We start from the raw sequence: 72089 nt of genomic DNA on the forward strand, positions 1-72089 counted from the left end.
TAACCCACACACGATGCATATGCCCGTGCTGGATGCAACCTAACCAGGCTAGCATGTCCGTGTCCAAGCATACTCAATAAATGAATATCCCAATATGCAACCTGTACCCATGTGCATATCAAATCATGAACAGTAATACAATAAATCTAAACGTGCAGTAAATCACATACTGGTAGAGCTAGTCAGTAGTGCCCGGCACCGGTCAACGGCCAGTGACAATGAGTGTTCACCCGACGGTCCACTTCAGGGCCGTACAATAGTCTACCCCAACGTCACCAACAACCGACCCCTGCCCTACTGTTCGATAGCTCTAACAGAACCATAAATAAATCCGAGAAAAACTGTAAATAAACCCGATAAAATCGTAAATAAACCCGCACATCTAGGAACCTAGTTCCCAAGCTGATTTAGCATCATTCCAAAAAGGAGTGGAGGCGGTACAAACCCCCGTAAGCTCATAACAAATAAAACTCTAGATGTCTCGGATTTAATTTAATTTAAAACACTGAATAATGACTCAACAAATAAGGCTAGGTGCCGAATTAAAGTAAGGAAGATGATAAAGTACGAGAAACGACGGGGTCTTTTACTGGAATTGAAGAACACGAGGAGAGAGTTAGGAGCTTGCCTTTACACGGCCGTTTCTGACCTTTCTTGCGCTTCCGCTGTGAAGTAAAACGTTTAATAACTATTAATAAAACCCGGCTCACTCTAATTAAATCTATCCGTGTAATTTAAATAATTTAACAATCTAAAATCCCATGTAGGCACACCGTAATTAAAATCCCAATAAATTTCATATTTATTTTAAATTAAATAATGCCAATAACATCCTCAATTTATATATATTTAATACGCGATACCGAAACGAGTCAAGGAAAGGCGAGGGGTTCACAAAATAAAAAGAAATCGCAATGGTAGAAGAGAGCTTGCCTGTATCTAGTCGTTTACAGCGTTTCCCCGCTTAAACACTACCAAATTAATACACGCTTCAATAGATTAAACTCCCAAAATTAACGAAACATAACCATTATTCCATTATTTTTCATATTTTTTCCTTTTCTTTTATTTTCTTTATTTTGTTCCTTTTTTTTCTTCTCTTCTTCTTCTTCTTCCCACGTCTTCTTCTTCTCCTTTCCTTTCCTTCTTCTTCTTTTCTTCTTCTTCTTTCTTTCTTTTTCTTCTTCTTCCTCTTCTTCCTTTCTTCTTCTCCCTTTCTTCTTTTTCTTCCCCACGCACCCAGGCAGCCTGCAACTGCGCATGGCAGGGGTCGGCCTTCGCCATCCGGCCCTCCGCTGTCGCCGTGCCTGCCTCCAGCTCCGCCTCCCATGGCCGTGCGCCGCCGCTGCCCCGCGTCGCCACCGCTGTTGTCGCTTTGCTGCCATGGCTGAGCTTTGCTCGGCCAGCTTCCATGGCCGCCAGCCACTCCCTCCTTCTATCTCTCTCTCTCACCTGATCTCTCGGCCACCAGCTTGCTGCCATGACCGATTCGGCCATCTCCCTTATTCCATTCTCTTGGCCTTCAGATCTCTCTCTCTCTCTCTCTCTCTCTCCTCTGTTTTTCTCTGTTTTTCATTTTGACAAAATGGCCACTTTGCTTAATCTCTAAGCACACGCGCACCGCCACAAAATTTTAACAAATTAATTAATTTAAATTAATTAACTAAATTTAATTTCAGTAAATTTAGTTTACACTTTTATTATTTTTATTATTATTATTATTTTTTGGAATATTACAAAAACTCTTAAATATGAGTAAGAATAAGTTTTTTCAATAATAACAAAATTTAAAAAAAATGAATTTTGATTTCTTCCATAGTCTTAAAAATGTGATACCTTAAATATTAATTAGCATTGAAAAATCCTAGTATTTGACAATCTTAAATAATTTTTTATGAAATTTTCAAGACATCACATTTTTAAGACTATAATATAATTATTAAAGTAATTAATAATTAATTAATCACAACCTTTGATTTAATACAAATTTTTGAGGGAAAAAATTCACCATTGATTGACACTTGACAAAATACTTTATTTGACTATCATATTTTAATATTATATAAATATGCATAGAATAAAGATATAAAAATAATATTTTAAATAAATAGATAATTTTCTATGACTTAATTAATAGTTTAAGTTGTCTATTAATATTTCTCATAATACTCATACAAATTTAATACAAAGCAATTAGCATTGAAAAACTCGTATATTTAAAATTTATTATTAATTTTACAATAATTAGTACATATTATTTCAAAACAATTGAAAGATTTAAATTATTAATGCAAATTACAAAATGTAAATTATTAATGCAATAAGTATTAAACGTAAATCATTGATACAAGTTTTAGGGAAAAATTTTATTACTACTTATTATTTCAAAGCAATTGAAAGATTTAAATTATTAATGCAAATTACAAAATACAAATTATTAATGCAATCGGTATTAATTATAAATCATTAATGCAAGTTTTGGAGGGAAATTTCTTTTTTCAAGACTATCTTACTTTTATATATATAAAGATGCAAATTACAAAATGTAAATTATTAATGCAATAAGTACTAAACACAAATCATTAATGCAAGTTTTGGGGGAAAATTTTATTACCACTTATTATTTCAAAGCAATTGAAAATTTTAAATTATTAATGCAAATTACAAAATGCAAATTATTAATACAATAAGTATTAATTGTAAATCATTAATGTAAGTTTTAGAGGGAAATTTCTTTTTTGAAGACTATCCTACTTTTATTTATATAAAGATGCAAATTATAAAATGTAAATTATTAATGCAATAAGTACTAAACGCAAATCATTAATTTGGGGGAAAATTTTATTACTACTTATTATTTCAAAGCAATTGAAAATTTTAAATTATTAATGCAAATTATAAAATGTAAATTATTAATGCAATCAGTATTAATTGTAAATCATTAATGCAAGTTTTGGGGGGAAATTTCTTTTTTCAAAACTATCATACTTTTATATATATAAAGATGCAAATTACAAAATGTAAATTACTAATGCAATAAGTATTAAATGCAAATCATCAATGCAAGTTTTGGGGGAAAATTTTATTACTACTTATTATTTCAAAGCAATTGAAAATTTTAAATTATTAATGTAAATTACAAAATATAAATTATTAATACAATAAGTATTAATTGCAAATCATTAATGCAAATTTTGGGGAGAAATTTCTTTTTTCAAAACTATCATACTTTTATATATATAAAGATTTTGTAATTAATTTAAATTAAAATTAAAATTTCTTTTAAGATTTTATATTTCTTTTTGTTAATTTAATTCAATTTAATTTTAAATTATTTAATTATTTTTTAATTTAGCGGCGGTTTTGAAAAACTGCCGTTAAATTAAATTTTTTGATCAATTTTGCAACGGTTTTGAAAACCGTCGCAAATATTAATTTAATTTTAATTATAAATTATTTAATTATTTTTTAATTTAGAGACAGTTTTGAAAAACCGCCGTTAAATTAAATTTTTTGATGAATTTTGCGGCGGTTTTGAAAATCGTCGCAAATATTAATTTAATTTTAATTATAAATTATTTAATTATTTTTGAATTTAGCGGTGGTTTTTAAAAGCCGCCGCAAATATTAATTTAATTTTAATTTTAAATTATTTAATTATTTTTTAAATTAAATTTTTTGATGAATTTTGCGGCGGTTTTGAAAATCGTCGTAAATGTTAATTTAATTTTAATTTTAAATTATTTAATTATTTTTAATTTAGCGACGGTTTCTCAAAAATCGCTGCTAAATTTAATTTAATTTTTTAATTATTTAATTATTTTCTAAATTTCGCGGCAGTTTTTTGAAAACCGCCGCAAAATGTTAAAAAAACCGTCGCTAAAATAGTATTTAGCGACGGTTTGTAAATTGTCGCAAAATTTCATTTTTTGGGGCGGTTTTAGAAACCGCCACAAAAAATCGTCGCTAAAAATCAATTTTTTTATAGTGATGGTTGGCATTATCATGAGATTTCATGTGTGACGCATAACATGATTACTATTATTTGTGCACCTATTATTTTGTGTGGCAGCTATATAACTGCTAGGTGAGAAAAGGATATCCTAAAGGAGCGCTTGATGCGGGTTAAGATGACTATAAGCCCGATAGACAATGCTCAAGCTAAATGAGTGGCTAGCTAATTGATTTATATATATATATATATATATGTGTGTGTGTGTGTGTGCATGCGCGCGCGCATGCATGCATGTAAATTAAAGGCCTTAAGGGACGATATGATGCGTGAGAATCTATGTATTCATGAGAAATGAAATATTGCATGAGAAGCATAATAATGGTGGCATGGGAATGATCATAATGATAGGGATTTAATAAGTGATTCTTATTTGTATTCGGAGAGTCGGGTGTACTCTATTTTGGTCTACCCCTGTCTTAATTCTACTACTTCATTTGTTGTGTGTGTGTGTGTGTGTATATATATATACTTCTTGAGACTTGTGGTTCATCTTATTTATTTATGTCATTCTAGGTAAAGAAAAGACAATTGAGAAGGGTAAGTCCAGTCGAGTTAGAGCTCAGAATTAGATTGTGTATAGAGATGTCCCAACCTCATGATCTAGGGGTGTTATTTTGAGGGCAGTGTAGAAGATTTATCTTGTAGTTAATGTATTGCTCTTTTATTTTGAAATTATGTGAGTGGCAAACCCAATATATATAGAGAGAATGATGTAGCCTTTTATTTTGGCCTGTGGTTAATGAGAAATGAAGATTGAATTATTTTGAACTTTTTTTTTGTATCTGTGTCCAGTTTGAACATATTTATTTTCGAATTTCCTATGCTAGCGGGTAAATCTGAGAGGGGGCCCTGACAGAGAAAGAGAGATATGGAGATATAAATATAAGAGTATTTTAGATATTTACAAAATATTAATGATATTTTTTAGATGAAAAGGGAGAAACTGATACAAAAAAATAATTTTTGTAATCATATAAAAACATTTTTTTTTTTTTTGTTCTTTAAGAAAGCCAAAACAACATAAAATATATTGTTATCAACAGAGAATTGAAATACAATTTTGACACAAATTAACTTGGCATGGACTTTTTCTGCCGAGCAACCCCCAATCTGTATTTGGGGGGTTTTTAAAGCTTTTGTATGATGAAGGTGGATTAAATTTAGGCAACCCTCAATCTCTATTTGAGGTTTCAAAACTCTTTATCAGTGTCGACTCTGAATGAAGATAGATAAAATTTAGAGTTCATGATCTGCATCATGTATGCGCTTATTTTTATTGAGTTGAATCTCTCTTATTTTTATTGCGTTTGTGTTATCTTCATTAAATTTAGGGTTTTTTGGGGGCTAAAAAATTTGGGTTATTTTCAATGTTGATACAAAATTGAAAAAGAATTAAAATTGAATACTAGTATTTTGAAAAAAAAAAATTAAAATAAATGTAAAATTAAGTAGAAAGTTTTTAAAGGAACATTTAAATTTGCTGCACGATGTTTCTTTTAACAAGACAGGGTGGTGGTGCGTGCATGCACACGCACTAATGTTGGACTTGGAGAAGCTTTTAATATCATACATATTTTCTGGAACTTGGCTCAGCTGGGCTACGCCGTTCGCACCCTCCTACTTATTACATCAGCTATATATATATATATATATCATTCTCCAAAACAAGATGCAGGAAAATGTACTTTTAATTTCATACATGTTGAAAATGTTTCAGTCAAATCATACATATTTTCTGGAACTTGTTAAAGCTGGGTTATATATATATATATATATATGCCTTTCTCACCCTCCTACTTCCATCTGTATATCATTTTCCAAAACAAGATGCAGAAAAATGTACTTTATGTAATGTTTGACTAATTTATCAAATTATTTAAGTAATATACCTAAGAATTCTTCTCTAACTTTTAGGTCTGAGATTATTTTATGATAAAACTTTTTCTCTTGTAATAATTAGTGCCCTCACTAAAAGTCATGAATCCCTTCTCAGCTCTCGTATCACTTTTCGTTTAAAAATATATGATTAATTAGTTGAGTAACTATTGAGTTTGAGTTTATATAAATAAATATTATACTCTCCAAACAAAAATAACATACATCCAAGACTTTCCAATTTCAATACGTGCATGGTTACATCAAAATTAAGACTTCCCAATTTCATCTTCTTTAAGATTATTGTTCTTTCCCGGTTCTCTACAGCTTGTGATCTCGATTTCGATAGAAAAAATAAATTGTAAATAGAAAGTTTGCCTTACCGCGTAGAATAATGAGTCGAACCCATAATCTATTAATATAAATATTAACTTATCATAATTTAACCACTTAACATTTTATCTTAAGAGCTCAATTTCATCTTGTGCAATTGCATGAGATATGTGTTTGCACCTTTGGGAATGCCTCAAGAGAGAAGTCTGAATGAGTTTACTTACTTCAACTTAAAGAATTTCCTAGGGGCCTTTGGATCTCCTAGGGGAGTTTAGCTTATGGAGTTTTGCTAAGAAGGTCTCTTAACGACCTTCTGGTATCTCAGGCTTTTTGAGACTCTTTTCCTTTGCTTTATTTGTTGTTTTTTTCACTTCCTTTTAAAAATGGACATTAATAAGTTGGATGGAAACAAAAACACAAAATGAATACGATATGATAATGAAAAAATAGTTTTTTTCAAAAGAGTAGGACGCAGAAGAAATGAGCAAAATAAAAAAATATAAGAGTCTTTTTTATAGATATAATTTTTAATATAACAAATTATCAAAAAATAATTACTCAATCAAACATAAACATAAATTTGTTCATCCAATCAAGAAAACATAAACACAAATTGTTTATGTTTCAAACGTGATCACTAAAACATTAAAGACATAATTGCTTTCACCTTTAATATAGTCTTGAAACAGAAATACATTTCTAATATTTTTTTAATTTTGTAAAACGGTCGGAAAACATTTTTAAAATTTTAGAAACAACCTAGAAACAACGATTTTTTATGTTTCTTGACATTTTGAGATAAAAAAGATTTTAAAAATATCAAAACAACATCATTTCGATATTTCTTTGCATCAAAAGGTTCAATATGGGCCTTAACATATTCTTCCTCAGTTTGATATCTCCATATTTGATAATAGTTTTAATAATTCGAATTAATAAGATATGGTATTTGATCAATGAACTAGAAGAATTTAATTGACTTGGGTAAATAGTAAACTAAAATGAACATATATATTATTGGTTTTTAAGATTTTATTCAAGCATTGCATTATAACTTGGGTACCAAGATTCATCTGATCACCAGAGTGTTAATGATTTCCAATAATAATAATGATTAAAAATTATATAATCATGTCAATTAACAAATTGACAGGCTGATGAACGGAAAGAACCCAATGGAGTGGGGTGGAATGGAATGGAACCATCAGTTGGAATATTTAGAAGGTTGATATTGTATGAGATGGATGCTGACGTTGTATTAGTTTTGTCTCAACACTGGGTTCATGTCAGATGATCAATGAGCTCAGCCTTCACTCCCAGCCCCATATCTCCGGCTCTTTTCTTTTTGTTTGGTTTTGAATCGATCAGATTTGTTTGGCTGTACACATTGACTTTACTGAGGGGCGCATGCAAGGGGAGGGGTGTGGGGGGTTAGTTTCACGTCTCCTCTTTCATATTTTCTTTATGTGACACAAACGTTATATTGTTAAACACGAATAAGATAATTTTCTTGTAGAATCTATTGGTGTATCAAAATTTAAAAAGTCTATATATTCCTAAAAATAAGCAAGTAATTTTCCAAGACGATATTAATCAAATCATTTTTGCCGGCCAAGGAACTTGATTAAATACACGTGTACAACATATAAATCAACAAAAGTTCGCAAGTCAACTCAAAATAGAGTCCCCAAAAAGTCCAACCCGCATGATTCATCAACTAACCGAAGCCTGCACCTCTCTCTCTCTCTCTCTCCCTATCGATCTGTCTATATATCCTCCATCGAACACCCCCATACCGTTGCCAACCTATATTATTAACAAGACAACGCAAAGCAGAAACGCGCACGCAAACACTCACGTAGAGGCTGATCAAGTTCACAGTGCATATACAGCATATATATAGATTTTATCAGCAAATTAAGATCAGAAGAAAGGGTACCTGTGATCTGTTGATAAGTAGTTGATCTGTTGGAGAGCTTCTAAATATGCAGAGAAAAGGACTGAGAAGCCTATGCTTTTCCACGAAGCCACCATCATCGTTTTCGGTTTCACACAGCCCTTCTCCTTCAAGGAGGCTCTCTGACGCAGCCATGGAGCGAAGTATCGGAGAGGCGGAGACGATGATCATGAAATGGAACCCGGAAGCTTCGACCTTCGCCAAAGTCACTTCCCTCTTCTACGAGAACCGTGGAGAAGCCAGAGATTTCATCAACTCCGTTGCTGAATTACAGAAAGCAATGCATTTCCTAGATAAGGAAGATCCGCAATCAGAGAAACTCGTGCGTAGTCAGAAACTGATGGAGATTGCCATGAAGCGACTTCAGAAGGAGTTCTATCAGATTCTATCCATGAATCGAGCTTACTTGGATCCGGAATCAGTTTCTGCAAGATCCTCGCTAACCTCGACACGATCTAGCATGTCGGATTATGACGATGACAATGGGTCGGAGGAGGAGATTCGTATCGCAGGAGAATCCGTCACGGAAGTCGAGCAAGTTTCGGCCGCTGTCATGGCCGATCTGAGACTGATAGCCGAAAGTATGATATCAACTGGTTACGGTAAAGAGTGCGTGAAGATATATAAGACTATACGAAAATCGATTGTTGATGAAGGTATATATCGACTCGGTGTTGAGAGAGTCAGCAATTCGAAGACTCACAAGATGGATCGGGAACTGATAGAGTTGAAAACGAAAAATTGGTTGAGTGCTGTGAAGATCGCAGTGAAGACACTATTCAATGGGGAGAGAATTCTCTGTGATCACGTCTTCGCAGCCTCCGACACCATCAGAGAATCATGTTTCGCTGATATCACGAAAGAAGGAGCGCAAATTTTGTTTGGATTCCCTGAACTTGCGGTGAAAAACAAGAAGAATTCGCCGGAAAAGGTTTTCCGTATGCTCGACATGTACACCGCAATCTCGGAAAACTGGCCCGAGATCGAGTCCATCTTCTCATTCGAATCCACCTCCGCCGTACTATCACAAGCCATCACCGCGCTGGTCAAGCTCGGCGAATCTGTTCGGACAATGGTAGCCGATTATGAATCGGCGATCCAGAAGGACAAATCCAAGTTGCCCGTTCCCGGTGGTGGAGTTCATCATCTAACGGTTGCATTCATGAGTTACCTGTCTCGCCTCGGCGATTACAGCAGCATTCTGCCGGACATCCTCTCCTATTCTCCACTGCCGGAGAAATCATCCATACCTGAGTCTTATTTTGACTACTCCTCCAACTCCGACGGATCTCCCAAACAGGCTATCTCCCTCCGGTTCGCGTGGCTGATCCTCGTCCTCCTCTGCAAACTAGACAGCAAAGCTGCCCATTATAAAGACATCTCCCTCGCTTACCTCTTCTTAGCCAACAATCTCCAACACGTCGTCGACAAAGTACGCAAATCGAATATCAAGTACCTCCTCGGCGACGATTGGATCTCAAAGCAAGAAGCCAAAGTCAAGCAGTTCGCCTCCAGCTATGAAGGGCTAGCGTGGGGGTCCGTTATGGAATCGCTGAGGCGAGATCCAACGGCAGGGATGTCGGCGGAAGAAGTAAAAGAATGTTTGAGGAGATTCAACAGAGCGTTGGAGCAGGCGTACCTGAAGCAATCTGGGTGCGTCGTGGACGATAGCAATCTCAGGCAGCAAATCAAACTGTCGATAACGAGGAAGGTTGTGGAGGCTTATAGAGAGTTCTACCACACGCAGAGAGTGGAGGCGTGGAGAGGAGATCGGCATTTGGTAAGATTTGCCCCTCAGGATGTGAGAAATTACCTATCAGATCTGTTCTTTGGTACTGAAGAGGCAGGGAGTTCTACGCTGCCATCGAGATTGCGATCTCCCTGATCTCGATTCGTTTTGAAATGCACCTTATTCCTTCTATTTCGTTGGGTACCAAAGGTGAAATCCCTCACCTCGGGGCCCCTCTCTGACTGCCCCACGCCACGAGAGAGGAGGTAAATCAGGTACACGGCGACCATGGTCAATGGGAGGCCAGTGCTGGCTGCCCACAAGGACCCCACCCCTGAGGAGCAGAAATCTCACACTGCGGCTGGCCAGACTCGAACCTGGCTCCTTGGGTACCAATCTACCATCCCACAACCAACCGTGCTACGCCCTGGGGGCGTTTCTGACAAATCAAACAATTATTCCTTCTATTTCGTGTCCGTATAGGAAGTTGGGTTATTCATGTTTCACGGATAAATCCACTTCTTCCGGAAATTATATATTCTATTTTTTTTTTTAATTTAATCTCTATTATTATTTTATTTATTTAATTTTTGTTTTTCTCGATGACAAAATATTTATTTATTATTAAGACTTAGAACCGTCACATACTCCCTTGAATTAATTTAAGATACATGCAAGAATATTTCCAAAGCAATAATGATTAATGGAGAGCCTATATATAATAATAAATTTAATTGATTAGAAACGTTGTCGACAAATCATCTGAATATGTAAAAAAAAAAAAAAGAATCAGAGAGAGCATAGAGGTTCTCATGCAAACATTTTGATACTTAAATCAGATACAAAATATAATGAAAACTGTATTAAAACAAGTATTAGAGACGTACCTTTTTAAAAATGAGTGTTTACTTATTTGTAGAATAATATAGAGTAATTTTAAACAATTTGAAATTAAACTTCTTACAGATAATGTCTATTTTGATATTTTAGAATCTATTAAAATTAGGATATAGATAATATTTATCTTGATTTTTTCTAATTTGTCTAAACTTAGAATTCTTATAGATAATATTGGTCCTTATATTTTATAATATTTTTAGAATTAGAATTCTTTATGAATAATTGATTATCTTCTCAAAATTTTTTTCAAACATTGAAATTATCTAGTTTATACATTTGTATGGATTTTTATGCATGGAAAATTTACATCGTTTAACTCAAAAAAATATTTTGGGATCTTAAGCTTTTAATAGGTCTTTACTTATAACAAAATAATTATATTTTTAAAAATGATATTCTCCTTTAGATTGACTAGGACACTACTCTCTCGTTAACCAACAATACTTAATTTTGTAAAAAATACCAAAATACCCTTTCTATTCCTACACTCCTCTAAAATCACACACACACACACACAAAAAAAAAAAAAAAAACCATTATTATCGAATATTGACAATGGATTTCTTTCTCATCGCCAACCTTGTCTAACCTTAATTAGGCGGTGGCGACGAGGGGGGGATTTAATTTGGTTTTGATTTGCCTAGATTTATGGGTTGCTATTCTAACACAAAATAAAAAGAAAAATAAATGTATAATAAAAAAATTAATAGTGTAATTGAAATAATAAAAAATTCAATGGTACAATTGACTTAAAATTGTATAGTTCATAAATGTCTTTAAAATAACAAAAAATTTGAATGTTTAAAAAAAAAAATAGCATACAAATATTAGGGCTAAAATATGTATTTAGCCAAGATTTTTTCCAAAGAAAACCCAAGGTGGGTTATCCTTCCCCCTACAAACTCTTATTTCGTGATTTTTTTTTTTGTATTGCACGAGAAATTAATTTTAAAATATATTTTATTTGACTTTTTCATTTGTATCAATATCATGTGTGGTCATATTATTTTTGTTATTGGATTGAACTCTTCTTTATTACTTTAAAAAGAAGACAAATAAAAGAACTCTTGCGTACATGAATGGCAACATCTCTTGCTAGTGTGAAAACAAGACTAGGTACTCATTGTGTTCTTCTTCTTCTTGATTGTGCATCTGCTGCAAAAATATGTCATAATATTTGAAATTTGGATAGTTGGAAACAAGCTGAAAATGAAAGGGTCGACGGGATTGGGTGCAGGTAATTAAGATTGATTAGAGTCAAGAAACCAAGAAGGTCACAAATTATCCCGCACGTTTCTTGCCTTCACATTTCACATATAAATAGGAACCAAAGTTTAAACCAAGGCAATTGCATTAGTTAATGGCCCCTTCCATCCCTAAATTAAAAATTAAAATATTATGACTAACTAATTTGTTGTGAAATATAAAATTCAACAACTTATAGTGTAATTTACCCCCCCCCCCCCAAAAAAAATATCTATTTTTTCACATAATTGTGGCTCAAGATCGGGGGGTGGGTTATAAGCAATGAATATTAAAGGCAACTCAAAGATTAAAAAAAAAAAAAAAAAAAATCAACGTGTGTTTCCGATTGGTAGGACGGTAAAAGGCAAGCTGTACCATCATTTCTCCACCACATAATCAATTCACTGCGGGCCGATCACGCAACCTATTTTAAGGGAAGGCCTTTAGACCTCCCAAAAAAGCTAGGAGAGAGTTTTTTGAAAAGGTTCAGAAATATGAATAAAGCCTGAAATATGTGGTAAAGTTCAAACTTCTAAAGCTTTTATTTCTGAAACTTTTATTCAAACTTTTTTAAGTATTTTTTCTTCAGAATTCTAATTATGAAGATAAACAACAATGCTTATTAATTACTCATATTCACATGTGTGAAATTACCTTTCTCATCGTCTATTTTTCTTGTAATATTTATGATAATGGGTCGTCCAATTCTTTGAGAAAAGCCCAAAGTAACCCAAATTTAATATTTAAGGTCTAAGTTAGAAGAAGATTAAAAAGTTGGCCATACCCTTAAGTTTGGCCCAAAATGACCCAAACAAGTACCAAGTGAGTTTGAGTCCAAGCCCATTGCTCATAGCTCACTCCATCCGGATTATCAAATCCAACTATTCATGTAACACCCCAATTTTCAGAAAGGTATTACGTAACGTAAGATTTTGGGGATATCTTTTTTTTCTAATCAACGAAAACTCAACACAAAATCGTCCCCCAAAGATCCTGTTATACATTCTCAGTATATCAACTATGAACCATCAATAAACTAAGACAGGTACATCATCTCAAATGCAGAAATAAAATCGAAATCTCAATAATTCATAATCAAACCCACTTTATTTATAACATAAAGTTGAACCAACGTTTACATGACGTCATCAAAATTAACAACATAATTGAAAACGATAAAAAGTAAACTATCCACTAATCGCTGTTACTCCTCGACAATTCCCTTTCCCTTCGCACCGCTGCCTTCACTTGGAACATTTGAATATTTCAAGAACACAGTCCATGTTAGATGATGAATCATCTAAGTGAGAGTTCAAAAACACGTTCTCATGAATGTATGCAAGATATGAAATAAACCAACAAATCTCGATAAGCCCTAGCCCAAGAGAATCCCACAGCGCTTAGCCCTACTACAGAAAAGAGCAATCTCTCTAAAAGCTATGCCACCATATCGACACGACGCGATTCTAGCTTAAGAGGGGCAAGGCAACGCATCTCTCAAACATCTCGGGAACAATCATTACCAACTCCCGGCCTAAGAGGGTCACATCAACGTAGGAACCCGGCTCACCACATTTACGTTGGAGATTACGTTCCCACTCCAAGCATTCAGGAACCACTACACAATCCCAACTCCAAAATTTTACATGGTCCACCTAATCATCCTAGTGCAATTTCCCTGACCAAACGGTCTAGCACGAAAACCAAGGCGGCTATCCTGACATGCACATCAGCATTAAATACCCTTATTATTCTGTCACGCTCTTGGAGAATTATGGCTACACTATCTAGACAACATCCTAGGATGACATTCCATATGAACGACAAAACGCAAGACAATGCCACATTTCACAATTCAAATCATCATATAAACAACAGTTTTATAAAATACAATGCACAAGTTCAAAACATTAAAGGACAAACCTTCCTTGTAAAATCAACCGTCACCAGTTACCGTTTGCATGCAATAAAAATCATTTTGTATGAAATTACAACACTTTTAGATAGGACAAACACCAAGTTTTTAGAGTAAAACACCCACAGTTAAACAAGTTTTGATAGTGAACAACTCATAACTTAAAACCAAATTTTCAGATAGAACACTCACAAGTTTAAACTAAGTTTTTCGGTAGAACGCTCACCTTAAATGTAATTCAGAATGTCTCGAAATTCGCCCAACCTCAACTCTGGTATCAAGCTTTTAAATGCTAGTTTTCGAGCCCCAACACATTCCTCAAACTTTAAATAAATTTTTTAAAATTTCAAAAACTTTATATTATTTTTCTCCTCCATTTTTCTCTTCCTTCTCCTCCTCCTCCTCTTCTTCTTCTTTCTTTCTTTCTTTCTCTTCTCTTCTCTACGCCTTCTCCACCTTACGCACAATGCCTATTTATACTGATCTTGTGCTTGGGCTCCAAGAATATATGAATATTATATATAATACTTGCTATGCTATCACTTCCCCACAAACTTTCCACAAACTTTGTCAATCTTTAATTTGATGCTTGGCCTCCAAACACATATAAATATGTATATTAAAGGAATCCCTGCAACTTGGCCACCCCACCATTCTTATCTATACATATAATAATTACATTATAACTTCATCATCCACCTTCACGCCCACCACACATTCACTTCACACACATAAATACATATATTATATTATATGTTCACTCACTTACTAACATAAAAAAATATATATATATAATAATTATTATATTATATACATATTATAATTACACCTTCTTGGCCAGGGAGATCCTATCCCACACCTTATATATATATATATTATATTAGAAAACTTGGCCTGCACTTGCAACGCACACACTCACACACACACACATATATATATATATAATTTCTATAATATATTATGCATAATATATAATTTATTAAAATCACTATAAATTTCTCAATTAAATTATTAATCCCACTTTATGCATTGCAATTATAATTATATACTCAAATATTAATTTTATTTAGATTAAAATACCAAAATTTTAAAATTAATAACTCAAAATTACTTGATAAAGACAATTTTGCCCTCCGAGCCCTCACGAGAACCTTGTTTTATCTCGAAACTATTTTAGGGTTGATCTTAACATAAAATCGGAGCTCTCTCAGGGTTCCGTTGATTTTTTGAAAGTCTCCTACGACAATTCAATTTTTCAGCCTGATCCACAGCTGTACCGAAAACTGTTCCCAATTCAACTTCTTTTAATGCCTAAAATCATAACTCGAATCATTCGTCGATACTATTCTATTTTCCTTAAATATCTAGGGTCTAGAGCACTCTCTTCAGTCGATTCGATCTCTTAAAACTGTGATAGTGTACCCTATAGTTTCTTTTTTCCAAAAATTTTATTTATGTCCTTCATTAAATACCGTTTATATCCTCAAATAATTCCCGGGTAATACATTCTCCCCCTTAATAAATTTCGTCCTCGAAATTTGGTCCGTGATAATTGTATCACTACTATTGCTATGACTCCCAATTGAAATATCATAAGTATATCATTCCTAATACTTAGTAATCATTCATAACTTTTATCCTAACACGACTCAGGCATCTTACTTATTTTCCAGAATATCCCGTTGTAGCTCTAAACAGGCAGTTGCACAACTCCCAAAATAATTTATAAAACCTAATATCACTTCTAATTGTGTCCTCAAAATACATTTCATTTGACTCTTAATTCTCCCAACCCACTCTTATGCCAATGCATATGCCATGATCACACAGAAATTGATAACATTGAACTAACTCGGAGTACCTTTCTCCATTATCGGGTAGATCTCTTTGTCATCCTTCGACAGGTAGAAAACTCGTCCAGGGCGAGGTTTTTGTGCCTCAATTGCTTTTCCCAATTGCTTCACCTTCTGTCTTTTTGGACATTCGCTCGAGTAATGACCAGGTTGTTGACACGTGAAACAGATGATCCTCATTTGATTCCCGGTCGGAGGTGCCTCCCAATTGCTTCACCTTCTGTCTTTTTGGACATTCGCTCGAGTAATGACCAGGTTGTTGACACGTGAAACAGATGATCCTCATTTGATTCCCGGTCGGAGGTGCCTCTTTATTCTTAGGGCAATCATTTTCCTTGTGTCCATTTTTGCTGCACGTAAAATAGCGGACATGTCTTAGGAAACATTGTCTCCCTGAGTGTACCTTGTTGCATTGAGGACATGGCTCACTGTTTTTGGAGTTCATTTCATCTGATTTATGTTCCCCACCTTTCAGATCTTTATTCTTTTCGTCCGATCTAATCAATCCAAGTTGCAATAAATTAGTCTCAGTGGATAAGGCTCTATCCAACGCCTCATTGTAGGTGTCCAAATTCCACGAGCTAAGAGCTTGCTGTAGTCCCACTTTTAGTCCACCCACAAATTTCTGTGCCTTTTGCCACTCATCGTCTTCGTACATAGGCACATACCTTATCAGTTGAGTAAACTTGACGTCATATTGAGTTACCGACATCTTGTCAGTTTACTTCAACTTCATGAACTCCCAAGTCTTTTCTTCTCTCCAGCTTTGAGAAAAATATTTTGCGTCAAACGCTTCTTTAAATCTTGCCCAAGTCACAGGTTGAGCTTGCCTCGGCCTTGGATCTTGCTCCATTTGCCCAGGTGTCCTCTACAAAGCTTGCTGGGCTGATTGCCACCATCATGCAGCTTCTTCCTCTAGCATGAACGTAGCACAGTTAACCTTCTCTTCATCATTGCATTGCAAATGTTAGAACAGCTTCTCGATTTGCTCCATCCAAAACTTAGCCATGCAAGGGTCATCTTCTGCTTTTCCCTTGAACACTGGGGGTCTTTGCTAGCGATATTGATTTAACACATGAGTAGTATGCCTCGACGGCTTATTCCTCGTTACATGTGTCAGCACGCCTTCTAAGATTCTTTCCATTCGGTTAAGTCTGTTCTCACTAAGACTTGATCGCTCATCTTATCGTCCATTGCTCGTGACATGATTCGCAGTGTGACTGCTGCGAGTGCTACTACTGTCACTCCCGTCTTGCTCTTTGAGATCTGTGACCCTTCGAGTTTTCACCATCTGAAAAAGAAAACACTTCCTTAATCAGTGCTAATCTCACTTAAAGATAATCTCTATCTTGCTAATAGTTCTTTCGGGTCCCACAACCATCAAAGGTACCCTTTCCAAATCTTAATTCATGAGTAGCCAAAATTTCTAGTCTCCATTAGCCTTTACGGGATTTAATCCTACATCCCGGCCATTTCATACTCTAGATACACATTTTTACTAACATACTCGACTCGTCCCCATAAGTCGTTTCCTTGGGGTAACCTTACCTCAATTCTCACAACATTTATTTTGAGATCTTTATCATCAAAATCAATCCTCAGAATCCTTAAACTCGATTCTCCACAACACTTATCGAATCATCCTAAGTTCAACATTCCTAAGATCCTCGATCCCAAATCGAATTATTTCTAATTAATTTATTCCTGATAACTACTAATTATCCTTTATTCAACGTAAGAATTTCAACTATTGACCTCAAATCGATAGTTTCTAAATCTCCAACAAAATCTATAATCCTCAAATAACATTTGCTCTAATCAGAGTCCCTTAAATTTCAAACCTTCGCTCTGATACCAATTATAACACCCCAATTCCCAGAAGGGCGTTACGTAACGTAAGATTTCGGGGATATCTTTTTTTTTTTTTTTTTTCCAATCAACAAAAACTCAACACAAAACCGTCCCCCAAAGATCCCGTTACACATTCTCAGTATATCAACTATGAACCATCAATAAACTAAAACAGGTACATCATCTTAAATGTGGAAACTAGATCGAAACCTTAATAATTCATAATCAAACCCACTTTATTTATAACATAAAGTCGAACCAACATTTACATGACGTCATCAAAATTAACAACATAATTGAAAACGACATAAAATAAACAATCCACTAATCGCCGTCACTCATCGGCAATTCCCTTTCCCTTCGCACCGCTACCTTCACCTAGAACGTTTGAATTTCCAGGGATACAATCCATATTAGATGATGAATCATCTAAGTGAGAGTTCAAAAACACGTTCTCATGAATGTATGCAAGATATGAAATAAACCAACAAATCTCGGTAAGCCCTAGTCCAAGAGAATCCCACAACGCTTAGCCCTACCATGGGAAAAGAGCAATCTCTCTAAAAGCTATGCCACCATACCGACACATCGACACGACACGATTCTAGTTTAAGAGGGGCAAGTCAATTCATCTCTCCAACATCTCGGGAACAATCGTTACCAACTCCCGGCCTAGGAGGGTCACATCAACGCATGAACCATTACACAATCCCAATTCCAAAATTTCACATGGATCACCTAGTCATCCTAGTGCAACTTCCCTGACCAAACGGTTTGGCACGAAAACCAATGCGGCTATCCTGACATGCACACCAACATTAGATACCCTTATTATTTCGTCACGCCCTTGGAGAATTATGACTATACTATCCAGACAACATCATAGGATGACATTCCGTATGAACGACAAAACGCAAGACAATGCCATATTTCACAATTCAAATCATCATATAAACAACAGTTTTATAAAATACAATGCACAAGTTCAAAATATTTAACGACAAACCTTCCTTGTAAAATCAATTGTCACTAGTTACCGTTTGCATGCAACAAAAACTATTTTGTATGAAATTACAACACTTTTAGATAGGACAAACACCAAGTTTTTAGGATAAAACACCCAAAGTTAAACAAGTTTTGATAGTGAACAACTCACAACTTAAAACCAAATTTTCAGATGGAACACTCACAAGTTTAAACCAAGTTTTTCGGTATAACGCTCACCTTAAATGTAATTCAGAATACCTCGAAATTCGCCCAACCTTAACTCTGATATCAAGCTTTTAAATGCTAGTTTCCGAACCCCAACATGTTCCTCGAACTTCAAATAAATTTTTAAAATTTTCAAAAACTTTATATTATTTTTCTCCTCTATTTTTCTCTTCCTTCTCCGCCTTTTCTTTTTCCTTTCTTTCTCTTCTTTTCTCTGCGCTTCTCCACCTTACGCCCAGTGCCTATTTATGCTGGTCTTGTGCTGGGCTCCAAGCATATATGAATATTATATATAATACTTGCTATGCTACCACTTATTACGCCCACAAACTTTGCCAATCTTTAATTTGATGCTTGGCCTCCAAACACGTATAAATATATATATTAAAGGAATCTCTGTAACTTGGCCACCCCACCATTCTTATCTATACATATAATAATTACATTATAACTTCATCATCCACCTTCACCTTCACGCCCACCACATATTCACTTCACCCACACATAAATACATATATTATATTATATGTTCACTCACTTACTAACATAAAAAAAAATATATATATATATAATAATTATTATATTATATACATATTATAATTACACCTTCTTGGCCAGGGAGATCCTATCCCACACCTTATATATATATTATATTAGAAAACTTGACCTTCACTTGCCAAGCACACACTCACACACACACACACACACACATATATATATATATATAATTTCTATAATATATTATACATAATATATAATTTATTAAAATCGCTATAAATTTCTCAATTAAATTATTAATTCCACTTTATGCATTGCAATTATAATTATATACTCAAATATTAATTTTATTTAGATTAAAATATCAAAATTTCAAAATTAATAACTCAAAATTACTTGATAAAGACAATTTTACCCTCCGGGCCCTCACAAAACCCTTGTTTTATCTCGAAACCATTTCAGAGTTGATCTTAACACAAAATCGGAGCTCCCTCAGGGTTCCATTAATTTTTTGGAAGTTCCCTACGATAATTCGATTTTTCAGTCTGATCCACAGCTGTACCGAAAATTGTTCCCGATTCAACTTCTTTTGATGCCTAAAATCATAACTCGAATCACTCATCGATACTATTCTATTTTCCTTAAATATCTAGGGTTCAGAGCACTCCCTTCAGTCGATTCGGTCTCTTAAAACTGTGATAGTGTACCCTATAGTTTCTTTTTTTCCAAAAATTTCATTTATGTCCTTCATTAAATACCGTTTATATTCTCAAATAATTCCCGGGTATTACAATTCATATGGTCTCATACTAACCCATATTGACCCTTCAGTCTGCCAACATAAAGGCGCAATGTTCCAAGATTTAAGTACAACATTTATTACGTATTTATTATATTATTACTTCATTATTCTCGAAGATAATAATTGACCTGAGTGTCGAAGGATCCATGAGATGACTTTTTTTTTTTTTTTTTTATTAGAAGATCCAATTTAGATAAACTCGAATTTAAGAATTACTTGGACAACTTTAGAATCAGAAAGAATACGAAGAAAACACGATTATATCACGGATTGGGTGGTGATTGACCCTAAAACCTTCTTCACTTTTTTAAAAAATTTGGTGGTGATTGAAACTTTTATTCAAACTCTTAAATATTTTTTTTTTCAAATTTTTAAATGTAAAAACCAATAAACAATGCTTGTTATTCATATTCAGATGTGTGAAATTACCTTTTCCATCATCTACTTTTCAAGTAATATTTGGATTATAGGCCTTTGATTCCTAGAGAAAACCCAAAGCCACCCAAATTTAAAATTTAGTCTTAAGTTGAGGTGGCCTAAAGAGTTGTCCCTACCCAAAAGCCTAAATCAAGATAACCCAACACAAGTACCAAAGTGGGTTTGGCCCTAAGCCCACTCCAAGGATCATATCTGACCATTTATGTGGTCCTGTCTGAGCTCATATTGATCTTTTAATCTACATATATAAATATATGATATCATATGATTCAAATACGATATTTATTATGTATTTATTGTATCACTATTACATTATTTCACAGTATACTGATCAACTTTAGTGTTAGAGAATTCATTGGGAGACCAAAACTCTGCCTTCTTTTTATACAAGAAGAGCCAGTTTAGATAAGTTGGAGTTCAAGAAATATGTGGACAATCTTAGATCAAAAAGAACTCAAACAGAGTGGAACTATATCATGGATCAAGTAGTGATTGACTATAAAATTCTGGTCCGTTTCTTAGATGTAGATGCATCTAACTTTTATCCTATTTTTCTATGTTTAATATTTCAAAATTGATTTCGTTACCCAAAAAAGTATTTTAATTGTGTGCCCTTGAGCCTACAAATGAACATAATCGGTCATGTCTTCGTTCTATGGTTCAGTATAGACCAATTTTCAGTTCAATCCCGATCAGGATGGATAACCAACAAATCTAAAAAATTCCTAAACTTGAGAGAAAATTAGGTTGCCTCCTTGATCTACGGTCATGTGTCGTGCCTCTCATCCCTCCCCTCCAGCTCAAGCTCAGATTTGTTGTCCCATCCCCTTGTCTTTCCAATCAAAATATGTCACGTCATTAAATTTATACACATCACCAAACATTAATGTATATGCAAAAAACTTTAACATTTTTTTTCTCAAAATTCATTCTACAATTAATGAAAAAAATCAAGAAAAAAACTCATTTCTTAATCTGAAAGTTTTTTTCTATTAATTACAAAATAAAATTTTGTAAAAAGAACGTTAAGTTTTCTACCATTGTTAATATTTTTATTTAGTGATATGTATTAATTTAATAATGTGACATATTTTAATTGGAGAGATCAGACAGGGAATTGACGGAGGATTTGGGCTCCTCCAGCCTTCCCCGTCTGCGCCCATCGCGTACTACCTGCTGACTGGTGCCAGTTGCTGTTGTGTGCTGCTGCATGCTTGCCATCGACTTGACCGTTGCCATCCCCACTCTTCTGTTCATCTCTAGGTTTCCTCAATCCTTTCTCTCACCATGTTTCATATCGTTATTTCAGAGCAACAGCGTTGGTGTTTTTTTTTGTGTGGCAATAAACACTTTTATTAAGTTATTACTAGAAACAATGGAAATAATTCAGATACAATAATAAATATACTAAATGTATTTATTATACTTTATTTTTAATATCTAAATAATTCTATTAATTAATAAAAAAAATATATTGTGTTTTGAATTATTTATTGTCACTTCACCATTGTACCATTGCCCTTAAAACAATGGACAATGGTTAACATTACTGGAAAATAATTTATTAATTTATAATATATTATATTAAAAATAAAAAATAAATGTGTTTAAATGAGTTGAAACCTTAAGAACACCCTAATACCTACCTACCATGCATTGGGTAGGGTAGGCTTCATTTTTTATGGTCTCTTGAAATTTCAACCATACTTTTAAAGGATGGTCTATGTAATATAAACGTTGTTATTGCTGAAGATACATGCTTACGTTGTATTGGTTTTGTTATGTAGTACTACGGTAATTGTCTCGGATAAAGTTTGGAGATTAATAAATTTTTAAATTCATTAGGTATTTAGTAAATTTTAGGATGTTTTTAGTAACTTTTAATATTTAGTAGTAATTAACTTTTTAACATTTAAACCCCCAATGGATTTAAATGGGAAATGACTGAAAATTTTATATATCACATTTTAATTAATTTATTAAATATTAAAGATTAGATAACACCTAAATAAATATAAAAATATAGTGATCTTTCTGTTTGGATTTGAATCCTAAAATTTGGAAAGTCTCTAGAAGACAACAAATATATATATTTCCAGGAAAGAGGGAAGTAGTTTTTAAGAGAATATTAGTTTAATCATTTTTGGCGGCTAAGGAATTCCATTAAATGCGCATGTTGAAGTCCGACCTGAATGTTCCAATTAATTTTACGAACGAGCCAAAGCCTGGGCCCTGGCCTGTCGTGGATAACAAACCAGGTTAACATGAGACCAAGTCATGAACAGGAAGCACTCAAAGATGTGCTGGGTCTTCCTTAGTGAAGGAGAACTGGTCTTCAGTAATGGAGCTTAGGAATTTAGTTGATTTGAAATCTTGTTTGTTATGTTATCTGAATAATCAGCATCTAATTCCTATATATAGGTTATGTGTGTAAGCTGTTAAGAAGAATAAGAAAGAACAGGATTTATGTGGTAGCAAAATTCACATAAAAGTTTGTTTCATCTTGTCTTCTTGTTTGCACTACTCTCAAACCAACAGGGCCATCATCGTCTTTCTTTATATACCCATCTCTCAAACTAAACTCCCTTATTCGATAGTCTATGATTTATTAAGCCAACGGCCAACGCAAAGCAGAAACGAACGGATCGAATTCGCAGTTTATATATGCCGAGAAAAGGAATGTGAAGCCTCTGGTTTTCCTTTTCCACGAAGACGTCATCAATATCTTCGGTTTCAGACTGTCCTCCTCCTTCAACAAAGTAGTCTCTCTGACGCACCCAGGAGATGAAGCCAAGTCTCGCAGCCGCGGAGACGATGATCATGAAATGGAACCCGGAAGCTTCAACCTTCATCAAAGTCACTTCCCTCTTCTACGAGAACCGTGGAGAAGCCAGAGATTTCATCAACTGCGTTGCTGAATTACAGAAAACCATGCATTACCTGGTTAAGGAAGATCCGCAATCAGGGAAACTCGTACGTAGTCAGAAACTGATGGAGATTTCCATGAAGCGACTTCAGAAGGAGTTCTATCAGATTTTGTCAGTGAATCGAGCTCAATTGGATCCGGAATTGGTGTCCGTAGGATCCTCGCTGGCTTCGACACCATCCAGCACGTCGGACAATGACGATGACGGTGGGCCTGAGGCGGACATTCAGATCGCAGGAGAATCTGTCTCTGAAGTCGAGCAAGTTTCGGCCGCTGTCATGGCTGATCTGAAGCTGATCGCCGAGTGTATGATATCAACTGGTTACGGAAAAGAGTGCGCGAAGATATATAAGACTATGCGAAAATCGATAGTTGATGAAGGTGTATATCGACTCGGAATTGAGAGAGTGAGCTCTTCCAGAATTCACAAGATGGATAGGGACTTGATGGAGTTGAAAACAAAAAATTGGTTGAGCTCTATGAAGATTGCTGTGAAGACTCTATTTAATGGGGAGAGAATTCTCTGTGATTACGTTTTCGCTGCATCCGATATCATCAGAGAATCATGTTTCGCTGATATCACGAAAGAAGGAGCGCAAATTTTGTTTGGATTCCCGGAATCTGCAATGAAAAACAGAAAGAAATCGCCGGAAAAGGTTTTCCTTATGCTTGACATGTACACGGCAATCTCGGAAAACTGGCCGGAGATGGAGTCCATCTTCGCATTCGAATCCACCTCTGCCGTACTATCACAAGCCATCACTGCGCTGGTCAAGCTCGGAGAATGTGTCCGGACAATGGTAGGCGATTATGAATTGGCGATCCAGAAGGACAGATCCAAGTCGCCCGTTCCCGGCAGCGGCGTTCATCATCTAACAATTGAGGTCATGAATTACCTCTTTCTCCTCGGCGATTACAGCAACACTCTGCCGGACATCCTCACCTATTCTCCGTACCAGGCAAAGTCATCCTTACCTGAGTCTTTCTTCCACACCTCCGATTCCGACGAATCCCAGAATCAGGCTATCTCCACCCATTTCGGTTGGCTGATCCTCGTCCTCCTCGGCAAACTCGACAGCAAAGTAGCTCACTACAAAGACGTCTCTCTCGCTTACCTCTTCTTAGCCAACAATCTCCAATACGTTGTGGACAAAGTACGCAAATCGAACCTCAAGCACCTGCTCGGCGATGATTGGATATCCAAGCAAGAATCCACAGTCAAGCAGTTGTCATCCAATTACGAGCGGCTAGCGTGGGGTTCCATCATCGAAACCCTGAAGTAGATCCAATGGCAGGCAGGCCGGCGGAAGAAGTAAAAGAACGTTTGAGGAGATTCAATTGAGCGTTTATGTGATAACTATGGTTGGCAGCAAGGTTGGTGGGAGAGTGAATTTTTCAGGTGACACAGTAGACAAATCAAGTGAGTGTAGTATGTCATATACAATTGAATTTGACTTTGATGATACAATAAACATTGATTTTTCTAAGTTTGACTCAGTGAATAATGCAAACTGTGGTAGAAAAACCAACGGAGGGTTTCGTAGCCAAGAGATAGACAAAGGAACTGTTGATACATTTAATAAAAGCATGAGAGTGTGGAGGTAGTTGGAGCCACGTTAATGTTAAGGCAACCTCTGGACAACAGGATGAATCAATACATGTTGATCTTGGTGATGAAACATTAGTTAGTGAGGAAGCTAAAAATGATTCTGATTCAGACTCTAGTGAATCAGAGCTAGGCTCTTTTGTAAGTGATGATAATATTGATCAAAATGATGAATACAGTGATGGTAGGGTGGGGGGCGATGATAATTCAGATCTAAGGAGTCCTAAGGAGGATTCAGCCAATGATGGGGAGCTGAGATACACTACAAGAAGAAGGGGTATTGCCGATGAACTTTTTCCGACAATTTGAACAACTGTCGGGAAAACACCACAATCTTTGACGGCTATGTAAACCGCCGGTGATGTTTACCCATAATCGACGGTTGACCCATCCCTGACGGTTTTTATAAATTGCCGGGGATGTTGAACCATCCCAGGCGATTTTTAAAATCGCCAGGGATATGATTTATATACCCCCGCACGCCCCTCCCCCCGTCCCGCCCAAATTAATCTTCCCCTCACCCCTTTCTCTTCCAAAATCCCCCTTGCAAACCCTAACCCTTTCTCACTCGCGCCTCGCTGTGATCTCTCTCGCTCACTCTCACCGCTAAGTCGCTGCCTCCCTCACCCTCGCTCGCTCACTCTCAGTCGCTCTTGCCCTTGCTCGTTTTTGCCTTTGCTCGTCACCCGCGCTCGCTTTTGCCCTCGCCCTCGCTGCTTCTCTTAGAATCATCAGGTAATCAATCCTCTCATATATATTATAGAGGAGATTGTGCATCAGATAATGCTTATTTGCTGGAAGGTCTTTCTGCCATTGGGCTTCTTCTGTTGCTCCAATTAATGGGTGTGTGAGTGAGTTGAGAATGCTCCTCTTGGTTCGTTCTATTTGGTTGCTGCCTGTTAGGCATTTGCTTTTATCTGCTTCTTCAATTATGTCTGTCTCTTCTTATGCACCATATTTTTAATTACTTTTAACTGATACAAAATCATTAAGCGCTGCCTCTGCTTGCTTAATGATTTCATACAGCACAAAATATATAGAGATTAATGTTGATTTCATTAAAGAGAAAGTAGCTGCTAAACAAATTCAAGTTAAATTTCTGCTGTCTTAACAAAGGACTCTTCTTGACTTAGATTTCAGTTTCTCTACTCCAAGCTGAATCTAGTGTCTAATCCCAAGTTTTGTTTGCAACTGGATGTGAAGACAACTGCTGTAAAAATTAAATCTAAGCCACTTGCTCAGGCTCTGAACAATTGAATTTTTTATTTCTTTAAACTCTAAAGTTTAAACCTGAAATCATTAGGATGAACTGAATTCCTTTGGGTCAACATCTTCTATTGAGCAACTTCCACTTAATCATCCTTCTAGGCGGCAGTTCAATTTTTTTTTTTTTTTTTATTATTTGGTCAGTCAGGTTTCTTTTATACTATAGCTTTTTGTCCCACAGGATGTGTTCTTTCCTTGTGGTCTATAGCTTGAGGCTTGAGCCTCACCTCGGTGCATTTTGCTGTTTGGGATGGCTTCTTGCCGTTTGTTTGAGCCTTCAGTATTTCTCAGTGACCAAAAGGAGATTCCTAGTCCATTCTTGGTTAAAATTGATTTAGAGAGTCTCCAATCTTCACTTCTTAACTTGTGCAACAACAGTTCATCTCATTCCAATTGTCCATTTATTTATTTCTTTGTTGTTACTACCCATTTGTCTTTTTACTATTAAGGTATACATACATACAGACACACACATATATATGTGTATGTATACTTTGATGCTAATTATATATTTTATACAAGCTATTGTTAAACATCATTATTTTAATTGAATTAGTATGAGATTTGAATTTCAAATATTTTTTCATTTTTGATATCATGTTAATTTATTTGACATTTCTAAAAAAGAAATAATAATTATCAAGTCATTTAGAGGATGATGAATTGATGATTAACAATCTAACGTATAATACAAGTTCAGAATTGGTACATAATACTAATAGGATACCACCAAGCTTGAACAAATTTTAATCTTATACGTTGCAGGTACTTTTGGCTGTTTGGCCTACCATATTTTAATACCATATATGGTATTATACCATATTTTTAATTTCTGAATCTAGTGTCTTAACAAAGGACTCTTCTTGGCTTAGATTTTAGTTGGCAGATGCCTTTCTTTGACCATAAAGAGTTATCAATGAACTTTTGCTTAGAAAACTAATTAAGCCCCTTTAATGGGTCGTTCATAAACCATTCCACACTCAACATATATACATACATATATCTATATTAAATTGACTTTGATTAGTCTGAAATAGCTGTAAAATTACCTTTCACTAGTAAGCATTGGAGTGGAGTCGAGAGGTGTGGATTTATTTAGATGGGATTTATCATCAAAATGATTCACAACTAAAAAAATTGTCTTGATCTTGATCTTGTGGCATCAAATAATTCTTTTATTTAAATGCATTTGGGTATGAGTGCATTTAAAGTTCACCATACAGTACCCTTCTTTCTCCCCTTCCCTATGGATTTGCATGTTTGGAGTATCTGTCTTATTTGTAAAACTGCTCTGTATTTATTTATTCTTTTATTAGACAATGCAGCAGTTTGATTTATTAGACAGTACCGTTAAGTTCCATTTAAGTCTGTGTCAATATTATACAGGTTGGTTTTGTAATATCAACTATGTGATGGAACACCACCATATCAATTATTTTTAGTTACTGTAATCCTTGTAAACACTGATTTTTTTACTGTTCTAGTATTGAATTTAATCCAAAAAGAGCGAGTTTCTATCACCACCCACCCTAACTTGGTTAGGATAAGGTATAATTGATGATTATGAGTGTTTTGAAAATCAAGTGTCGGAAACTATTTGTACTGAAGTTTAGTGCTAAAATATTTAATCAAGAACAAATTTGAGAATTTCATAGTAAATAGAAATGAAGACTTCCTGTATATCAAGTAGTTCAATATATTCTACTTAAAAATAAATCCTATTTCAATGAATTCTCAGGTCTAAGTGGTCAGTAATTTAGCTTTATCAAATGAATTTAATTGTGAACTGCTTCTTACATTTAGTTTTGAGCAATTAATTTCAATATTAAATTAATTATAAATGAAATTGCTTCTAGATCATGGCCATCTCACACAAGCACATATTGTATACATATGGTATATATACATCCTGAATACATTATATATTCCAGCACTTTTTAACTTTCCCCCACAATACATTATATATATACATCCTGACTGTTCTCGATTAATGTGCTAACAGATTGTTTTTTACATTTAAATCAATAATAGACAATTACACTGATGGCACCTAAGAGGCAGACTTGTTGGTCAATTGGATCCATGTCACGCTGTATAGATTCACACCACAATGATTCACAGTCAGTTCCATCCCATCATCCAACCCCAAACACAGTGCATCCTGAAGAGGACTTGATCCACTCACAATCCAACCCCCCAAACTCACATAGTCAGCAAGGTAAATACCAAGACAAATTTCAAGACAAGCTCTATCTCATCTACGGCCAAGACAAGTTCTATGTTTTTATTGTGTTGTTATGTGTTAGTAGGTACAAGCTCTATGTCATCTACGGCCAAGAAAGAAAGAGGAATATCAAGACAAATTTCAAAGTGGGGAAATGAAAATATTCATATTGAATTTGATACTGAAGGACAACCAATTGGGGAGATGGTAACTAAGTTGGAAATCCAACTAGGTGTGATGGTAAGGAGTATTGCTCCCCTTACATTTATTGATTGGAGGTCACCGGGGATGGAACCATATAAGGAGTGCATCTGGCAAGAGGTCTTGGTGAGTAAATAACGTCTCTGATTCTTAGCTATCTAACCTTAAACTTTTATACTCTAATAAGGGTATCATTGCAGGATAACACTGATGTACCCACAACATGGAGATCAATTTGCTTACAACATGCTTCCAAGAAGTGGAGAGAGTACAAAGCCATCTTGAAGAGGCATTATGATTTCCATGAGATAGATGCAGCTCGTTTGTCAAAAATACCGCCTGGGGTAGACCTAGAATAGTGGAAGGCTCTTGTGGAATATTGGGGATGTGAACAAGCACAGGTATGTATGATTTATGTATGATAGATATATCAGATGGATTCTCTATACATAGTTCTAATATCATATTACAAGTAGGAACGTAGTGCGACAAATCGTGCCAATCGAGATAAGCAAAAGATGGGTCACACTAGTGGTAGGCGATCACATCCTCAGGTTAGGCACCAGGTAAGAATAGAATGGATATTAGTTATATATATTTTTTGATAATTTAATTAGTAATGCCTAAACTTTAAACATGTAATATATTTCATCTCTTATATATGTTTTTAGATGACTATTGAAAGTGGAGATGAGCTAGATAGAATCAAGCTTTTTAAAAAGACACACACCAAAAAGAGCGGAGAGATAGTAGACTCTACATTTTCATATATAATCGTATGTCTTCCTAAAATTTGAAAGTTATAGATTCATATTTTGTTTCTTTTACATGTCGACTTATGTAACTAACTTGTGAAATGTTTCTTGAGGAACAAATGGATGAAAGGTTGTCACAAATACTTGATAATGAACAAACCCCAGATTCGCTAGAGGATGTCTTTACTCAAATATTAGACAAAGATGGGTATGGTAGGGTACAGATGGGAGGATTTGGAACATGCCCAACTAGGGTAAGACAAAGACAACAGTATCAAGTGCCCCAACAACAGTATGACCAAATGTGTGCGCAAATTACTATCGAACTAGAAGAAAAATTTCAAGCTCAAATCCAAAGTTAAGTTCAAATACAAGTTTGTGCAATACTTGAGGCAATGGGACATACACCACCAGCTCGAGACAATACACCATAACCGAGACAGGTATGTCGTTCCATTAGTGCATTTCGTGATTTAAAAATTGTCTGTTTACTATATATATTAACTAAACTATTTTGAAATATAGTCATCCTCACATGCTAGTGCTTCTGCCGAACATGCAAGCACACCATCACCTGAAGCTGAATGTGTTGGATTATTTACACCAGAATGTGGTCATAATTTAGAGGTAATTCGCTACCAAATAGTTAATATACTGAAATGTTTATATACTTCAAAATCATTTATGCTTGTTTAAACACAGATTGGTGAATTTGTTTGCTTGATGAATGGACGAATACCTCGCCACATTATTGCTGAGGCAATCATTCTGTCCATTGATCCGACCAAGTCTGTAGGGGGAGTAGAGTTAGGTAATGAGTTTGTCGAAATTAGTATTCAGAAAGTGTTGAAAACTTTATATCCATTGCCTCGACAATTTTCTAAGATGCATGTCTCGAGGGATGCTAATAACAGTAAAACTACGATACCGTGGAGGGTCTCTGATGTAAGTGTTTTTGTCTTATATGCATTTATTATGATATGCAATTTCATAATTAACTTACATATAAATTTGAAATGTGTTGTACTTAAATAGATCTATTGTATACCGTTATGTAATTTTGGACATGTTTTATGCAATTTTATAGTTAACGTACATATTTAAACAGATCTATTATTTTCCAATGCAGATCGACAAAATATGATATGCAATTTTGGTTGGAGAATGGCTTGGAGGCATAATCAAGGGTTATCTGAAGTTACTTGGACATGTTTTAGTTTAGAGTTGATTTGTATGTGCTTTGTATGGTATTGTGTAATGAGACGAGACAAGATCGATTTTTCTAAATGATGTTGTACTTAAATAGATTTATTATATATAGTTGTTATATTTATTATTTGCGGGTGAATCCTTTAAAATTGTTGAAGATTTTTTGTTGCCGTCTTTATTGATTGTTATACAGGTTATATAGATTGTTATTGATTGTTGTATATTTTTTAATTTTTTTTTTAAAATTACCGGCGATTTTTTTGGTTTTTCCGGCGATTGATCTTTGCCGGCAGTTTCCAAAAACCGCCTGTAAAAACCTTTTATCAGCGGTTTTTAAACTGGTGGCAAAGATAGAAATTTGCTGGCGATTTTTAGAATTTTTTACCGGCGATTTTTGCAAACCGTCAGTAAATAGTCTTTTCTAGAGGTTTTCAACCGCCGATAAAACTTTCTCGACGGAAGTATTTCTGGCGGTTGTAATTACCGCTGGTAAACTTTTACCGGCAGTTTTTCAACTTTTTTCGACAATTTTTTTACTGCCGAAAAAAGTTGAAACTCTTGTAGTGATACAAGAGAAGGAAGAGTCAAAGGGATGCATATGACCCTAACAAGTAACAACCCTCTCAATCCAGGATGGCTTGCACTAGGTATTCAGTCACTAGAGGTGTTGACCTAGCTTCTTGCAAGAATGAGCCTGGAAGAATAAAAGCTATATGCAAGTTTAATGGATGCCGCTGGAAAATTTATGCAAGGTAAGGACTCTAAAAGTGGAGATTTTATAGTGAAGGCGTATATATCAAAACATAGGTGTTATAGGGTCTTCGAGAACAAAAGGATGACATGCAATATTATTTGGTCGGTTACTTCAAAGATAAATAATTTATCAAAAATCAATTCTAAAGGACTCAAATTCAGAGCTGAGAAGGAGTTAAGAGTGAATGTTAATCTGACTATGTCCAAAAGAGTGAGTAGGAAACTGAAAAAAGGCATGGCAGGTAATCATGTTAAAGAATATGGTCAGCTTTGGCGATATGCTGCTGACATTGAATCAACAAACCCTGGAAGCATAGTGACGGTTGTTCTTAAACTAGGCACAAACAAATTTCTTGATTCTATGTATGCTTTGATTCATTAAAAAGATGATGGAAGGTGTAATACTCGGGAAATCCTTAAGGGTATAAATTGTATTTTATGAAGGATATAAGTAGAATTTTCGAAAGAAAGAGGCTGTGGGGTACACTAACACAATTTTAAGTGACTGAATCGATCAAAGGGAGTACTCCGGACCCTAGATAGCTAAGGAAAATGGAATAGTACCAACGAGTGAATCGAGGCATGATTTTAGGTATCAAAAGAAGTTGGATCGGGAACGATTTTCAATATAGCTGTGGATTGGGCTGAAAAATCGAATCGATGTAGGAAACTTTTGAAAAGTCAACGGAGTGTCTTGAGGACCTAGATTTTATATATGAAACAACCCTCAAGCGATTTCGGGTTACAACGAAAGGACTTAGGGTCAAATCGATCAACCAGACCAAAGTGTAATTTACTAATTTTGTTCGAGAGAGGTCAAAAGGATAATTTTTTGAGAATTTTGAGGATCAAATAAAGAGTACAAAACTTTTGGGCCTTAATGGTGTTGGAAATGTATGCCCTAAAGACACGTTTTGTTTAATTTATGGTAATGATGTTTCTTTTATTCAGTTTATGGCACATATATTATTTGCATTTAATTGTTGGAAAGATGTCCATGCTATTAAGTAAGTGATTCATGTGATGGGTCGTTCTTCACAGTTAGGTATGAATCATGGGTACTTAATAAGCAAGAAAATATAACTCTTGATCTTTTGATAGAACTGGGCATTCTATCATGATAAGATCATTGTGCAATAGATCCTAATGGAGGATGGCTTGCCTTAGCCAGTAAACAGTCCGTTTACTCTAATTGTACAAGCGCATTTGGAATGCGTAGAGTGGACCTGTGATAGAAGTTAATGACAAAGTATTAATTATCATGGAGCTAGTCTATCACTGCTACTACGTGGACGAGTACTCTAATACTTGAGTATTAGTTGGTGGTCTAGTGAACCTAGAGCTATATTCTTAGATTCATTGTAGGTGAGGTCTGTCAAAGATCAATATCCTTTTGAGTTGGGAGTATGGTTTCTAATTAGCTAAGACAGACTAATACAAGATAGTTTCTGTGATTCACCCCCTTGTGATTGTCCAAGAATAATCGAATAATCCAGGGCCCTGGGAACGTGACTTAAGAGTGTGTGCTTCTGGGTAGCTCCCAGTGATAAGCAAGTACATTCGAGTAGTCACGGATTATTGGACTAGTGATCTAAGGATGGTAGAAGTCATTTAGAAAGGTGTTAGTACATTATTCCTTTCTAAATGATGGGTGTTACGCAGAGGGGTATTTTCGTCATTACACTAGTAGGTCAAAGATATGGCATATGCAAAATTATTCGTGGGGTCAGTGTTACCATATGGTGATAGTTGGAACACTTAGAATGACAAAATATAGCTACTAGGTAGCAGGGATATTTTGGTCATTTTAGTAGCCGTGAATAATTTGTCTTTTGGTCCCCGGGGTAGCTCGATGTAACTCATGTATTTTTTAATACATTTGGCTTGTTGGATGAATTACATTGAGAGAGAATTATTTTATTCAGAATGGTCCATTGGGCTAGAATAAAATAATAGTTCATTAGGGTTTTTAATTAATTAATTGGGCTAACCCAATTAGATATTAATTAAATGATCTTGGCCCATTAGGGTTTAGCCCACTAGGGTTTTAACCCTAGGGTTCTCCCTATATATATCTCTCTTTGGTTGTTTTTTCATCTAAGTCGTTTTTCATTCTTCTTCACCGAAGAGAGGCCACGAGTTCGAGTCATACTCCGGAAGATCGAAAGGGTGCGTTTGAGTTCTGATGCGACGGAGCCAAAGGCTAGCAGGACAGCCGTCATCTCCACCACGCGAAGAAGCTCCCATCGCTCCATTCCGTCCGGTAATCCGCCCCAAAAGTAAGTCTCCTAGATTCTTATCAATACGAGGAACGTTTTTTGATTAAAACGCTTCTGTTGCATGCTTTGTTTCCTCGTTCATGATCCTTCAAATGGTAGTATTGGAAAGATTGGCCTCATGGAAAGGGGTAAACTGAGATTAGAAGAAACCAGGGGGTTGAAGTGTAATTAAGCAAACTTTGTAGTGTGAACGTAGTAAGGAAATCGACTGCAGCATTGCCACCGCACGTGGCTGTGATTTCTGGCAATGGGATGATCGATGGAGAGTTGGGGAAGGTGGTATACGACGTAGGGAGCCGTTGGGTGGTGGCTATTGGCCGAAAATAGTCGAGATGTGATCGAATTTTATGGCCGAAGTGACTGAAAATCTGGTCGAGCATTTCGAGAGATTTTATGGATGATTTAGGGCTATTCGAGCCACTTACTGGCTAGATCTAGGCCTTGAGGGTTAAGCAAGCTCGGGATTTAGCAGCTAGCGAAGGGATTTCGCCTATAAATATAAGCAAAAGTGGCAAAGGGTTTTTGTAAATTGGAGCTTCAAATTGGAGGTGTTAGAGGTGGAATCGAGAGTAGGTAATAGAGGGCTTTCTATCCTTGGATGTAGTAGATCAATTTTGAAAAATTTGGCGAGCAAAGGAGCGGTTTTGAGTGGGTTTCGAAGCTCACCAAAAAGCACGAGGCAGACCACCAAGTCGCGCCTGCAACTACTCATTCGGGGGCTTTTTCGGTGACCTTTCGACCGACAAGCGACGCCAACGTGATCGACTGAGTGAGGGCTTCAAGAGCGTGGGATCAGATTGGCCATCGGAGGAGTCGCCGACGGTCAGAAGCAAGGAAGAAGAACGGCGTGTGGCCTGCATGTGCCATACTTCACGCGCAGACACGCGCTTAGTGTGTAAGGGCGCGTGACACAGGGGTAATTCTGGAATTTTGTTGCATTGTTTTTCAAAATTTATTTTAGGAATTATCATGTTGAAATATTTGAAAAAATGTTTGAGGAGATAATTATTTTGGAATTATCAAGGTGAAATTTAGGAGAAAACTAGAGGAAATTATGAAAAATTAAGAAAAAAATGGATTTTGATACTCCTTTAAATAAATATGATGTCTAGGGAGTATCGTGGCTTGAGGTTGGGTATTAGTTTAAGTGTTTGAGGTGTGGCATGCAAATCGAGATTGTACACGAGGATCGAGGCATTCCGAATACATTCAAGGTGAGTGGTTCTTCCCCAAAGCTTGATTTACTGTGGGTGTTTCTACCCTAAAAATTTGGTGTTTGTGTTACTTAAATGTGTTGTGATTTCATGCAAAATAGTTTTGTTGCATGCAAACAGTAACCAGTGACGGTTGGTTTCATGAGGAAGGTTCATCCCTAAACGTTTTGTACTTGTGCATTTCATTTTATAAAATGTTGTTTATATGATGCTTTGAGTTGTGATATGTGGTATTGTTATGCGTTTTGTGTTGTTTATATGGAATGTCAGTCTAGACTGTATGTTGTCTAGATAGTGTAGCCGTAATTCCCTAAGGGTGTTGTCGGAATAATATATAGGGGTATCTTGTGTTGGTGTGCATGCCGGGATAACTGCCTTGGTTTCTGCGTCAGGCCGTATGGTCAGGGAAGTTGTACTAGGACAACTAGGTGGTCCATATGGGATTTGAGTTGGGATTAGGTAGTGGTTCCTGGATGCTTTTGAGTGAGAACGTAATCCCTGGTGTAATTGTGGTGAGCCGGGTTCCTGCATTGAAGTGACCTTCCTGGGCTGGGATTGGTAACGATTGTTTTAGAGATGTTGGGGAGATGTGTTGTGTAAGACCCCGTTTCAGCATAAGGTTGCCACGTAATTTAAGTGAGATAAAAATATTGAAAAGTATAGTAAAATAACTCGTTGAATCGACTGAAAGGAGTGATCTGTAGCTTAGATACCAAATGAAAATAATATAGTATTAATGAGCAATTCGAGAAGTGATTTTTAGCATCGGAAGAAATTAGATTGAGAACAATTTTTGGTACAGCTTCGGTTTAGGCTAAAAAATTGAATTGTCGTGAGAGACTTCCGAAATATCAACAGAACTCTTGAGAGACCTTGATTTCGTAAGTAGAACAACCCTTGAGTGATTTCGGGTTGAAACGGGAAAGTTTGCAGTCGAAACAAAAATTCAAACTTAAGTGTAATTTCTCAAATTTGCCCGAGAAGGTCAAAAGGATGATTTTTCAGGATCTTTGGGGATGAAATGAGGATTTTGGAACTTGAGGGTCTAAATGGAAATGATAGAAAGTTTAGGGGCTTGATAGAAAGGGCCAAAGTGTAAAAGTTGAAATTTAGAGGGGTGAAAGTGTAATTTCGCAAAAGAAGAAGCTTCCATGGCCAACAGCCTCTGCCAGCCATCGATTGACGTTTCCGACCACTGGGAGCTCAAGGGTATGGTTAAGGAAGCTCAAAGACTAAGCCTTGATCGTCGGTAAGCACGAGGGTGGTCGGATTTCAAGGTTTTTGGCCGCAGTTTGGTCGGCCATGCCAGACCTGTAAATTGAGCATTCGAGGCTATTGGTTGATGCTTTTTGGTCATCTAAGGGGTCTTTAGGATTTTAAGGCATCGGTGCAAGCATCCACGAGCGTTTGAAGGCTCGATTTTGCCTATAAAAAGAATTGGGGCTTGGGCGAAGGTTTGGTGTTTTTGAGCTTCAAATCAGGGGTCCTAACGAACGAATTGAGGGATGAAACCATAGGGATTTTTTTTCCCATGATCTAAGGAAGGTTTCTGGAGAGTTTAAGGCATTTTTGTGTGCATTTGAAGGGTGTTCGAGGGTCGCCGAAAAGTCACGAGCAGTGCCAAAATTGGCATGTTTTTGGGCAAATCGATGTGCTTTTAGCAGGTTTTTCGGGCCAAGAAGGGTACCTTAGTAATTGACTTTGAGAGGGCTATCGGGTGGTGTGGTCGGGAAAGGATTCCGGTCGTCGACCAGCGAGGAGCTCGCCGAAGAAAAAAGCGCTCGTGGCTTTCACGCGTGGCTGCTATGCGCAGTCCACTCTCCAGGGGCATGGGGTCGCGTGCTAGTGAGGTATTTTCCTTTTTTTTTTCTAAAATGTTTAGAATATTATTTTAGGAATTATCATGTTAAAAAATTTGGTGAAAAAGGTTTGGAGATATTTATTTTAGAATATTAGTGAGGAAAAATAGGAGAAAATATGAAGAAATTTTGAGGAAAAATAGGATTTGATGCTTATTGAAATGAATATGATGATTAGGGTACCTTGAAGCTTGAGGTAAAGTGACTTGTATGAAGTTGGAGATTGGCACGAAAATCAAGGTGGTGCATGCTTTTTGAGAAAATTCGAGTTGTATCTAAAGGTGAGAGTTTCTACCCCAACTTGATTTATCGTGAATGTTCTAACCTGAAAACTTGGTTTTGTGAGGGTTCTTACCCTAAACTTGATTTGATTACTTGCAAAGGTTTTGTTGCATGTGAACAGTTTTAACCTGTGATGGTTGTTTTCATGAGGGCGGTTTGTCTCTAAATGTTTTATGCATGTGCATTGAATTTTTTGCGATAAATTATGTACATGAAATGATGTTTAAATGATGCATAGTTGATGATATTGGCATTGGCATATTTGTGTGATGTCCATGTGGGATGTGTGTTATCAACCTGTGTGAGGTACTTGAGTGATAACACTAGGGAAGCGTGTCAAGGGAAAATGCCTATTGGGATGGGACTGAGACCGGACTTCACCCTACGGGACCCAAGTGGCGAGGCTGAGAGTGGACACCACCCTGGACCGACTCAAAGTGGCGGGGTTGTGAGTGAACACCACCACGGGACCATTGAGCGGTAGTATTTTTTTCAAGGTGGACGTGGATTCCCAAGGATAATGTTGATCATCTTGTGACCAGGGTTGTGTTGAGATCCGGATGCTTTTGAGTGTGAGTGTAATGCCTAGACATGATATGGGGGTGATACCTGTGTTCATGTGTCGAGGTTGTCCCTTTTAAGTAGGATTGCGTTGTGCCAATGTGTCGATGTGGCTGTGTTGCCTTTAGAGAGATTGTATTTTCTTCGGTTAGGGTTAAGTGCTATGTGAGATTCTCTTGGATTGAGGTATGTCGGAATATGTCAGTTTTATTCATGTTGCATATATTCATGAAAATATTTTTGAACTCTTACTTAGATGATTTAGCATCTAATTTGGACTACGTCACTGGAATATTCAAACATTACAGGTGAAAGCAGTGGCACTAAAGCAAAGGGGGTTCTCGAGATATAGCCGTTAGCTCCGTTGGTAATCGTTAGCATATATTTAGTCTATGCTCGAGGTGTGAGTAGTTATTGTTGAGAGATGAGACTTGATGTATTTTGTTTTGAAATGTCATGTCAAACAATTTTTACGTTATGAATAAAGTGAATTTGGTTATGTAATTTCGAGGTTTCGATTCTGCTTCCACTGATTGATGTGATGATGTTGCTAGTCTTAGCTTATTCTTAAGTTAAAATGTTGAGATAGTGGATCGGGATTGTCGGGATTTTGATTTATGTTGAGTATATGTTGAATGATCGCTGAGAAAAAAAAAAATGTGTATCCCCGAAATTCTGAGTTAATGTGCGCTTCGCGAAAGTAGGGGTGTTACACGTTGACCCTACCCCTCTTAAGCTAAAATCGCGTCGTATCGATGTGTCGATATGGTGGCATGGCCTATAGAGAGATTGCTCTCTCCCCGTGGTAGGGTTGAGTGCTGTATGGGATTCTCTTGGGCTAGGGCTTGCTAGGTTGTGTTAGTTTATTTCATGTCTTACATTCATTCATGAAAATGTGTTTTCGACTCTTACTTAGATGATTCATCATCTAATATGGACTTTGTCCCTTGAATATTCAAACGTTTCAGGTGAAGGCAGCGGTGCGAAAAGAAAAGGGATTGTCGAGGAGTGACAGCGATTAATGGATAGTTTATAATATGTCGTTTTCAATTATGTTGTTTATTTTGATGACATCATGTAAAACGCTGGTTTGGCTTTATGTTATGAATAAAGTGATTTCGGTTATATTCTATTGAGGTTTCAATCTAGCTTCCACATTTGAGGTGATTTACCTGTCTTAGTTTATTAATGATTCTAAGTTGATATACTGAGAAGGTGTAATGGGATATTCGGGAAACGATTTTTGTGTTGAGTTTTCGTTGGAAAAAAAAATGTCCCCAAAATCTTACGTTACCTAACTCCCTAGGAGAGTGGGGTGTTACAGAAGGCATGTTATAGGTCCATTATAGGAGTGGATGAATGGTTCACCGAGAGAAAGGCACGGCCCCGAGTGGAATGGTCCACTAGAAGGAATGGAATTGCTCTGGGTGGAATGGTCCATTTATAGGAAGCAAGTGGCTCTCGGTGCAATGGTCCACCGAGAGTGAAAGATCACTCAAGAGGGGAGGTGAATTGAGTGTTTTGAATATTTTTGAAACATTAAAATATTATTCATCAAAGCTAATTTGAAATGATACTTTTCAAAACATAAAATGGTTGTAGCAGATTGATAAAGGTTTATATGCATTAAAAAATTTCTCACAAGGATTGATCCAAACATATTTCTGACATAGAATATATATGTATGTATAGATGAGACAACATTTGACATAAGAATAAGAAAATTGTTATGATGGCATAAATAAAATTTTGCTTTTATTTCTAAAATTTAATCTTCAAATCTGATGGAAGACATATGCATGAAAGTAGTGATGTTTAAAATCTTTTATGCTTGCAATGAAAACTAGAATTGTTGTACTTAAAACTAGTAATGCTAGAATCAAATGATAAAACTTTGTATGGTATGAGAAGGATAATACCATAAAAAACTTAAGAAGCAAACCATAAAAACACAACATTTTTGAGTGATTCAGCCAATAAGCCTGGTCCACTATCTTAGTTTCTTGGTAAGGATTTTGAAAACATCCACTAAGAGATTTTAGCTTTTAAGGATCAATTATAATCCATACATAGTTTTTACAAACTTAACTAAAACCTTCACTTTTTTACGAGCTCAGTAAGAATCCCAGCTTTTCATAGGAACATCTGTAATCTCTACTTTTCACGAGTTAAGTAGTAATCTCGGCTTTTCAAAGGAGTAATTGTAATCTTTACAAGTGGCTTTTTTAAACTAGGCTCAACTACAACCAATACATAGCCTTTTAAAGGATTAAGCTTAACCTTTTACAAGTTTTACAATTTTTGTGAAATGATTTTTCAAAAGAAAAATATAAAATAATACAATGATTTCAAAAATTCTCTTGAACAAAAGAAAGTTATAAGAATATGAATGAATAGAACACTCAAGTCTCTAATTTCTGGTTTAACAAGATCTGCATAAAGCTTGATCAAATAATGGCTTGAAGTGAAAGAAGATGAACATGAAGAACTTATCACTCAAGCAATGATTTTTTGCCTGAAATAGAATCCAAGTTGGTTGTGTCTAGGTATAGGATGGCTTGACATCTTTCAAAATATAGCTCAGGCTTGCTTCACACACAACAACAACATGATCTCATGCAACACTTGACTTTTTATAGAAGTTTTAAAACTTGAATTTTTTCTTGATACATGTACATACTCATAGCCTTTTTTTTTTTATTTGACCGATAATAGTCAAATTTGTTAAGAAAAATATGCATAATATATAGATAAACATTTTGCACATTAGTATAAGCATATTTATCTTCTTATTATGAGATGACATATCAGACTTCTTAAAATAAAGTGATAATACTCAAACGGTCAAAAGATGTCCTTTCTTTCTTTTGAGTAACAGTTATAATTTTCAAAATCTGACAGTCAATATTCGACTAACGTATAAGGTTACTTGACTAATCTAACAGCGCTTACTCAATAGGCTATATATATAATGTAATCGATTATATGAAGGGCTTACTCGAGTATGACCAAGTCATTACTCGACTATCATGGAAGTCACAAAAACTTTCATTAACTACTCGATTACAAGATGAAGCTTACATGACTAATAAACATCTTTAATTGAGTACAAACACTTGATACTCGATTATTCTTAAGACCAAATACTTAACCAGCATCCAACCTATCTTTACTCGACTAACACATTTATTTACTCGATTATCAAAATATATTAGTCGATTGAAAATAAACATTACTCAATTGAAAATATGCTCAGATTTCATAGTTTTAAAAATACTGGATTATTCAGAAAACTTACTTGAGTGGTGAAAGATTATTACTCGATTATAAAAGCACCATACTCGATTTAACATTAAGAAAACATAGCATTTGCAAAATGTACTCAAGTAGGAACTTATGAAAGTCGATTGAATCACTTCAATACTTGATTGCTTTAGAAAGTATACTGAGCAATACTCGATTGATTAAATCAAAACTTTTTCAGACTTAGTCGATTTTTCATAAAGTTTTTCTCATAAGATTTACAACATACTTGACTAATACAAAACCATACTCAACTATTTCGAAATATATATATATATATATATATGAGCTTGAAGTTCTCTAATTTAAGAGAATTATAAAATGTTTTGAAAATCATTAATAAACCAAATTTACTAAAAATATATTTTTCAAAAACTATTTGCTCAATAAATCAAAATACAAATTTCCCAACAATGAGAAAGGAAGTATGCTTGCAGGTTGATACTCCTGCAAAAAAGTTTTCCCTAGGGGGAAGCTTGATCCTTCCTGGTGAATTGAGATCACAAACAAGGGTTAGAAGGCACGTAGGGATTTCTCACTTGCGTAGACTCTTCGATACTTAAATCAATAATAAGTGGTGGAAAATGCTCCAAGTATACTGTAAAGTCTTTTCGGGTGGAATATATGTGAGGTAAGTGGTGCAAGTAGATAAGTATGATGAGTAGAATAAGTGAGGTTAGTTTTTACCAAAAGTGGAAGAAGAAGAAAAAGATCCTTCTCTCTGGCAAGGATGAGGTATTTATAGGCACGGTTTCCAAGGATCTCGCGTCGGCCACGGGTCGAGTTATGAGATTAACAACAGTCAGATGGGTTCGGGTGGAATCCCCCCAGAGGATTATCATAGCGCAAGAAATCCTTTGTTGGGTGAAAATGAGCTTTATAGTTGGCTGCTCGATAGGCAAGGTGTTTTGCTAAGTTAATTTCCTCAAAGAGGAAATGATTTGTCTCTCATTCTTTTTACTCTGGGTGGAAATATATTCCACTTGGAGGAAATTGCTCTGGGTGGATCCTAACTTATTCTCTTCTTACCACCTAGAGAAAGTGCCTCCCTTATTCTCTTCTTGCTATGGGTGGATTCTATTCGAAGCATTATGCTTCTTCGAGTAGGCGGCCTGGCTTGCTTCCAACTTGTCCTTGAAGGTGCTCCGAGTGAAAATTAGTTCCACCCGGATGATAGGAATCCTCATTTACCTTTCTTGCTCTGGGTGAATTCTACCTAGAGCATCATCTTTCCTTAGGTGGACGCTTTCATTAGCTTCTGACTTCCCCGGTCAATGCTCTGAGAGGAAAATAATTCCATTTAGAGGAAGTAGCACAACAGATCTCGTCACACTTTCATTTTCAGCTTGTTTTCAATACCAAATTTCAAATACTAGCATCTTATTATGGCATTTTTGCAACACTAGTAATATATGTTCTCTAAAATAATTTATCCCAAAATAAAATTAAAATATAAACACATTTAAAATTAACAATTATTGTCAAATTGCATATTGAGTTTTTATTCTTAAATAAAAAAAAATTGAAAAAAATAAAAAGAAACAAAATACTAGCATCTTATTATGTGAATAATCTGATCTTGTCACACTTTCATTTTCATCTTGTTTTCAATACCAAAATTCAAGTGTAAGTACTAGCATCTTATTATGGCAATTTCGCAACACTAGTAATTTCACTATGTTTGTTTTCTTTTCAAGAACTTAATATGTTCTCTAAATATCATATAAAGTTAAATTGAGTTTATAACTTACAAAAGTTCATTTATATGATATTTTGATCTTTTACTTAGTTAATAAGAATATGTTTTATATAATTTTCAACTTCTTGAAAAGAAAAAAAAAACATTAAAGGGGACACCAACTTTTGGGGAAACTATATTATTCAAAGAGCTTATTTGTAACAACCCTTCCTCTCAAGGCGTGTCACTATACTAGGTTCCCCCCCCCCCCCTCCACATATACTCTCTTCCCATGATGCCATCTCAGTATTGCATTTTAAAAATCTCTAACATACATAAATTTAATACTTCCAATGATAAGTTAAGGAATGGTAAACTATCCACTAGTAGAAGTAAAATCGAAACCTAACGGAATATTGTAATTGCAATAAAAGTAAATTCATACAAAATCGTTTAATAACCACAATATTACAATATTCAACAAATAGATTTAACATAAAATAACCGAAACAACTCATCCTAGCACTGGCATATGACCCATTACACAACTACCAACATGATCAGATTTTAGCAACCTATTTACCTTTTTGCCTGCTTGTTTCACTTGGAATGTTGAATATTCTAGGGACAAAATCCAATATTAGAAAATGAAACTTTTAAATAAGGGTTTAAACTAGTTTCATGAATGTATGACGCATGAACATGAGTAAATAGACACCCTAGGGTATCTTTCAATATCATTCTAGCCATGGCACGGAACCCTAGGCAGTTGTCCCAACAATTCTCATATTAGGGAAGATCCATCCCTAACATGAGAGACTCCTACGACTTCCGACAAACACCCTCGGGGAAACGCATATCAAACTACCCGGGACAACATCCCACCCCATCACGTTTATCATGAAAGACACAAATAACGAGATGCCAACATCGTCATGCCCTAATGAAAAACCATGTTTACCGCAGCATTATAAAAATGAATATGTATAACAAGATGCACGTATATAAACCCATCAACTTGGCAAATCCTCGCAATTTCATGCTCACTTTAAGCAAGTAATATCACGTGTAAAGTTTTCAAACAAACTGCTCACCTTAATTTAGAATATTAACCTCAAAACTCGTGCCTCTGCAAATTTCTTGGCCAAAATTTTTAGAATATTAATAAAAAAAATTCTTATTTTTTCAAAATTTTCTAAAAAGCTTAATTTTTTTTCATTTTTCCTATTCTTTTCTAACCTTCACGTTCCCTCATGTGCTCACACCCACACGCCTTGTGCGTGCACCTCACACACCTTCTTCAATCGTCTTCTTTTGTGAGCCTCTTGTTACTGGTGACCTGATTTTGGTCTGTTTCTTCAATTTTCTCCCTCTTTTTGCTCAATTTTTCCTCCACAACACGATGGAACCACCCTTGGCTTAAAATTTCGACCGAAACACCCTCATTTGTCTGTTTAATGCTCTGCTCTGGTGAAGCCCGATTTTTTAGCCAAGCTTCAAAATCACCTCCAAAATTCACTAAACTTTCCAAAATTGATCCTTATCACCTCAAGAACAAAATCCCTATGTCAAATCCTCCCAATTTCTCCAAAAATCTTGAGTTTTTTCCACTGAAATTAATGAAAAATCCTCGGCCATCTTAGCTGTTTATAGCCATTTTTGATCGCACCTCCGACCAATTATGACCAATCTTTGCACCGCTAGGCCTAGGCCATGATGGCCTTAGGTAGCCTCAAACGGCCATGATTTGGGCTACTCGCTAGTGGCCAATGCGGCTAACGACCATGGCATGTTTTACCTAATCTAGCCCTCCAATTTTCTGTTTCTTGCACTTTGGTCCTCTTCATCAAGCCCTCAAGTCATGAATTACAGTTGGTCTCCCACAATTTTGAGGAATTGCATTTTAGCCCCCAAAATTTAGGAAAATTTCTCCTACACCGTAAAATAATTACACTCGAGTTCTTAAGAAATTCTTGGGTATTACATTATGACACTAAAGGAAAAATGGAGTTTAGTGATTGAAATTTCTTCGATAAATCTTGAAATATTCTGTCGCTAAGGCAGGTTTGCAACAGATTAATGACGGAACTATTTTGTTGCTAAAATGCTCGTCGTTACTTGACTTAGTGATAGAATTAAATATTCCATCTCTAATTAGCAATAGAATTCCAACGTATTATTTCATTGCTAATTAGCAATGGAATTGCAACATATAACATATCGTCGCTGATTAACAACAAAATTGCAACAGACTTTCCGTTGCTGACAATCTGTCATTGATTGGCGACGGAATTGCAATTGAACATTTTTCACTAATCAGCAACGGATTTGCAACTAAACATCCATTGTTGATTAGCGACGAAATTGCAACTAAATATTTAATCGTTAATTATCTACAGAATTGGCTACTATATTCCGTTGTTGATCAGCTACAGAACATAACATCACAATCCTGTCTTCGATTAGAGACAAATGTTAGTTGCAAATCTGTCACTATTTTTAACGACTATTTTTTTTTATTAAATATTTCCATCGTCATTCCATCACTACTTTGATTGTGAAATTTTTTTAACAATGTTATTCGCCTTGAAACTAATAATTTACCTTTGAAAAGTTTTACACATTGAGAGCTAAAAGGTAAATGTATTAATATCTAATTGTACAAAAATACAAAAATTTGAATTTCCAATTTATAAAAATCTAACTATAATATAGTTTGTAAAGACTAAAAAAACTTAAACCCTAAATTGTAGAAACCTAATTGTGGGTATGGTCGGGCTTCTGGTTTTTTTTAAGAGTATCAGATGGAGAAGGCTTTATGTAGGCATTTTGTTGTTGTAGTTGGGGCATAAGTGCCTTTACTTTTGTGAACTGTTGTCGCCATTGTTGTTGGGCCTACTCTTGGGCTTGTTGTAACTGTTGGACCTACTCCTACATCTTCTGGTAACCTTACTGGAACTTTTGCTCCAACTCATCACATATTTGCTCACACAAGCAATTCTCTGTCTTTATATTAGGTGGCATGTGAGATGTGGATGTCAAGGAACTATTGACTGACTAGGTGTAGAATCCTGATAATTGGGAGCCAAGGTCGTACACCAAATGCTTCTTCTCCCCACCCACAACCTCCAAATATATCTACCTTATGTCCACTTCTTGTGGTTCTGTGCTCCATCCTCTGGCTGAGAAACAGAGGCAACTAATGACTCCACCTAATCCTAGATATGAAGCCATTATATAAAGATAAGTTCATTTAATTATTAAATTTAGAGGAAAATCTGAATTCATGACTTATTTAACTTACATTGATATCATTGGATCGTTTGTTTATAAATATTTGTTAGCCATCGATTAATTTGGTGTGAGTTTTCTTGAAGACCTCAAACGAATTTAGCTCATGTCCCAATTTCGTGGCCTAAAAGTTACACCAATCAAATAAAATTAAAAACGTGAACCCATGTAGAATAATGAGGGGTATAGAACCCTCGATGTGGCATTATGGACTTAAACCGAGACCTCCAGTCTCACTACGCCAGTTGTTCAAGGCCTACATGGCTCGGAGTTTGAATTGGTCAGTAGCCCAACCCTATTGGTACCTATTCTATACCTCTTGGGGCACTTCTTTGGGATTATCCCCTCTATGGAAAAACTTATAAAGCATGTCGAAGTACCACCTCCTAGCCTATTGTTGTCATGCTAGATTGAGCACAGCCCTCGATGGCCTCATCCCATGTGAAATACTTATCCAAGAAAGAAACAACAAAATAGATAATAATGACATTATATTTGAAATCTAGTAAGTAAGGTCTCACACACAATCCAATATGTTTAATGAGTAAATTATACCTTAAACTCTTCCCAGTAGAAGTCCTTGGTCTCTTGGGACACCTTCTTCCATGTAGATCCATTTGGGTTTGGGCTCTCTTTGAAAATCGATGTGATTCAGTGAGAACACTGACTAGACGGATGCAAACTATGACAAGAAAAATAAAAACACATTCGCATACAAATAAGGACATTCTATTTAATATGGTGACATATATCTGTAAGCACCCCCGCCCTGATATTCCAACCACCCGGACTACTCGAACGGAAGTGCCCACGGAAGGAGAAAGAATGTAACACAAGACAGAAACTACCATGGCATGCATACACAAGAATGAAAGCAACGGAAGCTAAGATATACACATGCATGCACTACGGGTACTCCGCTGGCATAGCGGTCATGAAATAATTAAATGAATACAGACTCCTGTGCCAATATACACGAGACACGAGGAATGACCTGGCACAATAAAAAATAATGGAGGCAGTCCCTCTCAAACATCAGAGGTATCTAAAGCTAATGGGGGAATGACATGGATTGATGAAACTGCCTGTACACCATACTGACTTTGCCGCTAAAAGCTGACTCTCTTGCCCATAGCCCACATTCCCACTACCTAGAATGATGGAAAGCAAAGTGAGTCGAGAGACTCAGCAAGCATAAAGAAAAAAAGGCTGAAGGCTGAACATATTCAATAAACTCTCCCCAGAACACCAACCCCCAAGGACACACAAACCATGAGACGCATAACACAGTGTAAAAGCGTAGATAAAGCACGTATCAATCCTTGGGGCCCAGACAAGACACACGGCACCTAAGTCCCATTCCAACCTGCCGCTGCCTTGAAAGACAACATATATCTCCAACAAACCTGTGCGCGCCGTCCCAAGTCAGTGCTCCCGCCACCCAAATGCTAGCGTCGGTCATTCCGACACCCGAGCCATAGGCTCCATCGGAACGGTCTTCCCATCCGAGACTACTGAACTGTTGCTAACCATGCAATGCACATAAAAATGCAATGGCGTAGTGAGCATCAATGTGATACACTGGCGCCCATACATCCAGGCATCAGGCCATGCTCCGCCCATATAGTAAACCACATGCGATGCATATGCCCGTGCCAGATGCAAACTAACCAAGCTAGTATGTTTGTGACCAAGCATACTTAATAAATGAATACCTTAACATGTATCCCGTACCCATGTGCATATCAAACCATGAACGGTATTACAACATATCAAATCATGCAATAAATCACATACTGGCTGAGCTAATCAGCAGTATCCAGCACTGGTCAACGGTCAGTGACTAGGAATGTTCGCCCGACGGTCCACATCAAGGTTGTACGATAGTCTACTCCAACGTCACCAGACAGCCGACCAATGCCCCACTGCTCGATAAATAAACCTTAGCCGAACCATAAATAAACCCTAGAAATCCATAAATAAACCCGCACATATAGGAACCTAGTCCCCAAGTTAGGTTCGGCATCATTCCGAAAGGACTAGGGGCAGTACAAACCCCTGTAGACTTTCAACAACTAAAATTTTAGAAGTCCCAGATTTAATTTAAATTAAACCCAATAAATAACAACCCATTAATTAATGTTAGGCGCCTAATTAACGTAAGGGAAGGGATAAAATACGAGAAACCACGGAATCTCTCATGAGAATTAAAGAACATGAGGAGATGGTTAAGAGCTTGCCTCTTAATAGCAGATTCCCACCTCCTTGCTCTGTCGTTGCACAAATTAATAAATTTTACTAATTAAACTAAGCTTCAATATAAAACCCATACGCATATCTCCAATAATCTAACTAAATCGGTATAAAATTGAGGCTATTACAGGTATAAGAGATCACTAAAAATTAGAGAGTGGAGAGGGCTTGCCTTAATTCGCAGATTTTTAGCCTTAAATGCCCACGCACTGCAAAATAATAATAACACTAAAATAGGCCAAAATACAGCCTAAAAATAAGATTTAATCCGTCAAAAACGTTTAATACAAGCTGATTAATGTACATCGCCCTTCAAATCTTCAATTGCATGGAGAAAAATCAATTTTCCTGAATTTTTTCTCCATTTCCTCCATTCTTCACGCTACCTTGCGTCTGTTTCCTCTCCCAAATGCTCTCTGTTTCTCCTCTAATTGATCTTCAATTTAAGCCTTAAATAGTAGCAAAAATCGGTTAAAAAATTTGGCCAATTTGGCCTTAAAATTCGTGCAAAAATAGAAGGCAAGAGAGCAACAGCGTGGGCGCACCAGCGCACACCACGTGGCTGCGCAATGGGTCAGCACTGGTGCCCCAAAATGGCACCGTTTTGGCCGCCCTCTTCTGCCCAAAATTATTTCTTCTTCCCCAGCGCGCACAGGCTTCCATCCCAAGGCTCGAACCCACATCTCTTGGCTCCTCCCTCGTGCGCGCGACCGCTAAGCTTGCCACCATTCTTAACAATATACTCATCAAATTAATTTTATAATAAATCTCAACCACTTTCACAAATCCCATTTCAACACCCATAGTTTCCATTAATTACTCACACACCCAGACTTTCATTTCCAGGAAATTATGTTTAAGCCCCAAAACTTTCAGAAATCTCATATACACCCCAAATTTTTAGAAATCCAATAAATTATTTTATTCTACTATTTCCATAAATATCTCAATTAAATTAATTATTCTAATTCTCATTTTCTCAAAACAACATAAACAAATATTTGTTTTTAAATCCTCAAATATTTCATAATGACTTCAAATACCAAAATTAATAATTTTCAAGATGTTACATATATTGTACTTCCCATTTATATACTCGATGTAATGGCTACCACTATTCTCTAAATTGGTCCCTGGTGCTGATGAGCCAAACTGGGCGAATACTACATAGGTATAGGTGGTTGCGCTTAACCTTGTGCCATTAATTCAAACAAACATATAAAAAAAAAACAAACATGCAGGCACAAAGCGTTTATACTCGCCAGTGTATGAGTGTGCGTTGCAGCACAAATTTATTTACTGGATGAGAGTCTAGGTCGATTCACTAGGAGATCTTTATTAAGATGAAAATCAAAGCAACAAAAATTTTTATGTGCTAAACAGGTTTGTCAGACCAATTCAACTTATTTTAGGCAAAAAAAAATTAAATGTGTGACTGAAAACAAAATGTCTCGGGTCAAGACAATTTCAGTGTCAATCCAAATATTTCCCAAGACTTACAACAGATGGTATCACCGGGTTAAATTAATTTTAAGATCTTTGCTATTGATTACGTTTCGGGATGATGATGGTTCTAATTCTAATAACCGACATACATGGCATGACGACTCTAACTTAAGCAACCACCATAAACCGAAATGTATATTGCACGCTTAGATTTGGGGATGAGAGTATTTCCACGTTAAGCAACCCACATACATGGCATGAGAGTTTTGAATTAGGCATATACCCCAATCCAAATCCAAATGATTTTACAAAAATACTTAAAATTAGTTTAAACACCTCAACTACAATAAAGTTCAGCTATTTTGGAAAATTTTGGCATCGGACACTGTCCTTGCCTTGGCCTGAGAATTTATTAACTACACATCTTCATTTAAAAACTAATTGACAGAAATTAAATAACAGAATTTAAATTACACAAATGTAAATTACTGAAATTAAATGGCAGAAATTAAATGACAGTATTAAAAAGGGAAGAATTTAAATAAACTGAATTGAAATGATAAAGCATCAATGTGAAGGCAAAATTAAAGTTAACTGAAAATTAAAGGTTGCTGAAGTTAAATAAAAACAGTAATCCAAGACAGAAAATAATAACGGAACAAGAAATAACTTCAATTAAACGAGCATCAAATGGACAGAAAATGGAATAGCTGAAACTAAATGAATGAAAATGGAAGAAGAAACTGTGTTGTGTGCTTGCTGTCCGAGAAATTCCTTCTTCTTCCTTGCGTTGTGGCCGAGAGCTCCTCCCCCTTATTCTGGCGCAAAAAATGGCAATTGGGGGCTTAGGGTATCACTGCTTGCGTATGTGTATATATATATATATGTAAAGCTAACACCCTAATTGCCCTTGCATTTGAGTGTAATTACAGCCCAGGGACCGCATTCTCAAGAAGCTGTGCGAGAGTCCTCCCTCCAGCCTTTAATTCCAATCAGATTCTTCACTTGGCCTGATCGATTTGGGCTTCAAACATGCACGGGAACTTGGCCTTTAATTTAATAGACATGCGCTGGACTATTTTTTCATTCTAATTTGTAATTAAACGTGGATCTTCCTTGAACTTTAATGATTTAAGCCTCCAATTTAATGATTCACGTATACATACAATTCAAATGTTATTATATATTACATATATATGCTTCATGTATGACATTCAATTAAGAAATATGTTATATATTATAGATATTTATATATATTGTAAATAACAATTCAATTAAATCAATTTAAAATTAAAACGAGGATTATAATTATAACAAAATTTTACAAAATTGATCGCTAAGCAATAGGTGATTCGGGCAACGATGCAGACCTATCAATGACCAATCACCAAGCGACATGAGAGATAAGTGGATGCTTGTAGAATTATGTGATTAGGAACCATGACTTGTGAAATCAGAACGACATTTACCTGAATAAGCCCCACAAGGATGATTGTTTTCTCTCATTTGGTGTTGGTTCATTTGGGAATGACCACTCAAGAGAGGAATGAATTGAATGATTAAAATTTTTAGTAATTTTCTTAAGAAAAATTCTTGATATATAAAAATGTATAAGTGAGTTTGTTTGAGATTATTATATTGCAAGCCATAAGATATAGCAAGATAAGTAAAAGTAGGGTAAAAGACAAAGCATGATATATAGTGATTGAGTATATTCCATACACCTAATCCACTCTCCCAAGATCTAACCACCATTAGGGTTCCACTAAATCTAGCACCAAGGTTTTCACCTTAGCTTATTTTGAAACTAATACATATCTAGATTTTCAACAGTTCTATGCAACCAATACAGTCCACAACAAGAGCTTAAATGAATACAAATACTTGTCCACAGTTGGACAAGTATTTGAATTACAAGGAAAAATAAATACAAATGAATGCAGTAACCTCAGTTTGATAGAAAAAAATCAGAGTAGACTTAATAACCCTTTCTCCATTTTCCTTGTGGCCTTTTTGATGGATGCGCAAAATAGCTTGAGAGCCTCTTTGAATTGCTTGGTGAATGGTTGAGAGCTTTTGAAGAGCTTGTGGAGGCTTTAGATATTCAGGATAGCAAAATTGTTTCTTCAATTCAAGCCCCAACTATTTACAGACATTTCTAGACGACATGCATAACGGTAAAAAAAATGACCATTGGGCTTGGGAAGTTAACATTCTTCAAGAAAAAGTTGACTTCTGTTTGAATGGGAGTCGACTTCCTCCAAGCAGAAGTCGACTTTCCAAGAATTGACTCTCGATTAGGTCGACTCTGCATAACATGCTCTTGGCCAGGTCGAGTCTAGCTTTTCCAAAGTCGACTTTGGTATATCAAGAGTTGACTTCTCCAAAGCAAGAGTCGACTTTTGATTCAACTTTTGGAAAAATCATTTTTATGAATTTTATATTTACTTGAAATATACTTTTAATAGAAAATACCACTTTTGATAACACATATACTATGAAAAAATATTTTATAGATTAATCCAAAATAATTAGAGGCTTCAATTTATATATTATTTTTGTTAATCATCAAAAACTTAATCGTAGATTAAATGGAGCAAGTTGACTCAATATTTGGCACAATACTTATAGTAGAAATCATTTTTTTTTAGTTGGAATATATTCATTTAACTGTAAATCAAATACATAAGTATCAAAATTTCTGCAAATTTCAACAAAACCTAAACATCCCTGAGAAAAACAATTACCTTGCATGAGAAAGCACTTACATAATATTAACATAATTTTGGAAAAGTTCTGACATAACTAAAACATCGCCAAAAAAACCAATTACCCTGTATAAAAAAAAAAAAAAAACACTTTTAATCACACTCATTATAAGTGATTCACACTTTGTCTACATCTATCTCCCAGTTCAAATCAAATCATCACAAACAACCCACAAAGCAACTCATTACAAGTAATAAAAAACAATATGTAACCCATTCAGACTTCTAATCAAACTGCCTTGAATTTATACATACAAGTAAGATAATATAATGTGTAAACAAGAAAACAGAGAGGCAACTCAACAGTATAAGATGACGCTGCTAGCGTCGACAAAACAATAGAATAAGACAATTGCAGCTAGTGGGAATAATAGCCTGAAACAATGAAAACACACATATTATGTGAACATAAACAAAATATAGAAAATGTTGCATGGCAATTAAGTAACAAATTAAATGTAAAACGCATGCGCTCTCACTGCATATTAGAATTACTGTCAATCACAAAATTATAGTGATAACGATAAAATAAGACAATTGTAGCTGGTGGAAACAGTAGCCTGAAATAATGAAAATAAACATAATATGTCAAAAGTAACAAAATATAGAAACCATTCACAAAATTATATATAATGATAACGATTGAATCACACAATTGCAGCTGGTGGGAACAATAGCTTGAAAAAATGAAAATAAACATATTATGTCAAAAGTAACAAAATATAGAAAATATTGCATGACAAGCAAGCGATAAATTGTAAAACACATTTGCTCTCAATGCATATCAGAATTACCTCCAATCACAAAATTATAGTGATAACAAAGCCTAACCTAGTCCAATTCTTCATCTTTAGAGTTTGGCCTGGACCCAACTTCTATTTCATCTTTTGACTCAACGTCTACGCCGTCAATGTCGATGACTGAACCATTTAGATCGTTCAACTACCCAAATTCTCTGTCAGCTCGAATTTCAATTGAATGAATATCATTGACATCCTCTTAGAACGGTTATACACTTTCTAGAAAAAGCGAATGTGATGGAGATGGAAATGGGGGGGGCGACAGAGATGATAGGGCTAGATGTGACGATAGAGATGGAGATGGAGGCAGCCAAAGAGAAGCTCGATGGTGTTGTTTTGCTCTTTATTTTGGTTTTGATAATGAAAAACAATGTTACTTTTATAATGAAATATTTTTTGTGCACCTAAGTCATTTTACAAGTCCAATAAGCACTTAATTGAAAATCAATTTTAACTCATGAAAATCAATGTCAATCCAATGCCAAAAATCTCATTTTCGAATCTCTTGATGGAATTTGAAAAAACAAGATTGTATGTCTAAAGAATCGTTTAAAATTGATTCAATGAAATTGATTTTTGAAGCACTTGAAAATGAAGCTAATTAAGTTTTTGAAATGCAAGGCCAAATTATCAACCCATCCATGAGGAACGGTTAATCGTTTTTTCCCTGGTTGTCAACCAACTTTCATAACTTGTTGATTGGTTCAATGCATGTTCTCAACCAAGTGCGATCGATAGTCACTATATAAAAATCGATTGACCATTTTTAGGTCTCATGTCGATCGATCCCTTAGGGTTTGGCTTGACAAGTCAACCGATCTCTAAGCCTATCGACCATTTTCATCGCATAACACTTTAATGGCTATTTTTGTAGCTCACTAATGGCGATCAACAGCTATGGAATTCAAATGGTCGGTGAAGGCTATAAATACAAGGTGGTTGGAGCATCAAATGGCTAAGGAATTGATTGCAAACTTCAAGTGTTCAAAATATACTAAGTGTTTAATTGTTTTCAATTTTTTTCTCTCAAAGGCTTTGTTTTTAATTTATATCATTTGATTTCAAGCATTGTATTTAATTTTAAGAGATCTTGTAATTGAGATATTCATCTCTCAAATCATTTCTTACCGTAAATTCTTTGTAATTGCCTAACAAGGTTCCTAGAGAGCCTACGTGGCAAAGTATGCGATTGTATTTTAGTCTTGGGACTAGAAGGGCTACTTGAATCAAGTAGGAGGTTTTAGTGAAGTGTTTAAAATCTTTAGTGAGAAATTAATGTAGTAGATTAGGCCATTTAACTCAACTACACTAAATTATTTTTATCTCATTTGCAATTATTTTCCATTTTATTGATCTTGATTAGCATCACATTTAAATACCATCGTTTTGCACTAAAACTTCACCATTTGGCAAAAAGTTTTCAACCTCAAGCTAAATTTTCAATCACCCAATTCACCACCTTTCTCTAGTGTGTGATGTCATTGCTAGACTATTCTATCAGATTGAGGCGTCAAAATGAATGGAACCTAAAGGTCATTTTACATTCATATTTTATTTCATTTTATATTACAGAATCCTACATTACTTTAAAAAAAAATATTCAATTACAACTTCATTAATAGTATTAGAGACTTAACCTCTATAAAATTTGTAATATGTTAAAAATATAACGGACATAATAATAATTAATATAATTAAAATATAACAGTGGCGTGGTCTATGTTATGTATATACAAATTGAAAATATAATATTTTAGATAATTAATGATTAATTAAGTATAATTTAGTAGTAGTAGAATAATTTTTAAATTTTAAAATAAATATAAATCTTGATATAACAACAAAAAACTCTATTGATGAGTTACAAATATTTCGTATTTTAAACATTTTAACCACTGATAAAATTATTTTAAATTTAAAAAAAGTGCACCTTTATATCTATAAGAAAAAGAAATTCTTATCTAAAAAATTGCATCTTTTATATCTAAAAGAAATTCTTATGTCACGTAAAATTATAAACTAACGTGCCATTTTAAGTTATGTATCATTTTAGGATACATACATAGTAATTATTAGTTGTTTGAATTTTATCTAATAAATCTTAAAAATAAACTCATAATTTAAATGATAACATATTATTATTAAATGCAGATTAAATGATAAATTCACCCAAAAATTTCTCCCATAGTAAGAGTTACCGGTGGTGGAGCCAGGAAAGAATTTGAGTCTGGGTCAAATTATAATTTTAGTCTTAATTAAATTATAAAAATTATAATTATTTATAATAATATATATAAAAAATTAAAAAAATAAAAAAGTCAGCTGGCCTCGGCTAAAACGTGGCTCTGCCACTGAGATTAACATCCCTTGTATAGGAAGAACACAATTCAACTCCCGTTCACAATTTGAATTTGAAAAAGAAATTGGTACTTTAACGCTAAATAGTAATATTCTAAATAATATTATAATATTAATATATTTTGTATTTAACGTATCAACATCAAATATTATATAAAATATTAAGACTTTGCTTTCTAAAAATATTTTTTTAGAAAAATGTTTTTCATGAAAAATATTTTTCTAAAAAATAATTCTTGTGATCACAGAAAAACTTTTTTTTTTTTTTTTTTTTTTGTTCTTTAAGCGACGCAAAACAACATGAAATATATTTTTATCAACAGAAAATTGTACTTGGCATGAACTTTTGCTGTCGAGCAACCCCCCAATTTCTATTTGGGGGTTTGAAAGCTTTGTCGATGTTGACGAAGGTAGATTAAATAATGAGAGAATACGTTTGTCGCTAAGAATCATTATTTCGTCGCTAGACTAAATCTGAATTAGTGATGGAATACAAAATTCATTGCAAAATTTTGCGACGAAACATATTCCATTGCTAGACCCATTACAAATTGATGATAATCTTATGAAGTGGTAGCCATACGTTTCCTTTGTGCCTCTTTAGATGTACCTGCAATGGAGACGGGGACTTGCTCCCTCGGTCAATCTCCGACGATCAAGTCAGATCTCCCCCGTCAAATTGAATTCAATATATTTACTTAAATTGTAGGTAGAAACGAAAAAAGTTGTCCTTTCCTCTTACCTCTCATTCTCTTTTTAACCTTTTCTCAGGATAGGGATCATAGAGAGATCTTCGGGATCTCCCCTCCGCTTTTCTCGGAACCTTCCTGATAAGGATTTCATAATAGCCTTCGTCTCCGAAGGGTTCGGGATAGCTGCTGCCTCCGTGACCTTCGACGAGTTAGTCTGTTCCTACGACTTCGAGATTTCCTTACTGAGTGCCTATCCGATTGATATGGTGATGCTTATCTACTACGTATCTTCCAGATCTAAGTGAGATGATTGCAGGCCAAACTCCCTTTTAGGAAACATGTGTCCTGGCCGCCACTGGATATCTGCCCGGAGTATTGGCATAATTATGGGATCGAGAGCATTCTCCTCATCACAAATGTTAAAATTTTTGTCCTCATAGCTACAGAGTAATATTTCGTCACTAATTTGAAGCAAAGTCGTCTCAATCATTTCCATTATTAATCCAATGTTAATATTTCGTCACTAGTTTGAAGCAAAGGTGTCTCAATCATTTCCATTATTAATCCATCGTTATTTTGTCTTTAACTAGCGACAACATTATTTCCGTCGCTAAAATCCATCGCTAAACTTGATTTTTTTTCCGTAGTGAGATGAGTATTTTATAATTGTTTTCAACTTTGCCAAATAGGCTAAGCTAAGCCGAATACCCATTGAGTCAACAACAATAATATAAGGTTTGTTGTTGATGGATTGATGATAGAAGGCAATTTGACACCAAAACCAATCGGCTAAAGGCAACAATGGCAACACAACATTGGCAATGAGGGAGAAATGGATGGCAGGCTATTGCTCATTGATGAAATCGGTCAAGAAATGGCATCGATGATGCAGACAACATCAATTAGGTTTTCTAACAATGTGGAAACTTTCGACCATTTCAACTTTCTCTTTCCTCTCCTTGTCATTATCTTTCCTTGTCCAACTAAAAACTAGGCTTCCAACCAAAACCCAAATTAAACTCATAATGCATCAAACCCATAGATGAAACTAGATCTAAGTTTATCGACTCTAGATGAAAATAGATAAAATTTAGAGTTCATGATCTGCATCATGTATGCGCTTATTTTTATTGAATTTGAATATCTCTTATTTTCATTGTGTTTGTAGTATCTTCATTAAATTTAGGGTTTTTTTTGGGCTAAAAAATTTGGGTTATTTTCAATGTTGATACAAAATTGAAAAAGAACTAAAATTGAATACTAGTATTTTGAAAAAAAAAATTAAAATAAATGTAAAATTAAGTAGAAAGTTTTTAAAGGAACATTTAAATTTGCTGCACGATGTTTCTTTTAACAAGACTGGGTGGTGGTGCGTGCATGCACACGCACTAATGTTGGACTTGGAGAAGCTTTTAATATCATACATATTGTCTGGAACTTGGCTCAGCTGGGCTACGCCGTTCGCACCCTCCTACTTATTACATCAGCTATATATATATATATATATATCATTCTCCAAAACAAGATGCAGGAAAATGTACTTTATGTAATGTTTGACTAATTTATCAAATTAAGTAATTATATATCAAAGAATTATTCTCAAACTTTTAGGTCTGAGATTATTTTATGATTAAAAAATTTCTCTTGTAACAATGAGTGCCCTCACTAAGTCATGAATCCCTTGTCAGCTTCCAATTTCAATACGTGATTACATCAAAATTAAGACTTTCCAATTTCATCTTCTTTAGTTCCTTAACCCACTCTCTACATTAAAATTTAATTCCATGTCTTACTCCCAACAGGAATTAGTCTTAAAATATTTTCTAGCTTCCACCTACTTACTTATTATTACTCCAAAAGTTAATTTTGCTATAATTTATTAGGATTAGTGCCTTTTAAATTAAGGTGTATGTAAAACACTTTTTTTTCTTTTCAATATCGTCATTCTAAAATATTTTACCACTAAACAAGAGTGTGTTTAACTGTTAAAAATAAAATATATTAAATACATCTTAATAAATATCTTAAGAGCTACTGTTAGCAAAATCTAATTTATAATATCACATCATGAATCTTTTACTGACATTAAATAACATATTCAATACTTCCCTAACAAATCATCATCGCAAGACAAAAATACGTGACTTACAAGTTTTCATTTGAAATGGTGGAATAATAAATTGCAATATTCTTTCATACATATAAAATAATTTTATATATCCAACATCATTCAAAACTGCAAAGGCGACACAGTCTAAAAGATCTGATCAAGAAGATCTGTTACATAACATGGTCGAAACAATGGCCTTATATTATATAGAAATGCAGCATAGGCTAATAGGGTAATTGTTTGTGTTGTTGCTTCGAACACAATAATGAATTATTCTGTTGGGAAATTTGTTTTCTAAGCTCTTAGGATGCTGTAAGAAAGAAATTGTCAGAGAAAGTAAGGTACATTTGGATACTTGAGTTAGATTAGTAGAGATTGTCAAAGAATCGTAGTAGAACTCTTAAACTATTAAAAGAGACGTATATGAGAGAATGAATCCTCCTTTATTTATAATTGAATTGGAGAATTTTGTGATAAGTATCATAGTATTCTAATATTGATTAGGATTTGCACAGTAATAGATAAATTTTACTATTGGCGTAATTCTTGGAACAAATTTTGGAGATATGTGTTTGCACATTTGTATTGGGAATGCCTCATGAGAGAGGTCTCATAGGGAATGAGTTTACGGACTCTAATTGAGGGAGTCTCCTAGAGACCTTCGAGTCTCCCGCTAGAGTTTAGCTTATAGAGTTTTGGTAAAAAAGTTTCTTGGCAACTTTTGGGTCTCACAAGCTTTTTGCGACTTTTTTCCTTTGTTTTATTCGTTGTTTTTGGAATTCCTTTTAAAAATGAGCTTTGGTTCAATGTAGTAGGTTGCATGGAAATAGAAACGGAAAGCGAATATCATACCAAACGAAAATTGAAAAAATGATATTTAAAAAAAAAAGTAAAAGGCAAGGGAAATGCACAAATAAAAAAAATATAAGGGTCTTTTTTGTAAATATAATTTTTAATATAACAAATTATAAAAAAAATTATTCAATCAAATATAAACATAAATTTTATTATTCATTTAAGAAAATATAAACACAAGTTGTTTATGTTTCTAATCAATGGAACAATAGAGATAGAATTGATTTTGCTTTTAGTATGGTTGTGGAATAAAAGTACGTTTCTAATATTTTTTTAATATTGTGAAATAATCTCAAAACATTTCTAAAATTTTAGAAACAACCCAGAAATAACGATTTTTCTTATGTTTTTTGACATTTCAAGATAGAAAACATTTCGAAAATACCAAAACAACATCATTTTGATATTTTTGTGCAATCAAAAGGTTCAATATGGGCCTTAACCTATTCTCATCAATTTGATATCTCTATATTTGATAATAGTTTTAATAATTCAGATTAATAAGACATGGTGTTTGATCATTGCACTAGAACAATCTAGAAGAATTTAATTGACTTGCATACTTGCCCTACTCCTTCTTGGGTGATGCTATGAGGTAATTTCATGAAGACTTTTTCTTCAAATCCCCATGTAAGAAGGCATTTTTGACATCTAATTGTTGTAACTTCCACCCCAAGTTAGTTGCTAAAGATATAAACACTCTAACAGTTGTCATCTTTGTTATCGGAGCAAAAGTCTCAAGATAATCAATCCCATAGGATTGAGTATACCTCTTGGCCATTAGTCTTGCCTTATACTTTAGGTTGAATATCCATCGACAACCGACATGCTTAATTCCCTTAGGTTGTGGTACTAATTCTCAAGTTTAATTTTTGTGTAGAGCCCTCATCTCTTCTAACATAGTCTTTTTCCATTGGGGATCCTTTAGTGCTTCCTCCATTGACTTTGGAATAACAATAGCATCCAAGATGTTAGGAAGCTTTTATGGGTAGGAGAAAAGTGATGGTAGGATAAGAAATTGGTTGAGGGATGTTTAGTACAATTTCTGACCCATTTTCTAAGGGCAATTGGAAGATCCAGATTGATAGGATTGGGTTCAGGGTTTGGTAAAATAGAGTCAATATGTAATGACTCGTTAGTAGGTCTAGGCGTTTATTGGTATTTTGATGTGGACATTAAACTTTTCTTTTATTAATTAGAGGTTGAAAGTATTATTTTTGTGGGGAGAAAAGTCTAATTGAATTGGGTTATTATTTTTTGCCAAAGCCCATGCGTGGGATGGTATATTTATGCTTTTGTAATGAAGTGGGTTGAGCCAATAGTGTAAAGGCAAATATAAATGCAAGCTAAAAGAAGAGCCCAATAGGCCTTAATTTAGATGGGGCCTAAGATGGAAGTGGGCCATTTTATTGAAATGGGCTAGTGAATTGGGCTTGGGCCAAGTGCATAAATGTTGCATTTTAACTAAGTGGATTACAAATAAATGTATTTACATGTACTATGTGAGTGAAAAAAAAATGAAAAGGAAAGAGGAAAAAATAAAGCAAATGACCAATAAGGGTTTAATGCACATGTTGTGTTTGAAAAAAGTGAAGGCAAATGGAGAATTTCATAATTTGAGATAATAAAGAAAATGTGAAAGAAATAAGAAATTGGAAAAAGACCAAAAGAGGCTTGGATATTTGTATGTGTGTGTGTGTGTGCAATTGGAGGGAAAAAATGGAAAATGGAGGATAGGTTGGTGGGAGTTGGTGGAAGAGGGCATGCAGCTTAATTCTCCCCCATCCCTCTTTTTTTCTCTCTTCTTCTTCTTACTCTCTCTCCCTCTCCTGTTGGTTTCTTCTGCTTACTCCATTTTCTTCTTCTTCTTCCATTATTCTTGGTTGAATTAAATCCTCAAAGGTGTGGGGATTTGCAGCTTTAAAAAGGCTTCTTCTTCTTCTTCCAAGCATCATTAAAGGCAAGTTCCTCTTGCACTTTTTTTTTTTTTATATTGGGCAAGTTTCCCCTTATTTCGATTGGAATGTCAAAATATGTCTTTGTTCTTCATACCCTTGTTAAAAAAAACTATTTTTTGTATTGGTTGTGTGATTATCTTCATTTTTTTCTCAAATCTTATGACTTATCTAAATTTTTTGTCAGGTCTTCTTGTTGGTCTCGTTGGGCTTGTTCATCTCATATTTTCTTCAAGGAATGGCAACTTGGGGGTTAGGAAATCATCTGTGGGGGTTTTTGTGTGTTGTTGCTTGTATTTCTCATTTTTTGGTTCTTCAAAGTCGACTTCATAAGGGTAGGAGTAGACTGTTTTGTGTAAAAGTCGACTCTGTAGATTAAGCTCTCGGTTGAAATGACTAAGTTGATCTATAAGTCAAATTTTCCTTCCAAAAGTCGACTTTCCAATTCCAAGAGTCGACTTTCCAATTTCAAAAGTCGACTTTCCATTTTAAACTGTGCACCTTATACTCTTTAGATCATAACTTTTTGTCCCGATATTAGAATTAAGATTCTTTTTTTTTTTTTTTTTTGCAATTCTAACTCGATAATCTTTGATTTGGTATATAATTTGAACCATTTGGTCAACTATTGAGCATGTGGGCATCCTTTGAAATGTATGCTTGATTCGTAGCTTTCTCATTCCTTAAAATTCATTCAATCTTTAATTTTAGAAATGAATACTTCCACCTTGACCCAGTTATCAATATTATGAAATAATTGTACTTAATTGATGTGGTGGAACCTATTTAAATATTGAATTGTGTGAAATAACCAAGAATCTTAATGGGGAAAAATTTGAGGGTGTGTGAATGTAACTTGTTATAAGTTTACTTGTGGTTGTGTTGCACTGCATTGTGTTACTATATTGCTTCGCATTATGATGTTGGGTCATGAGTTGCATTCACTAGAGGTCATGTTTTGCATTTGTTGGGAGCGTGAGCATTGGCATGACACGATCGGCTTGTGAGTGTTGACTTGTGTATGTTAGGCGAGCATATGCATCAAAGCATTCATGTGTGTAAATTCCTATGTGGGTGTAGCATGGCCTGATGCTTAGCTTATGGGGGCCTTGCTATCACGTTAATGTTGCAAGAGCAATTGTAGTCTTTATATGCTGCATTGCACGGTGGTAATGGTGGCGAAAATTGACTTGTGATTTTGATGCATAAGACTATGGGTGGAGGCTCACAATAGCTAGATCCTATTATGCGTAAGACTATGGGTGAAAGCCTATGACAGCTAGATCTTGTAATGCGTAAGACTATAGGTGAAAGCCTATGGCAGTTAGATCTTGTAATGCGTAAGATTAAGGGGTTTGAGACCCATAACAGGTTGTGACCTTGATGAGATTTTGAGTGTTGTGGCACATGATGTCGACGGTGATGGATATGATATCTATGGATGTGGTATAAGAGTCTTAGGCTCATGTGATCCTTGGTAGCTTGTTCTTGGCTACTAGCAAGTTTGTATATCGGTTCTTGGACGCTAGTGTCTGCATTTCATATGGGCACCAAGGACCCTATGTGTGCATTTATGAATTTATGTTACGGCTAGGTATCGTGTTATATAACTACATGGCATAGATTGTGTGTCATTTATGTATATGGGACTGGTATGTGTTTTCATATGCTGCATAATATGCATGATGTTCAAGAAAAGTCCGGTTAGGGGTGTGCGAGGTGAAGTTTGGCTGGTCTAATCATTTTTAGCATGCCAAACCGCTAGTGTGGTTTTCCGACTAAACTAGACCACGGTCTGGTTTAGGTGCGGCCAAACCACACTGCATTTGCAGTCTAGTTTGGTGCGGTTTACAGCGGTTTGAAATGCTACTTAAAATCACTAAAAATAATATTTAAAAATGGTAAATAAAGACAATCAAAGGTAAATAAATAGGAGCAAAAAATAAAGATAAAATAGTGTAAAAAATAAATAGGAGGGGGCTGTCGATTATTAGATTTTTATAATAATAAATTTTTTATAATTTTTTTATTATTTTCTTGGGCGGTTCAGTTTAAAACCGAACCGCTAACTGTCCAAACCACAAACCGCGCAGTTTAGACAAGATCCAAACCGTTTTGGACCGCCAAAAAAAAAAAAATCAACCGATTCGGTCTGGCCGGTTTCCGCGGTGCACCGATTTTTTTGAACACCCCTAAGTCCGGTCATATCTATTTTTCGTTGTTTCTATACACTTGTGTTTCCATATGCATATCATGTTATGTGTTTCCATATGCATATGATATGCATGTGTCTCCATATGCGACATGATATGAGACTGGTATGTGTTTCCATATGCTTTTTTTGTCATTCCAGGAAAGGGAAAGATATTTAGGGTGAGTCCTAGTTAGATATGTACAGAGATGTCCCAGTTTCAAGATCCATGGGTTTAGTTTTGAGGGCGTGAATAGAGTGTTTCCTTTTGTATTTAAAGTCTTAGCGCCCTTTTCATTTTAAAAATGTATTGGTGGTAAGCCCGAAATGATGATAAACAGAATGTTTTAATGTTTATGTGAACTCCTATTGATAGTGAGCAATTATGGAAATGAAAAGAAATTTTGGCATTTTTGAGTGATTTTTGTGTCTGTATCCATTTTAAATGGACATTCTCTCGGACTTCCCATGCTAGCGAAAAAATCTAAGAGCGGGTCTTGACATAGTATTTCCAGGTATGTGTTCTTCCATGTTTGGATCTGGGGTCGCAATTGGTGTAGGCTGTGAATCATCACTAGGTTGCCTTCTCTTGTAAACGTAGGGAGATCACTTGTACCTATCTATAAGAGGTAACTGCTGGGTTACTTGTTCAAGAGGGGTAGAATGAGAGGGAGATTGATGAGTATGCTGAGGAAAGGAAGGAATAGGAAGCTCAGGATCAAGTCGGATAGGGCTTACTATGGCTGATTTTGGAAACATGAAGAAATTTTCCAGATCGGTCTCAGCTCTTATATTCTTCCCTTTGATTGAGAACCAAATAATGATTGGGACTCAATAAGGATAACATCATTGGAAACATATAATTTTCTTGAAATAGGATTGTAACATTTATAACCCTTTTGAGTTGGAGAGTATCTGAGGAAAACACGTTTTTGATCTCTAGGATCAAGCTTATCCCAATGGACCTCAGGTATGTGGAAAAGGCATACACATCCAAATAGTCTAAGGGGTAGAAGAGAATGCAGTTTTAAGTTTGGAAAAAAAAGTGGATAGGCATTGAAAAGGGATTTGATTATTGAGGACTTTAAAAGGAACCCTATTAATTACATAAGATGTTGTTAACACAGCTTCCCCCAAAACCATTTTGGAACATCATGATGATGTAGAAGGTTTGGAGTGACATTAAAGAGATGTTTCATCTTTCTTTCAGCCACTCCATTTTGTTGTGGAGTGTCTATGCATGAAGATTCATGGACTATTCCTTTTTTTTGGAAAATTTGATGTAAGTGATTATTTAAATAGTCCCTTACATTATCAGTTCTAAATTTTTGAATAAAAGTTCCAAATTGAGTTTAAACCATTTTGCAAAAATAGGGTAGAAGAGTCCCAATATTAGCTTTATCCTTTAGTGGAAAAACCCAACACATCCAGGTGTAATCATCTATGAATGAAATAAACCACTTTGCCTCTGAACAATTTATAATCTTAGAAGGACCCCAAACATTTGAGTGGATTAAAACAAATAGCTTGAATGAGAGTTTGTTGCTAATTAGATAAGATATTCTATGATGTTTAGCCATAACACACACATCACATTGAAAAACACTAGGATCTAGAGTCTTAAATAAAGCAAGAAACATTCCCTTTAATAGATTGAAAGGTGGATGACCTAATCGAAGGTGGTGAAGCCAAATGGTAGATTGATTAGAAACCAAAAAAGCTCTCTGCAATTGCCTTTCCTTAGGATAAGTATCCTCTCCTTATAGGATGTACAACTCGTGATGTTCTTTAGCCATACCAATCGTCCTCCCTGTATCATTGGACTGAAATTTACACATATATGGAGAAAATATAACATGGCAATGTAAGTCTTTAGTGAGTTGATTTATGGAGATGAGGTTAGTGGTCAAGTCAGGTACATAGAGTACCTGATTAATGGACAACTGAGGGTTGAAATAGACCTTGCCTTTTCCTTTGATGGGAACAAAAGTCCCATTGGCAATGGTGATCCATTTGGTAGTCTCAAGAGATTCATAGGTATCGAGAACATGGATATTAGGAGTCATATGGTCAGTGGCTCGGGAATTTAGGGCCCACATGTTATTCCTATCAATTTTGGAAGCAAGAAAAAGATTGAAGATACGTTTTTACCTTGTTGTGCAATGGAACAAGATGCTCCCTCATTGATTGTCTTTAAGAATTCCTTTAGCTTAGTTATTTCCTCTGCATTAAGCTAGTTGAGATCTACTCCGATTGATGAGGAACACCAAAATTAGGTATACCAATGCAAGGGTTTAACCATTTTTCAAAAATATTTTTCGAAAACACATAAGAAGGCAGTGAAAACATATACACAAATCGCCTTACCAAACTCGTTTTCAATGTCCATATGCAAACCGAAACTAAACCATGCCATAGGAGGTTTAAATGTTATACCTTTCAACACCTGAAGGCTGATTTAGAGGTTGAACTCCACCCAATAGCAACAACTCTTGCTCCAAAAACAATTCCCGAAAGTGCCTCGGTTAGACCAAACCGTCCCCTAAAACTACGAAGGGCTTATCTAGTTCATGCTCTAGTAAAAATGGTGAATCCCTCTACTCTCTCCATAGAAAGAATAAGGGAGATTAAGGGAAAAAATGAATTTAGGTTACAAATCAAATGGGCTTCTCAAACTTGACAATCTCACTATCAAGACCAATGAGTTACAGTGGCTATGAGAGAAGCAAAAAGAGCAATGGGAGTTAGGGTTTCTCGATTGGGAGAAGAACAACAAGGATGGCTAAGAGAAAAATGAGCCAGCGTTCACTTTGATCGTTCTCCTCTCTCAACACAAACATAAACATATATACTCAAAAAAATAAGAACCCTAGGGCACACAAAATAGGGGAATGCGACAAGGAGATCAGGAAGGGGCAAGGGAGAGAGAAGAAGGTGTTCCAAGGATGCACGTCGTCCACCCCCGTCCTCCCATCGTTCGTCATCTCCACGTGTCCACCTTTTCGTTGCAAAAAATAACAAATAGTCATGTAATTTGCTAGCGTCATTGACAAAAACGGTTGGCAGTTCTCAAGGACCTGTTGATAGTTTTGCTTGATCAGTCGATAATTTCCAAAAACTTGTCGACCGATTTTGGCCCCTTTATACAAACTTTCAAAAATTGCATCTAGGCCCTGGCACAAACACTTAATGACACTTTCACCATCTCATGATGAAACTAAGGCTCTCGTTAACTCTTAATGGCATACCTGCCAACTCTTGACGATTGCTTCTTATTAATTGATCATTTTAAACCCTACTAGTTAACTCTTAATGGTAAACGTCATTAACTCTTAATGAAGGTTTCAGCCTTAATCACTTAACCAACCATCACACCTAGATGTGTGTGTAACCTTCTAGGTTCACTACTAAGTAGCAATTAGAAAACGTCAACCACCTTAACGTTGACCAAACACCTTTGGTCTACAACGAAAATCTCTCCATCTCCTCGAAGTATCTCAAAAGACTCTGAGTGGCAACTAGTATTATGTCAAGATGATCCTACCAGTAATGAAGTCTTACTTCAAAATAGAATCTATTTGGGTTTTCAATTCTTGTGTACTATAATTCCTCCATCAATTATCATCCCGATCAAGTGAGAGTCATTAATTGATCAAACTCACTAACTCGGTGACTATGTCAAAATCAATGTGGTGAGATTGAGATGACATATCGAAACTCTTTCTGACATTAAAACACTTTTCAATTAAGTGTACACTAGGAAGGGGTTTCTTCAATTAAAACCACCAATGATAGCATATGATGTTCACCTCGTGTTGGAGGTTGATGGATCACATTAGCAATCACCTACCTCCATGCGCCACTTCATAGGGACCACTCAATGCATCCCCCACCTAGTAATTCGATGGTTCTTAGCAACGACAAATCCCTGACACCAACATACAAGGCAACTGTGTTGTCTTCCGGTCTAAGGATTGATCGATAACACAATCGAAGCCTGTGATAGATTATAGATCCTCTCAGCCATGTGATTTATCATGTGCATCACATTTAGTAAATGTTTCACTAGCATCTACCCACATGTATACTATATTCATCTCATGGATTATGGCCTGAGACTCACCATCATTTATCATTAGCATCTCATATTGATCAAAGGTAGTATCCCATGTGCCAATCCGTACTCGACTAATCATAGTCATATTCAGAGAAGTCTAAGGACTATGAATTATCATTAAGATACCATTAATACAAAAGTCCTTAGTCGCATATTCTTAACACTTAAGAATAAGATCTTTAATAGGAAATCTAGGGACTCATTCATATATATTGATTGGAGAGCTATGAATGAAAATATGACCTTAAAATATGAAAACACATTTTTTTATATTTATTTGTGCAAGAATTACATCATTAGTCCCATAATCATAATTGCCAAATGCCATCTAAATCTACCATTAGGGCACTAACACTAACACCGATTGAAACTCTGTTATCTCTTTATTTCGCTTGCTTCTTGTTTAAAAGGTAACTTTGTGGTCTCATATTCTTGAATCCTCTAATTTTATTTAGGACAACCTCCCTCCCATGGAGCTTGAACTGTGTCACCCTAGTATGTCAAGGCTTCCTGCAACAAGTGCACCACTGCCCTTCTCGACCTCAGGTCTTGGTTTGGGCTACTACCTTCCATACTTTATCTCATGCGCCTTTTTTAGTGTTGGAAATCAATGCTGATCCTTCTGTGTTATACTCATTTAGCTTATCCCTTCTTTGATTTTCTTCACTTCTCATAATGCCAAACACTTCATTTAAAGTAGGAAGCTTATCCCTTCATAGAACCTATATTTTAACTTGATCAAACTTAGGATTTAGACCTACCAGAAACTCAACTATGCAATCTCTTTAAACAAATTGATTTAAGGTAATAGCATCCTCTTTACATACCATTTTTATGGCTTGGTACTAATCAAGCTCTAGCCATAATCCCCTCATTTTATTATAGTATTCAGTAACTATGGACTGATCTCAGTTTAAAGCAGCTGATCTTTGTTCTAATCTTAAAGATCACTAAGGCATCTTTCACCTTGGAGTAGATTTGTCTCACCGTCTCCCATATTTTCCTTTGTTGTTCCAAGAAACATATAATTTTTACTGACTTCGGCTGCATTACATTCCAAAGTCAAGACATGATGAGGAAATCCTCAACATCCTAGGATGCAAAATTCGGATTTGAGTCCTTAGGTGCAGTCCTTGTTAGGTGATTGATCTTACCCTTTCCTTTAAGGAAGGTCTTGATGAGTTGTTCATAGTGGAGGTAATTTATACCATCTAGCTGGTAGGATTGATGCAAGTTAGGCGGGTCCCCAGTTCTGATAGGGTGATCAACAAGTAGAGATTCACCTATTGTCACTGGTTGGTATTGCCTCAGAAATCTTTGACACCGTGACTAATTTAATGATGATGAGCAATGAAGGCTCGCTTAATTGTAAATGAAGAAATAGTCCACAGACTGCACTTTTAGGGCTAGGGTTGAATCAAGCCAGAATTAATGGTTATGATACCTCGTAGAAAAAAAAATGTTGCTTCATTATTTATTCATCCGAGAGGTATGAGTATGATAGGCCCTAGTCCACTGGACGTACCAAAGACGATTTAATGGGCAGGGGTAGGAGAGTAAATTGGTTGGCTAACATAACAGCCAGTCATGTGCACAGGAGTAGAGTGGGAAAATCATTAGGTTGTGTAACAACCCAGCAGGTGTGAATCCAAATTCTGTTAGAGAAGAAGGAAGAGAGAGCATGGAAATTTGTAAGAGATGGAAAAATTTTGGGATTTAGTTCTTCTATAGAGTTAAGGGCCTCTCGAATGCCTAGTTTTCTTTGTAATTTCGATTGGAGTTTGTTATGGGTATTTTTTATACCATTTCTTATGGGCTAGACTTGACCCAGCCAGGTCAGCCCAATCTCCTGAAGCCCAATAGGCCCAAAGCCGAGCTCGTCAGAATAAGGTCACACGTCGCTGAGACCCGAGCTCAGACCGCGGAACCAAGTGAGCTCTCAACGATGCTTCCAGCTCACTGGCCTAATCAAGCAAGCTCTCTGCGATGCTTCCAGCTCGCTAGCCTAACCGTTCAACTCGTATAACAACAAGACCGTGGAACAATCGGAGGCAGGGACCCGTTTACTTTATCTAAGGAAAATCAAATCCCTGGTAATGCGAAATCTACTCCCGATTTTATGGAATTGATAAGAACATTTTGTCCCCCATGACATTATCCTTCCATTTATGGATTTTATGAAAATTGTAAATACCTCACACTATAAATAGGGGTCAAAACATCATTGTAATGAGATGATGGACAATAATGATATACTGTTACTCTGCCAGAATAACCAAAGAATAGTCGTGGAGTAGACATCATTCTGGTCGAACCACATAAAAACTTCTCGTGTACGCCTTATTATTGGTTCATCCTCTTTGCATTTGTGCTCATTATCTCATTGTAGGCCTACGAATCACGATTGACCAATTCGAACGTCGACAGAGTTGGTGAATTGAATCCAAGTTTCAGTGATTTTCCTTTCTAGTACCTATCAATTTTGGTATTAGAGCATCACCAATCCTAATGGTGAACCTAAAAAATTGAGTAGGCGAATTGGAAATAAGGTTGGAAGGCATGCAATGGGGAGTTGATGCCGTGACAGGTGAGGTTCAATCGGTGGAGAATAATGTCGCGAACATGCTGGAGTAGTTCGCATAGATGAGAACGAGGTGGGAAGAACATGAACGAGAGAGGAAGAACAAGGAGAAGATAGGAGATCAGCCACTGGAATTCGCTCAGGATTCTGAAGCGACACCGAAAATAGGAGAATGGCGTGTTGAAGCGATGGTTCTGATAAGGGCTGGAGATCGGAGATCCAAGGTTGTCGATTGGAGATGCCCCTCTTCGAAGGCAAAGATCTAGACAATTGGATATTCCGAGCCAAACGGTACTTTATGGTGAACAGGTTGACTGATGATGAGAAGTTGGATACAACAGCACTGTGTTTGCAGGGTGCTGCACTTTCGTGGTTTTAATAGGAAGAAAAGTAATGAAAGGTGAGGAATTGGGAGGGCTTTAAATTGTTGTTGAGGAGTCATTTCCAATCCAGCCTAGGAAAGCTCCGTCGAGGAGCCGTTTCTAGCCCTCCGACAGAAAGGAACTGTTATGGAGTACCACCAATGCTTCGAGACATTGGCATCACCCCTTGAGAACCTACCGAAAGCCATGCTGGAAGGGCATTTCATAAATGGTTTAAAGCCTGATACCAAGGCCGAGTTGAGGTGGTTGAGGCTAAGGGGCTTGGAGAAGATGATGGATTTGGCTCAACGTATAAAGGAGCAGAATCAGGTGGTTCGTGGAGGTGCAGTTAGATTGGGTTCAAACAAGGGACAAGCCATTCCAAACCCAATTTTGACATACCAGTGAGGGGAAATTCTGCCACATTCGCAGCAACCCCCCAAACTGGCAACAATCAGTCTTACTAACCCATATCGATCACAGGCTAATGGGAGATGGAGTAAGCCACCCTTTAAACAGATTAGCGAGGCAGAATGGAAGGCAAAAAGGGATAAAGGCCTATGTTTTTCGATATGATGAGAAATATACTATAAGTCATAAGTGCAAAACTAAAGAGCTGCAAGTGTTGATTATATATGATGAAGAGGTAAAAGAGGCGGTAATTGAGGGAGAAACATTGGTTGAGGTAGAAGGAAAGTCGAGGCAAGAATGGAAGGTCATTGAGCTCTCAATGAACTTTGTAGTTGGATTGACTACACCACAGACTATGAAGCTCAAAGGGGACATAGAGGGGCAACCAATAGTGGTGCTTATTAATGGAGGAGCAACGCACCTATTTTATAACAACCGAGCTAATGTAGCAATTAGGTTTACCAAGGGTGGAAACAACAGGATATGGGGTAATTATGGGAACGAGAATAGCAGTGCAAGGGGCTAGAATTTGTAAAGGAGCGAAGCTTAATCTCCAAAATCTGCAAATTGTAGAGGATTTTTTTACCTCTAGAATTGGGGAGCTTAGATGTAATTTTGGGGATGAAGTGGCTAGCAGCCGTTGGAAAAATGAGTGTGGATTGGAAGGCCCTCACGATGAAATTTCAGATATGAGGCATAGTGGTAACATTGCAAGAGGATCCTAGCTTGAGCAAGACCTTGGTGTCCTTGAAGGCTATGGTGAAAACCTTTAACGAAAATGGGGAGGAAATGTTGTTGGAATTGAGAACCTTGGCAGCAAAAATTAAAAAGATCAAAAGAAAGCTCTAATGATGCTAAGGGGGTGTTGGCTAAGTTTGAGAGGGTTTTCTCTACACCAGAAGGGATGCCACCTTGTAGGAGGAAGGATCATGCCATAAATCTAGTTTCAGGAACCACATCAGTTAGTGTAAGGCCCTACCGTTACCCTTATTTGCAAAAAGATGAAATTGAGAAGTTGGTGGGAGAGATGTTGGCTGTTGGAATTGTTCAGCCTAGTTCCAGCCTATTTTCTAGTCGGTGTTGTTGGTAAAGAAGAAGGATGGAGGGTGGCATTTTTGTGTGGATTATAGGGCCTTGAACAAGGTTACTATTCTGGACAA

The 72089-nt window shown here is 35.7% G+C and overlaps 1 protein-coding gene and 1 pseudogene across 1 annotated transcript; both read left to right on the forward strand.

Annotated features, from left to right (window-relative positions):
- Positions 1–8045: 8045 nt before the first annotated feature.
- On the forward strand, positions 8046–10331 carry LOC127788005 (exocyst complex component EXO70H1-like). Its single transcript, XM_052316122.1, has one exon. The coding sequence runs from the start codon at positions 8209–8211 to the stop codon at positions 10063–10065; it is 1857 nt and encodes a 618-aa protein (XP_052172082.1). The 5' UTR covers positions 8046–8208; the 3' UTR covers positions 10066–10331.
- Positions 10332–23097: 12766 nt separating this feature from the next.
- Positions 23098–25464, forward strand: LOC127788826 (exocyst complex component EXO70H1-like; annotated as a pseudogene).
- The last annotated feature ends 46625 nt before the right edge of the window (positions 25465–72089 follow it).

This window comes from Diospyros lotus, chromosome 13, assembly GCF_014633365.1.
Source record: "Diospyros lotus cultivar Yz01 chromosome 13, ASM1463336v1, whole genome shotgun sequence".
In the NCBI taxonomy this organism is placed as follows: domain Eukaryota; kingdom Viridiplantae; phylum Streptophyta; class Magnoliopsida; order Ericales; family Ebenaceae; genus Diospyros; species Diospyros lotus.

What these genes read in the sequence shown, in the direction of transcription:
- LOC127788005 (XM_052316122.1), top strand. Translation starts at nt 8,209, where the DNA reads ATGCAGAGAAAAGGACTGAGAAGCCTATGCTTTTCCACGAAGCCACCA.